This window comes from Helianthus annuus, chromosome 3, assembly GCF_002127325.2.
Source record: "Helianthus annuus cultivar XRQ/B chromosome 3, HanXRQr2.0-SUNRISE, whole genome shotgun sequence".
NCBI classification, from domain to species: Eukaryota; Viridiplantae; Streptophyta; class Magnoliopsida; order Asterales; family Asteraceae; genus Helianthus; species Helianthus annuus.
The window spans coordinates 84,225,407-84,297,495 of record NC_035435.2 but is presented as its reverse complement, the minus strand read 5'-3'; the positions used below and the strand labels follow the sequence as shown (position 1 = coordinate 84,297,495).

At 39.4% G+C, this 72,089-nt stretch overlaps 1 protein-coding gene across 1 annotated transcript; it reads right to left on the bottom strand.

The window, feature by feature from the left end:
- Window positions 1–29,373: 29,373 nt before the first annotated feature.
- Window positions 29,374–42,540, bottom strand: LOC110887518. The gene is given in 4 exon segments (XM_035988074.1): window positions 29,374–29,522; window positions 41,696–42,088; window positions 42,091–42,204; window positions 42,447–42,540. Coding segments are annotated over 4 exon segments (750 nt in total).
- Between the last annotated feature and the right edge of the window lie 29,549 nt (window positions 42,541–72,089).

Here is a 72,089-nt window from a genome sequence, read left to right as displayed (position 1 = left end):
TGATATAAAGGATTACCAAGGTCCTAATGAAGCCTAGCAAACACTTGGAGTCGGCCTTGATGTCCAGAAATGCTCCAGAAATCTTGAGAGGGTTCTTGAGAGTTGAGAGCTCTTTGTTTACAATTGCAATTGCCAAGAATGAGTGAATAATCTGATTTAAGAGGGGAATTCAGATGTTGTAGAGGTTCACAGATGTCCTAGGCATGCATGGGAGCTGATTAGAGCAAAAGAGAGGTGGAATGAGCTGTTATGCACATCAATTTCGGACCAAATAACCCATTTTCCCGATTTTCTGATGCTGGTAGTCCCACGCGGCCCGCTTGGGTCTGTCCAGGCGGGTCGCCTGACCTGCTGTTCAGCCAAACATCTTTTAAACTTGACAGCTTTGGTCCCTGAACTTGTTTGCGATGTTTCGGCTGCTTATTTTGACTCGTAAACCCCCAAACTTGGTTTCTAAGAACCTTAGGACATTTACCAACATGGTAATGCCCTCGGATAACTTTGCGCTCAACCGAAAAGCCATGAAATTCGACGTTGACGCTTTTAACCCCTCAAGTACGGTTTTGGCCATAACTTTCTCATACGTTGACGAAACTTCACGAAATTTTTACCACATATTCTAGTGAGTATATTTTAGCATTATAAAGCTTCGGGTCTGCCAAAAGTTCACTCAGAGGTATAAATTCAACATGTTGACACTTTTGGCCCCTATTGTTTGCAATTCCTCACTTTTGTGCAATTTCCGCGTCGTATGATCCATGAACCATCCGTTTAAGGTTATGAACATTATGTAGGGTCATCATAGAGTCTATTTATCCATTGTTGACACTTTGGACCCTTACGTTCCATAGTTTTCACTGTTTGTCACTTTTAGTCCCTCTGAAGTTTGTTTTCACATACCGGAACCTTATGACACGTGTCAAGACATTATTGGACGAAATTTTTCGAGGTGTTACATCCTCACCCCCTTAAAAGAAATCTCGTCCCCGAGATTTACTGAAACAAATGGGGATATTTCTCTTGCATCGTGGATTCCACTTCCCACGTGTATTCGGGACCTCTACGGGCATCCCATTTGACCTTTACAATAGGCACGTGCTTCCTTCGAAGCTTTTTCACCTGTCGATCCTCAATCGACAAAGGTTTTTCTACGAACTTCAAACTTTCGTCTATGTGTATATCTGTATGCGGTATAACCAGTGAATCGTCAGCGAAACACTTCTTCAAATTACAGATGTGGAACACATTATGAATGGCGCTAAGTTCTTCAGGCAAGTTTAACTTGTAAGCAACTGACCCGACACGTTCGATGATCTCGAAAGGTCCTATATATCTCGGGCTTAGCTTGCCTTTCTTTCCAAATCGCATCACCCCTTTCCAGGGCGATACCTTAAGCAACACTTTATCACCTACATCGAAGTGAAAATCTTTGCGCTTAGGATCCGCATAACTTTTCTGCCTATCCCTGGCAGCTTTCAAACGATCGCGAATCTGAACGATCTTGTCTGTCGTCTCAAAGACGATATCTGGTCCTGACAGCTGGACTTCTCCAACTTCTGCCCAACAAATGGGCGATCTACACTTTCTACCGTATAGGGCCTCAAAAGGCGCAGCCTTTATGCTGGAATGGTAGCTATTGTTGTAGGAGAATTCAATCAGTGGTAGGTTCTTATCCCAACTACCACCCAAATCGATCGCACATGCACGAAGCATGTCTTCCAAAGTTTGAATAGTACGCTCACTCTGACCATCAGTCTGAGGATGATAGGCCGTACTAAAATTCAAACGAGTGCCCAACGATTGTTGGAAACTCTTCCAAAAATGCGACGTATATCTAGTATCTCTATCAGAGATAATAGATATAGGTATACCATGTAGCGCTACTATCTTATCGACGTATAATTGAGCTAACATATCGGAGCTATACGTCTCCTTGATGGGTAGAAAATGAGCTGACTTAGTCAGTCTATCTACTATGACCCATATGGTATCATTTCCCTTTTTCGTCTTCGGCAACTTGGTGATGAAATCCATTGTCACCATTTCCCATTTCCATTTGGGAATTTCAGGTTGTTGAAGCAAACCTGACGGCTTCTGATGCTCAGCCTTGACTTGCGCACAAGTCAAACATTTAGCTACATGCTCAGCTACTGACTTTTTCAAACCAATCCACCAGTAGTTTGCTTTCAAATCCTGGTACATCTTATCAGCTCCAGGATGAACGGAATATTTAGAGCTGTGGGCTTCCTGGAGGATAACATCCCAAAGTCCTCCATAAACTGGAACCCATATTCGTCCGTTCAGTCGTAGCATTCCATCTTTGTCGTAGGATAACTGCTCCTCAGTTACTCCTAACTTCTCTGCAGGATAGTTAGCTTCCAACACAGCTTCCTTCTGTGCCGCTAACACCCTTCCATTTAAATTATTTCTTATTTCAATGCGCTTGGCATTGATTCTGATTGGTTTCACCCTTTCTTTTCTGCTTAAGGCGTCGGCAACTACATTCGCCTTGCCTGGATGGTATCTTATTTCACAGTCATAATCATTTAAAGTTTCCATCCATCGCCTTTGACGCATGTTCAATTCCTTCTGATTGAACAAGTGCCGAAGACTCTTGTGATCCGAATAAATTATACACTTGGTTCCATACAAGTAATGTCTCCATAGCTTCAAAGTAAATACAACTGCACCCAATTCCAAATTGTGGGTGGTGTAGTTCTTCTCGTGCACCTTTAGCTGGCGAGAAGCGTAGGCAATGACTTTGCCTCTTTGCATGAGTACACAGCCCATACCAGTGTGCGATGCATCGCAATACACTATGAAATCTTCTATGCCATCGGGCAGTGTCAACACTGGCGCGTTGCTCAATTTCTTCTTCAGGATGTCGAAGGATTCCTGCTGCTTAGGGCCCCAATCAAACTTAATCTTCTTACGAGTCAACGAAGTTAGGGGCGCAGCAATTCTTGAAAAGTTCTCAATAAATCGCCTATAATATCCTGCCAATCCAAGGAAACTGCGAATCTCGGTAGGAGTCTTCGGCTCCTGCCAGTTCATGACTGCTTCTACCTTAGCGGGATCTACTTGGATACCACGCTCGCTTACTACATGTCCAAGGAATTGGACTTCTCGAAGCCAAAATTCACACTTCGAAAATTTGGCATAAAGCTTCTCTTGATGCAGAAGTTTGAGAATACAACGAAGGTGTTTCTCATGGTCAGCTTGGCTCTTCGAGTAGATAAGGATGTCGTCAATAAAGACAATGACGAACTTATCTAAATAAGGCTTGCAGACGCGATTCATGAGATCCATGAATGCGGCTGGTGCGTTAGTGAGTCCAAAAGGCATCACTAGGAACTCGTAATGTCCATAACGAGTCCTAAACGCTGTCTTGTGCACATCTTCGTCTTTGACCTTTAACTGATGATAACCTGACCTCAGGTGTCGATCTTGGAGAAATAGCTTGCTCCTTGCAACTGATCGAACAGATCGTCGATCCTGGGTAACGGATATCTATTCTTGATAGTGACCACTACAGATCGAAGATAGAAAAGTCAAGTTTCTCAAACACAAACGACTAGTGTTGGTCAAAGTCAAATGGAATTCAAGGAGAGGACCAGAATACACTTGGGAGCTGGAATCAGAAATGAAGCGCAAATATCCTCATTTATTCCAATAAAGCTCGAGGACGAGATTTTTCTTAAGGTGGGGAAGATGTAACAACTGTCACTAAAATCCATAATTAGGATGGTAATTAGCTATTAAGAAAACCCTAATTGAGAAACCCAAGTAATTCTGCACTAACCCTAAAATTTTCAGAATCATCAGAATCAGGATCAGGTCCCCTAAAACTCAGGGGGGGCAAAACCCTAGTTACGATTATCCTCATAACTATCTGTCAAATTCGAAATTTAAGAAACTGTCGACTCATCCAGCCTACATGCACGAAGGGCTACCCTATGAAATAGGGTGACCCCTCGCGTAGCGCGACGCCCATAGGGGTACCCCTCGCGTTACGCAACAGGGTCAAATTTCGTGTATAAATAGAGGAGTCTGGGACTTGAAATTGGGCACTTGAACGACGAAAAAACTCAAAGTATACGCTGAGTTATAGCAGAAATCATTCACAACACACACAATTCACGAATCGTTGCCGCAATCAGGGTAATAACTCGATCGCCATTACGATTCAACGTCCGATCGATTATAACTATCCAACGATAGTCCAGGTGCTGCTCAATTGAGCTTGTACTTTGATTATTCGTCGTGATTTCGACTTGAATATTAGAGTGATGTTCGAATTCGGACTATGCTCTGTTATTCGTTGTGAATCCGATTGAATTATCGAGTATTGCACTGATTAATCGTTGTGAAGATTTAATCTCGTGAATTGACGTAATTGCTGTATTAGTTACTAACCTGTGTGTGTGCATTGTGTTAAATTAGGTTTAATCAAGGATAATCAGTAGGCTTATATCTATTGCTCGTTAATCAGTAATGTGAGTCATTCTTCTTTTTAAATTGTTTTCTCACAGTTTGTGAGTAAGTATTACAATACCTCAAATTATTTTCAAAGGTTATAATTACAGGGATTAAGTCTTTGTAATCACCAAATTACAGCTGGTATGTGGGGTATTGTGCACATTACTATTTTTATCACTCTATGTGAGTGAATATTACTCTATGTGGGTAATTATTACTCTGTGTGAGTACACCGTCACTATTAGGGCAACGGGACCCAATAGTGGTATGACCACAGTCACAGAAATGAATCGAGTGACAAATACCCATTCTTGATAATTGGTTGATAGAAACATTGTAATCGCTCATAATACTGTAAATTATAACTAACGGGTCGTTTTAGAAAACAGAATGATTCACTCAGTATTTCCCCGCTGACAAAACCTTTTTCAAACATGTTTCAGGTGATCTGTGTGATCCAGGAAAAGTGCAGTAAAGCACTATCAAGCTCAGAGAAGTGGCTCAGTGTAAATAAAATAATAAAACGTGTTTTGACAAATAAAGATTTCTGTGTGAAATCAACTTATTGTAAATTATAGGATTTATCCCTTAAACTTTGTGTAATATATTAAACGAGCATTTTCCGGTGAAAAGATCCTGTTGTAAAAAGACTTCCGCTGTCGCATAAATTAAATACCACGGGTACCACTGGATCTGCATCGCGGACCCCGACTCCGTACAGGGTGGGTCGGGGGCCGCGTGTGACAACTCGAATTTCCAAGATTCGATTTCATATGTATTACACGATCATGTATTGACTAGTTGTCTATTTGCACGTTTGGTTGCCATGAAATTTTATACGTTTTGATTGTTTGACTGTACATAGTTGTTTGTTTGTTACATTGTGAAACTTGTAAATGTGTAAACTAGTTAGTGTGAAACACATTACATCACACAAACAACCTTCGAAGGAATGTCCAACCTTCGAAGGATGTCCACGAAACATGGCTCAAGGATCGAAGGATCACGAAACATATCCTTCGATCCGAAAGATCAACTTTCGGCTTGAAGGGTCTCGAAACATATCCTTCGGGCCAAGAAGAGATCCTTCGACATCTTTCGGCCCAGTCTTTTAATGGGCTTGGCCCATTCCTGTGATACGTTTATAAACGTAAGTGCATGAAAGTCGACGGTTAGTTTCAAAAACCCTAGTTCCCTTGTGTGTGTGTGACGGCATATAGCAGACCTATTCTCTGTTCGAAGGATTTCAATCCGTAATCCAGATTTCCGGTTAGTGTGTGATGTTGTTTATAATGCTTTGATGTCATGATTAATAAATTGTCTCGCAATATATTGTTAGTATGATAATCGGATCTGTTTTGATGATGTTCAATGATAATGTTTTGTGGATCGGCTATGATAACCGGATATGTATGTTAGTATTGCAATATATTGTTTGAATGATGTTAACCTGTTTAATCGATTATGTATGTGATGCATCCGAACGGTTCAGTTAGTATGATTGGTTGTCTATACTTGAGGTTTTGATGTTGTTAGGGCCGGTTCGATTGTGTTATTATTGTTCATATGGTTAAATTAGGGTTCATGAGATTGTATATGAAACTCCCTGTTTGATCGATTCTGAAGTAACTGAATACTTGAATCTGTGCTAATTGATAATCGGTTAAACTTGGAAACTTTGTGTAAACGTAACTGTTATTTGTCGAAGGATACATGTCCTTCGAAACATAGTCCTTCGAAACATAGTAGTGTTGACCGAAGGATAGCTTTGATCGAAACATAGTAGTGTTGACCGAAGGATAGCATTGACCGAAGGATAGCTTAGACCGAACCATAGTAACTTTGACCGAAAGATAGTTTGGACCGAAAGATAGCTTTGACCGAAAGATGACATTGGTCCGAAACATAACATTCGGTCCGAAGGATAATTGTGATAACTGTTGTCGAAAGATAATAGTTGGATTCGAAAGATACTAGGGATTTATGAACCTACTTTGAAAGATGGAATTATATGCTTGATTTATTTGGCATGCCATGCTTGATGAACGTTAACATTTGTATACGTGCAATAATACGTGTTGTGCCGATATGCAAACTGACTGCTATGTGAACATTAAATTGCATGCGTATCATTGCGAACATGAACTGATTTGTTATACGTGCATACAATAGGACGTGATTAAATTCTTGTGAGTGCATAACCTAGCATACCGAGCAAACCAAGGTGAGTTCACACTCTTACCAAGGCATGGGATTCCCGGGGTGTTGGGAATGGGATTGAAAGGTTGATTAGATACACTATTGACACTATGACTAGACTACCACATTACTATCCTCGGATGTGAAGGATACTTATACTGATCACTATCCTCGGATGTGAAGGATACTTATGCTGATCACTATCCTCGGTTGTGAAGGATACCTATAGTTACGAGTAGTCTAGTGGTTATACAACGTGGAACACCACCACCAATAACGTGGAACACCACCACCAATAACGTGGAACACCACCACCAATAACGTGGAACACCACCACCAATAACGTGGAACACCACCACCAATAGAACATACAAACGGCCCAGTAGAGCCACCTGTTACAAACGAACTTACTATTACGCATTTACTTTCTGTGAACTCGCTCAACTAGTTTGTTGATCATTCTGTTACATGCCTTGCAGATCGTTAGGTACTTGGAGCTTGCACTGGAGAGGCGGGTCGTTGTGGACAAGGATCGTGGCTTTTCTGTTGAGCTATTATGACACTTAAAACTGTTAACTACTACTGGTTTATTTACTATGCTTCCGCTACATTTTGAAACGATGATTTGTTTGATCACCTTTTGTATTGAATGGATGGTTTTCAGTTAATTTACTTAATATTAAATGCATGTTCAATATGATTGGTGGCTTGATCCTGGTCAGTCACGCTCCCAAGCGGTGATACTCCGCAGGTGGATTTTGGGGGTGTGACAGATTGGTATCAGAGCCATTGGTTATAGAGAACTCGGTTTTAATATGGAAAAACGTTTTATTAAAACCAGACTATAACCAGAACAGTGCTCTCAACGATCCACAACGACGCTTCGCTCCACGTGCAAGACTCAACTTCTTAGGTAATAAGGTTTATGTTTATTGCCTACATGCTAGAATTTGCATAGAACTTTGCTCGTAGTATGCTTACATTACCTTGCTCACAACTTGACATTGCATGAGAATACTTATGTGCTTACACTCTTCTGTCATCGCACTATTCGCGAACCTTTCTCACTTATGTTGCCTTTGATGTGAAGATCAATGGCCGCACGAATTACCATGACTCAAGCCCAGCTAGAGGCTCTCGTTGCTGCGGCAGTTGCAGCTGCACAAGCAGGTAGTGTACCCTGCAGTATAGACGCTAGGATCCTTAGATCCTACATTAATTCTTGTACTTAACTTTGCCCTATTCATACACAATAGGTCAACCCGCTCAGCAACAACCTGGGTGCACATTCAAGAATTTCATGGACTGTCGTCCTAGCTCGTTCAGTGGCACGGAGGGGGCAGTTGGACTCCTCCACTGGTTTGAAAAGCTCGAGTCGGTTTTCGAAATGTGTGAATGCCCTGAGGCTCGCAGGGTGAAGTTCGCCACTGGCACACTTGAAGGGATTGCGCTCACTTGGTGGAACGCACAAGTGCAGATCTTAGGGTTGGCAGCTGCTAACGCCACACCCTGGAATGACTTCAAAGAACTGATCAAGAGGGAATACTGCACTAGAGAAGACATTCACAAGTTGGAGGACGAGTTGTATAACTTGAAAATGGTTGGTTCGGAAATCGAAGCTTACACCAAGAGATCAAATGAGTTGGCTGTGTTATGTCCAACTATGGTGGACCCTCCATACAAGCGTATTGAGTTGTATCTCAAAGGTTTGGCACCAGAAATACAGAGCCACGTTACCTCGGCTAACCTCAACAACATCCAGGAAATCCAGCGTCTCGCTCATCGCATCACCGATCAGGCAGTGGAACAGAATAAACTGCCTAAGCGTATCAGTGCTACTGCTACCACTACTGCTTCTACTACACTTGCTACTCCCAGTGAAAGTAAGAGAAAATGGGATGGGGATTCTAGCAAGGGATCAGCTTCAGTGCAGTCGCAAGCTCAACAGCGAAAGACAGACAGTTACCAGAGTCCAAGTCAGCACTCCTCAGGCAGCCACAGACAGGGAGGGTATCGAGGAAATCTCCCAAAGTGTAACACCTGCAACAAACATCACAGTGGCCAGTGTAATAAGGTTCGATGTCAAAGATGCCTCAAGATGGGTCATGAGGCCAAAGATTGTAGAAGCGCTCGACCTGCAAACCAGAATCAGCAGCAACCTCAAGCACAGCAGAATCAACAGCAGGGTAACAAAGGGTGTTTTCATTGCGGTGCAGAGGGTCACTTCAAAAGGCAATGCCCTCAGTTGAACAGAAACCAGAACAACAATCACAACAACAATCAGGGCAACGGGAATAATAACAACAACGGGGGAAACAACAACAACAACGGCAATGAAGCTCGTGGTCGTGCTTTTGTGTTGGGTCGAGGAGATGCAGTGAATGATCCCAATGTGGTTATGGGTAAGTTTCTTCTCGACGATATTTATGTTACTGTCTTATTTGATTCGGGTGCTGATACAAGCTATATGTCATTGAAAATGAGTAAATTATTAAAACGTACACCAACACCTCTAGACACCAAACACGTCGTAGAACTAGCCAATGGTAAAAGTGTAGAGGCCGCTTATGTAGTCAAGGGTTGTAGTATTGTTCTAGCGGGTCAGACTTTCTCGATTGATCTCATACCCATAGTTTTGGGTAGTTTCGACGTCGTCATCGGTATGGATTGGTTATCCCAACATCACGCGGAGATCTTATGCAAGGAAAAAGTTATTCGTATTCCTCGCTCCAGTCAAGAACCTCTCGAAGTACAAGGTGACAAGAGTGGTGCTGTGGTTGGCATCATCTCTTTCTTAAAGGCGCAGAAATGTTTACGAAAGGGACATACTGCCATTCTGGCACTTGTCACTGACGCATCAGCAAAGGTAAAGAAGCTGGAGGATATACCAGTTGTGCGTGATTTTCCTCAAGTGTTTCCTGAAGATTTACCTGGTTTACCTCCTCATCGTCAAGTCGAGTTTCAGATTGAGTTAGCTCCTGGAGCAGCACCAATAGCCCGCGCACCGTATCGTTTAGCTCCAACCGAACTGGAAGAACTGTCGAAGCAGCTACAAGAGCTCTTGGAAAAGGGCTTTATTCGTCCAAGCTCTTCGCCTTGGGGAGCTCCAGTGTTATTTGTAAAGAAGAAGGACGGTACGTTCAGGATGTGCATCGACTACCGCGAACTCAATAAGGTGACGGTGAAGAACCGTTATCCTCTTCCGCGCATAGATGACCTATTCGACCAGTTGCAAGGGTCGTGTTACTATTCCAAGATTGATTTAAGGTCAGGGTATCATCAGCTGAGAGTCCGGGATGAGGACGTCTCCAAAACCGCTTTCAGAACTCGCTACGGTCATTACGAGTTTCTTGTCATGCCATTCGGGCTTACGAACGCGCCTGCAGTCTTCATGGATCTTATGAACAGGGTGTGCAAACCGTATCTTGACAAGTTCGTTATCGTTTTCATAGACGACATTTTGATCTACTCCAAGAGTCAGGAGGAGCACGAGCAGCACTTATGCCTTATCTTGGAACTTCTTCGAAAAGAGCAACTGTACGCAAAGTTTTCAAAATGCGACTTCTGGCTTCGTGAAGTCCACTTCTTAGGCCATGTGGTGAACAAGGATGGGATTCATGTTGATCCATCCAAGGTTGATTCGATCAGAAACTGGCCAGCACCGCGTACACCGACAGAAATACGCCAATTCTTGGGTTTGGCGGGTTACTACAGGCGATTTATTAAAGACTTCTCCAAGATCGCGCAACCACTTACTATGTTAACACAGAAAGGTGTCGTTTACAGATGGGGTAGTACGCAAGAGACCGCTTTTCAGTACTTAAAGGATAGGCTTTGCAGCGCACCTATTCTCTCATTGCCAGAGGGCACGGATGACTTCGTGGTTTATTGTGACGCATCGATACAGGGGCTTGGTTGCGTATTGATGCAGCGGGATAAAGTTATTGCATACGCCTCTCGGCAACTCAAGGTTCATGAACGGAATTATACGACGCACGATTTAGAGCTGGGAGCTGTTGTTTTCGCGCTTAAGATATGGCGACACTACCTGTACGGTACCAGGTGCACGATTTACACCGATCACAGGAGTCTCGAGCATATTCTTAAGCAAAAGGATTTGAATATGCGTCAACGGAGATGGGTTGAACTTCTGAACGACTACGAATGCGCCATCAAGTATCATCCAGGCAAGGCCAATGTTGTGGCTGATGCCCTCAGTCGGAAAGACACTCTACCTAAGCGCGTGCGAGCGCTACAGCTTACTATTCAGTCCAGTCTTCCTGCACAGATACGAACTGCTCAGTTAGAAGCACTGAAACCCGAAAACGTCAAAGCTGAAGCCTTACGCGGTTCAAGGCAACGCATGGAACAAAAGGAAGACGGCGCCTACTATGTAACGGGGCGTATTTGGGTCCCACTTTATGGCGGTTTACGCGAACTTGTAATGGATGAAGCTCACAAGTCTCGCTATTCGGTACATCCAGGGTCGGATAAAATGTACCACGACATCAGCACTACTTACTGGTGGCCTAGTATGAAAGCCCACATCGCCACCTATGTTGGAAAATGCTTAACCTGTGCGAGAGTCAAGGTTGAATATCAGAAACCAGCTGGTCTACTTCAGCAGCCCAAGATACCGCAGTGGAAATGGGAAGAAATTTCCATGGATTTCGTTACGGGCTTACCTAGATCCCAGCGTGGGAATGACACTATTTGGGTGATCGTTGATCGACTCACAAAGTCTGCTCACTTCTTGGCTATCAAAGAAACGGATAAGTTTTCTACCTTAGCAGACATTTACTTGAAAGAAGTTGTTTCGAGGCACGGAGTGCCAACCTCTATCATTTCGGATCGCGATGCACGATTCACGTCAGAGCTTTGGCAAGCGATGCACAAATCCTTCGGCTCACGATTAGACATGAGCACAGCATATCATCCTCAGACGGATGGGCAGTCTGAGCGAACTATCCAAACTCTAGAAGACATGCTTCGAGCGTGTGTCATCGATTTCGGCAACGGCTGGGAAAAGCACCTCCCTTTAGTGGAGTTTTCATACAATAACAGCTATCATACCAGCATTCAAGCCGCTCCATTTGAGGCATTGTACGGACGTAAATGCCGGTCACCTCTCTGTTGGGCAGAGGTGGGGGATAGTCAAATTACGGGTCCAGAGATTGTTGTGGACGCCACAGAAAAGATAGCACAGATACGTCAACGCATGGCGGCAGCACGCGACCGTCAGAAAGCCTACGCGGACAAGCGTAGAAAGCCATTGGAATTTGAGGTCGGGGACCGGGTTTTATTGAAAGTTTCACCCTGGAAGGGTGTGGTTCGATTTGGTAAACGAGGCAAACTGAATCCGCGGTACGTCGGACCATTCGAAATCTTAGAAAAGATTGGCAAAGTAGCCTACAGATTAAACCTACCAGCTGAACTCGGTGCAGTTCACAATGTATTTCATGTGTCGAATCTGAAGAAAAGCCTATCAGATGAGACCCTTATAGTTCCTTTTAAGGAACTCACTATCGACGAGCGGTTGCAGTTCGTCGAGGAACCAGTTGAAATCACGGACCGGGATGTTAAGGTCCTCAAACACAAGAGAATCCCTCTTGTTCGAGTTCGTTGGAACTCCCAGCGTGGCCCAGAGTATACCTGGGAACGCGAAGACCAGATGAAGGAAAAGTACCCCCAGCTATTCGAAACCAATGCATCCACTTCTGAGGCTGAAGCTACTACTACTGAATTTCGGGACGAAATTCCAAATCAACGGGGGGATGATGTGACACCCCAGGAAAATCAGTGAACGATGTAACTTACCTAGCTTCCTCAGTGAGTGCGTACCAAATTTCGGGACGAAATTTCTTTCAAGTTGGGGATAATGTGACAACTCGAATTTCCAAGATTCGATTTCATATGTATTACACGATCATGTATTGACTAGTTGTCTATTTGCACGTTTGGTTGCCATGAAATTTTATACGTTTTGATTGTTTGACTGTACATAGTTGTTTGTTTGTTACATTGTGAAACTTGTAAATGTGTAAACTAGTTAGTGTGAAACACATTACATCACACAAACAACCTTCGAAGGAATGTCCAACCTTCGAAGGATGTCCACGAAACATGGCTCAAGGATCGAAGGATCACGAAACATATCCTTCGATCCGAAAGATCAACTTTCGGCTTGAAGGGTCTCGAAACATATCCTTCGGGCCAAGAAGAGATCCTTCGACATCTTTCGGCCCAGTCTTTTAATGGGCTTGGCCCATTCCTGTGATACGTTTATAAACGTAAGTGCATGAAAGTCGACGGTTAGTTTCAAAAACCCTAGTTCCCTTGTGTGTGTGTGACGGCATATAGCAGACCTATTCTCTGTTCGAAGGATTTCAATCCGTAATCCAGATTTCCGGTTAGTGTGTGATGTTGTTTATAATGCTTTGATGTCATGATTAATAAATTGTCTCGCAATATATTGTTAGTATGATAATCGGATCTGTTTTGATGATGTTCAATGATAATGTTTTGTGGATCGGCTATGATAACCGGATATGTATGTTAGTATTGCAATATATTGTTTGAATGATGTTAACCTGTTTAATCGATTATGTATGTGATGCATCCGAACGGTTCAGTTAGTATGATTGGTTGTCTATACTTGAGGTTTTGATGTTGTTAGGGCCGGTTCGATTGTGTTATTATTGTTCATATGGTTAAATTAGGGTTCATGAGATTGTATATGAAACTCCCTGTTTGATCGATTCTGAAGTAACTGAATACTTGAATCTGTGCTAATTGATAATCGGTTAAACTTGGAAACTTTGTGTAAACGTAACTGTTATTTGTCGAAGGATACATGTCCTTCGAAACATAGTCCTTCGAAACATAGTAGTGTTGACCGAAGGATAGCTTTGATCGAAACATAGTAGTGTTGACCGAAGGATAGCATTGACCGAAGGATAGCTTTGACCGAACCATAGTAACTTTGACCGAAAGATAGTTTGGAACGAAAGATAGCTTTGACCGAAAGATGACATTGGTCCGAAACATAACATTCGGTCCGAAGGATAATTGTGATAACTGTTGTCGAAAGATAATAGTTGGATTCGAAAGATACTAGGGATTTATGAACCTACTTTGAAAGATGGAATTATATGCTTGATTTATTTGGCATGCCATGCTTGATGAACGTTAACATTTGTATACGTGCAATAATACGTGTTGTGCCGATATGCAAACTGACTGCTATGTGAACATTAAATTGCATGCGTATCATTGCGAACATGAACTGATTTGTTATACGTGCATACAATAGGACGTGATTAAATTCTTGTGAGTGCATAACCTAGCATACCGAGCAAACCAAGGTGAGTTCACACTCTTACCAAGGCATGGGATTCCCGGGGTGTTGGGAATGGGATTGAAAGGTTGATTAGATACACTATTGACACTATGACTAGACTACCACATTACTATCCTCGGATGTGAAGGATACTTATACTGATCACTATCCTCGGATGTGAAGGATACTTATGCTGATCACTATCCTCGGTTGTGAAGGATACCTATAGTTACGAGTAGTCTAGTGGTTATACAACGTGGAACACCACCACCAATAACGTGGAACACCACCACCAATAACGTGGAACACCACCACCAATAACGTGGAACACCACCACCAATAACGTGGAACACCACCACCAATAGAACATACAAACGGCCCAGTAGAGCCACCTGTTACAAACGAACTTACTATTACGCATTTACTTTCTGTGAACTCGCTCAACTAGTTTGTTGATCATTCTGTTACATGCCTTGCAGATCGTTAGGTACTTGGAGCTTGCACTGGAGAGGCGGGTCGTTGTGGACAAGGATCGTGGCTTTTCTGTTGAGCTATTATGACACTTAAAACTGTTAACTACTACTGGTTTATTTACTATGCTTCCGCTACATTTTGAAACGATGATTTGCTTGATCACCTTTTGTATTGAATGGATGGTTTTCAGTTAATTTACTTAATATTAAATGCATGTTCAATATGATTGGTGGCTTGATCCTGGTCAGTCACGCTCCCAAGCGGTGATACTCCGCAGGTGGATTTTGGGGGTGTGACACCGCGACAGATCCGCTCCGGAATTCAAAACGGCCTAACATAACGTGGATTAAGCTTGCCGCATTTCCCAAAACGCACCACACCCTTCCAGGGTGAGACCTTCAACATGACACGATCATTAACTTCGAACTCCAAGGGTTTTCTACGCTTGTCGGTGTAGCTTTTCTGACGATCACGTGCTGCTGCCATACGATTCCTGATCTGAACAATCATTTATGAGGTTTCAAGTACAAGCTCAGGACCTGTGATCTGGCTGTCACCCACGTCAGCCCAACAGAGAGGAGAACGACATTTTCACCCGTACAATGCTTCGAACGGAGCTGCCTGAATACTTGTGTGGTAGCTTTTATTGTAGGAGAACTCTATCAACGGCAAATGTTTCTCCCATCCTTTCCCAAAATCAATCACACATGCCCACAACATGTCTTCAAGCGTCTGAATGGTGCGCTCACTCTGCCCATCCGTCTGCGGGTGATAAGTAGTACTCATATCGAGTTGTGAACCGAACGATTTATGCATTGACTGCCATTGTGAACCGAATGATTTATGCATTGACTGCCATAATTCAGAAGTGAAACGCGGATCTCGATCTGAGCTGATAGAAGTTGGCACCCCGTGCCTAGAAAATACCTCCTTAAGATAAACTGCTGCAAGCTGTGAAAACTTATCTATTTCCTTGATTGCCAGAAAATGTGCTGACTTCGTGAGACGGTCAACAATCACCCATATAGTATCGTTTCCAGCCTGAGTCCTCGTTAACCCTGTAACGAAATCCATGGCGATCTGTTCCCACTTCCACGTGGGTATCTCTGGCTGCTGAAGTAGACCCGAGGGCTTCTGATGCTCTGCTTTGACTTTAGCACAAGTCAAGCATTTACCCACGTATGTGGCGATAATAGCTTATTCGGCCACCAATACAAAACTTTAAGATCCTGATACATCTTATCCGATCCCGGATGAATAGAGTATCGTGACTTGTGCGCTTCATCCATCACAAGTTCTCTGAGATCACCAAACAGAGGAATCCATACTCTTTCCATGATATAATAGATGCCATCAGATCACTGCTCGAGCTGCTTTTTCATACCTCGTAAACCCTCAGCTTCGATGTTTTCTTCCTTCAATGCCTCAGCCTGAGCCGTACGAATCTTATCAGGAAGGTTAGAATGAATAGTGAGTTGTAATGCGCGAACACGTTTAGGCTTCGTCTCTGTTCGGCTAAGTGCATCAGCTACCACATTAGCTTTACCCGGATGATACTTAATAGCACATTCATAATCGTTCAAAAGCTCTATCCAACGCCGTTGCCGCATATTCAATTCTTTCTGGTTGTAGATATGTTGAAGGCTTCTGTGATCGGTGTAAAAGGTGCATTTGGTACCGTACAGATAATGCCTCCAGATCTTCAACGCGAAAACCACCGCCCCTAACTCCAAGTCATGAGTCGTATAGTTCCTCTCGTGTACCTTCAGCTGACGAGAAGCATAAGCTATCACCTTCTCGCGTTGCATCAGCACGCAACCGAGACCCTGAATCGAAGCATCACAATAAACCACAAAATCCTCTGTACCCTCTGGTAGAGACAGAATCGGCGCGCTGCATAATTTCTGTTTCAAAAGCTGAAAAACATCCTCCTGTTTCGTTCCCCAAGAGTAAACAACGTTCTTCTGTGTCAAGGAGGTAAGAGGTTGAGAAATCTTTGAGAAATCCTGAATAAACCGACGATAGTAACCTGCAAGACCCAGGAATTGTCGCACCTCCGAAGGATTCTTTGGTGCCGCCCAATTCCTAATACCATCGATCTTCGCATGATCCACATGTATACCCATCTCGTTAACAATATGCCCAAGAAAGTGTACTTCCCGAATCCAGAAATCACACTTAGAAAACTTCGCGTAGAGCCGCTCCTTCCTCAGGAGTTCCAAGATAAGACGTAGATGCCGCTCGTGGTCCTCCTTGCTCTTGGAGTAAATCAAGATGTCGTCGATGAAAACAATAACAAAGTCGTCAAGATACGGCTTGCACACGCGGTTCATGAGATCCATGAAGACCGCTGGTGCGTTGGTCAATCCAAACGGCATAACCAAAAACTCATAGTGGCCATACCGCGTCCGAAAAGCTGTTCTGGGAACATCCTCCTCTCTAACTCGTACCTGATGGTAGCCCGACCTTAAGTCGATCTTGGAATAATGACTTGACCCTTGCAGCTGGTCAAACATGTTGTCGATACGTGGCAAGGGATAACGATTCTTGATCGTCACTTTGTTGAGCTCGCGATAATCTATACACATCCGAAAGGACCCATCCTTCTTCTTCACAAATAGTACAGGGGCTCCCCAAGGTGAAGAGCTAGGTCGGATAAAACCTCTATCCAACAGATCTTGGGGTTGATTCAACAACTCCTGTAACTCTCCTGGCGCAAGACGATAAGGAGCACGAGCAATCGGAGCTGCTCCTGGCACGAGTTCAAACTGGAATTCCACCTGACGATGTGGAGGTAAACTAGGGAGTTCTTCAGGAAACACATCAGGAAATTCACGAACAACTAGGAGATCCTCGATCTTCCTTTCGTCAGACTGCGAATCAGTAACAAGAGCTAAAATAGCAGGGTAGCCCTTACGTAGACATTTCTGAGCCTTCATTGCCGAAATAATGCTCACTGTGGCACCACTACGATGACCCTGAACCGATAAAGATTCTCCGCTAGGGGGAGGAACACGCACGATTTTCTCCTTGTAGAGAATTTCCGCCTGATGTTTGGACAACTAGTCCATGCCAATAACCACATCAAAACTTACAAGAGTAATAGGGAGTAGATCAACGTCGAACATTTGACCCATGAGGTCGAGTTTGCACCCAACAAGAACGTGTGAAGCTTCAATTGTTTTACCATCAGCTATCTCTACTATGTGCTTGGTTACAAGTGGTGTAGGACTCAACCCTAACTGACGACTGAATCCCAAAGATACATAACTCCAATCGGCACCAGAGTCAAATAAAATAGAAGCAAATATACCATTTACCGAGAACGTACCGGTCACTACGTTGCCATCATTCCGAGCCTCCCCAGCTCCAATAGTAAACACGCACCCACGCGCACCGTTTCCCCCGTTGTTCCCATTGTTGTGCCCATTGTTGTTGTTATTACCCGCATTCTGATTCAACTGAGGGTAATCCCGCCTGAAATGACCCTCGTCACCACACTGAAAGCAACTCTTGCGATTACCCTGATTCTGCTGAGGTTGCTGTCTGTCATGTTGCTGTGGCTGTTGCTGCTGCTGTCTCGAAAATGAAACCCTACAATTTTTGGCCTTATGCCCCACTTTGTTGCACCTGTGACATACTCGAGTACACTGCCCCCGATGGTGATATTTGCACTTACTGCACTTTGGTAGTTTTCTAGCATAAGAACCCTGACCTGAACTGTTACCCAGATTCTGATTCACTGAAGACGACTGGCTGTAACTACGATTGCTGCTAGTGTCTGACCTTTTCTATGACTGCACTAAATTGGACGCCTTGTCCACATCGACCCACTTACGCTTGCTGTCAGTGGCGGGGGTAGTAGCTGTAGTAGCGGTAGCAGTAGTAGTAGCAGTAGAAACACGTGGTGGCAGCGAATTGCTCTCCACCTCCTAATCAACGATCTTGTGAGCCAAACGGACAACCTGAGTTAAGTTATTGAGGTTTGCTGCAGTAACCAAACCCTTCACTCGTGGAGGTAATCCCTTGATGAACAATTCAATTCTTCGATGCGGAGGTCGGGACAAATTCGGGCACATGATAGCCAACTCATGAGACCGCTTCACGTATGCTTCAATCTCGGATCCCACCATCTTCAAATCATAATACTCATTTTCCAGTTTCTGTATCTCATCGCGAGGACAATACTCCTCCCTGATTAACTCCTTAAAGTCATCCCAAGTAGTGGCGTTCGCCGCCTCGATGCCCAACAGCTGAACCTGGGCATTCCACCATGTCAGGGCACCGTCCTCGAGCGTGCCCGTAGCATACTTCACTCGGTCCCCAACAGGATAGTTACACATCGCGAATACGGACTCCGCTTTTTCGAACCAACGCAGGAGTCCTACAGCCCCTTCAGTACCACTGAAGGTCTGTGGCTTACAATCCATAAAGGTTTTGAACGTGCAAACAGGTGGATGGTGCGGATTTTGCTGCACCTGCTGACCTACTAACGAAAGAACATATAACAAACAAGTCAGACTCAAGCATATAACGCAAAGAATAAGAGTGTTTGGTACACGTCGTACCAGCCTGATAAGCCGCTAAGGCTTCAGCCACGCGAGTGTTGATGAGATCGGTTAACTCAGCTTGAGTCATAGCAATATGGCCACGTCCACCACCGCGGCCTCCACCACGTCCACCATTACATCCACTCATGATTCTATATAAGAGAAGGGAAAATTTAAAAGGCAGTTCAAGTAGGAGTCAAGCATTACTATGATCTCCACAGATTTCCGAGTTCTAAGATAATTTCAACTAACAGAGTGGAATCCCCTTTTTCACACTTGTCAAGTGTCACTGGGACTCACATGCACCCCACATTATTATTATGTGTGCACCCACAATAATAATCCAATTTGCATGTTCATCTCAGCTCCACTCAATTCGTGTTAGAAAGGTTTCCCGAATTCAAGCAATAAAGCAGGTGACACCACAACATAGATCATGAAAGTTCAAGAAAAGTGGCACTTATTAAAACACGTAACGTGGGTTGGTAACATAGAAGTTCATATTGCGGTGCTAAGTGTGCATCCTCGTGTGATGTTATTCATAAACAAACACTAGATATACTATGCAATAGTAAACGAGAAAAGAACCTTGTAGTCTGGAGCTGAGCGTTATGGTCGACTTCGGATCTGTTCGGTTATAGTCTGGTTTTATAAAATCGTTTTAAAACCAAGTTCACTATAACCAGTGGCTCTGATACCAAACTGTCACACCTCCAAAATACCACCTAGGGGGTGTCCCTGCTAGGCGTGTGACAAACCAATAACGAGCCACCAATCATATTGAACTCATGATAAGTTTGTAAATAAATACCAATCATTAAAGGCTTATACCAATAATAAGTTTAGTAAATCCCAATAAGTTCAGCGGAAGCAAAATAGAAAACTAAAGTCAGACAGTATCAATAAACCAAGTTATAATATCAAGAACATCTCATGAATCTCTTCAGTCGACCCATGAACACTCCAGCTTCCTCAGACAACAAGTTCCTCAATCCAGAATACCTAACGACCTGCAAGCATGCAACAAATGTATCAGACAAAGCTGGCGAGTTCACAGTTTTAATAAAACGTTAGTTACCAAGTATTTAGTCCAGTTTGTTTAGCAAATACGAAAGCAATGTTGATAATATCTCGATACTGAACAAGACGACTCCTGATGTATGTTTTGCCCGTTCCCCGGGGCTCCTATCAAAGCACTGGGCCTGACTGGGTCATTAGTTCACACCCGCCCTCTCTCAGGAACGGGTGAGGGTGCCAAACCTAAGTAGCGCTACCAACTAATACCCCGCTACCACCAACGATAGCAAAAGAAGGGACTTAAAAGATAGAGAGTAAGAATATTATCCAACATCCCAGTTTTACCCAAAAGATTTATCCCTCCCCGGGATACCACTGACTATCCCAACCACCGGGACACATGCTCAAAGTAGTGAACTCACCTTTGGTTTGCTCGGTTGGATTATTTACTTGTTAGTCCGTTGATCAATCAAATCCTATTGTAGTTACCAGGGACAATCAGTATCATGAATTCATAATTCACATATCTAGTCACACGCATACTCAAGCAATAAACATCTAACATATAGCGTCACACATGTCATAACAAGTACCATGGTTATAGTACACTTACAATATAAATTCGCACAATGCACCATATACATTTAGATCACAAGTGGTTTCGTATCACGCGCATTGCCGACTAACAACACTTGACAGTTACTTCACTAATCCATGTAATATACGGTCCACTTGGTTTCAGGCCCAGCAATTGTGGTGACCCGTGGTGTGGCCCACTTGGTCTCAGCCCAACCATAAGGCACACAATCACCGTGACCCAATGAGGATGGCCTGTGGGTCGAGTAAGGGACCCGAATTAACCAATCCTTGCGGCCCACTATTCGTACATGTAAGGTCCAGTTCAGTTTTAACATCCCACCCTTAATAATCCTCTCGGCCCATACCTCCAGGTGGGTAACAGGCCGACCCCGAGGTCCAACCGAACTGGCCTAGTTGTCATGTTATATGCTTTCACAAAATGGTCAGTCCATGTGCAATGTGTGTGGACATGTGCATGCCTGGGCTCGAGTGTGTGATCTACTAAACAAATAAATCATGCAATTCATCATTCAATGCACATGATATTCCCACTGACAACATCATTAAATATCTATATGATTTGGTTTCACACATGGGCCGCCATGTTCATAATTAAGTTATTGAGTCTTGTGCAACCATGTAACTCAAATTTATGGGGCCTTTAAAACCGATTAACATTAATGTTCATTTGTATGCTCACCACTGTTACATCAACATTGATGACACTAACATTGATCAATCACACTTTGACTTCATGCCCCCCACACATCGAAAACAGTCACTAACATGCAATCAATTTCATGTCTAGATCCTTAATATATTACTATTAGCACCTTGTCATCATTAGGTAACTAGCATCTATCAAGTTACACCCAATTTCATGTTATTTATTAATCATGCCATCACATTCAACCAATGATCTATGTAACAGTTCATATGTATGGCAGGTTGGTGATCCATGACATTTACATTAGAAATAGTAAGCAGGTTAACAGTTAGTACATACGAGCATGGTTCATATCGATCATCAAGAGTAATCAATGGATTAACAAATAAACTCACTAACCGAATGCAAGAGTATAGATTGGAGAGATCACAGGGTTTCGATGAGGAGACTCCACTGCCGCCGTACACCTAGGGGTTTTAGGGTTTGTATGATTTGTGTTACGTAACGTGTTATTATATGGATAAGAGATTTGGGCCGGTTACACTTTCTAGTCATAATAATAGGTTGGGCCTGTAGGATCGGATTTCGACCTGAACGAGTCGTTCGGAAGAGCTCAACTCCGTTTCAGAGGCGGAAACAAAGAAACGGAGGCGTATACAGCTTGTATTACACTTAATCTCCTCTTGTATATTGATTTTACACTGTTTTGATTACAAGGAACAACCGGCAATACCTCGGTACAAGATCTGAGAACCGTTACAAATGAATTGACAAAGTACCTATATATACTACTCCTGAACCGCTTATAGAGACAATGACATAAAAGCGATCCACAAATGTTGCCGTAAAAGCGATCCACCTGACTGCCATAAAAGCGATCTGTATAAGCGGTTCCACATGTTCCTAAAAGCGATGCCGTCCATATTGATCATAAAAGCGGTTCACTTCAATCTAACCTCCATGTGATTGAACCTTTGAATGATGACCTCTCATTGATTGGACCATATTATAAAAGCATTTCATTGGACCTTTTAATGGACCAATCAACACAAATTGCTTTAACACTTTGTCGTTTGTTGCTTTGGATATTTTTAGACATGTGATGACATCACATGTGATGTCATCAAGATGATGTCACATGTGATGTCATGGCTGACCGGATCCACAACAAGACCGAGACTCGACATAAGATGTAGTCGACAGATGACTGCACCAACAGGGCCGGTTGCAATAGGTAATCAAACAACATGTTGGGCCAGTGATGGTTTGCTAATCAAACAGTGACTTGGGTCGATTGTGGTTTCTAAACAAAACAAAACAATGTTTTGGGCCGGTACTACACAACGACACGGATCAGTAATTGGGCCAAGTTCAACAGTTTACTAATTGGCGTTACATGTTATGTTTGGGTCGAGTTCAATTAAATATGCTACATGTGATGTTTCTGAATGACGCTTTTACACACACAGTGTACAACTACCAAACATGTTAGCACGTCTAACCGAGTCGCGGGTCGAATAGATAAATTAAAACAAGAGCGGGGAAATCACAAAACCGAAGGTACTAACCTTGAAAATTTGAGTTGTCACATCATCCCCAACTTGAAAGAAATTTCGTCCCGAAATTTGACAAGTAAGCATGAAGGAGTGAAATAGTAAGTCAAGGTTGTTGCGGATTTTGCTCAGGTGCCACATCATCCCCAACTTGAAGCGGAATTTCGTCCCGAAATTTACCAGCTTTACCATGTTTAGACTTGTCTTTAGGGAAAAGTTGAGGATATTTAAGCTTCATCTGATCCTCACTCTCCCACGTGAACTCCGGTCATCGTCTTGAGTTCCAACGAACTCTAACAATCGGAATACGACTATGTTTACGCACCTTGACCTCCCGATCCATGATCTCAATAGGCTCTTCGACAAACTGTAACTTGTCGTCAATCTTTAACTCCTGAAATGGCACAACCAGTGTCTCATCAGACAGACACTTCTTCAGCTACGAAACGTGAAAGAATCGTGAACATTGCCCAACTCAGCAGGCAACTCAAGCTTGTAAGCGACTTTACCGATCCGCTCCAGAATTCTAAACGGCCTAACACTATTAAACTTTTATTCAACATTAACAACTCAGGGTCAAGGCAGCCTGTCTTTATGTGACATTTGATCAAACAGGTTGCGAGCAAAGGCAACATATAAAGTAACACTACCCAAAGATCAAAAAAAAAAAAAAAAAAAAAAAACCAAAGCAACTCACACAAAAACAAAGCCCTTACAACACAAACATTCAATTAAACTCTAAAATTAAAACAGCAATAAAAATTCATCATGAATTCAAGCATTGCGTAATCGTGAATTGTAGTACGGCTGAACAATATAGTGCAAATTGAAGTTCAGCTGCTGTCTTATAGTATATATTACTTGGAGCAGGAATTCAGAACCGATGATATCTGAAACCCATAAAGAATCGATTTGACAAATCCTAGCATCTGATGCATTCATCAAAAATATTTTAAGCAAATTGTGAAAGACGGTTCGATGGTACCTCAACCGCAATCGCAAAAAAAGTAAAAGATCGGGTACTGATACATAGTCGAACGGTGGTACATGGTTGGATGATCTGGTGGTGTTGAGGTGGTTCGCAACAGTCGGTACAAGTTGTTTAACTGAAAATAGATGGACCGAGAAGGAGAGAGACGGGTTGAGTGGTTGAGAGGATATACAATTTTAACTTTTGAGTGGGTTTTGGGTTAGGGATTTTGAGGAAGCGGGAGAATTTAGGCGGGTCTGTGTTTTTGGGAATCAATTCAGATTTAATTGGAGAAAATGAGTTGAATGATTGAATCGAGGAGAAAAAATTAATTTAAAGTTATTATTAAATTAACTTAAATAATAAACAGAAATAGAAATATTTTAAATAATAAATAGAAAAAGTAAAATTATACTTATAGTTTATTTTTGAACGGAAATTTTTCTTTTGATAGTTATACATGATACATTTTAGTAAAGAAATAAAAAAATCTTATTCAAATTATGTTATACGAATGAAAAAAGAATTTACAAATAATTATTTTATATATAACTTTAATAAAGAAACAAAAAAATCTTATTTAGATTATGTTATACGTATCAAAAGAGAATTTATAAATAATTATTTAATATATAACTTAGTTATTTTTCATAATTTTATAAATAGTAAGTTTTATTATGTAAACATGTAGAGGAAATTCCCTCGTGTCGCTTGATATTCTTTCAAGACCGGCCACAATATACCCTTGTCGATGTCGCTGCTTTTCCAACCGTTCCTTTTTGACATGTTTACTCTAACTTTTTTTAAAGTCAGGTTTTTTTTGACATGTTTATCTCGTTTTAAACGACTCATGTTTGGCTTGACCTATATTATTTGTCAACCCATCAATGTGTTTAAAACTAAAATAAAAACAAAAACTATATATTTTATAAGGTCTACTTGTTAAGCCATTTAACTCATTAACTCTTTTACAACCCAATTGTTTATGATTCATTTATAACTCGTTCACCTATTTATAACCATCCAACCTGATAAATGGGTTACAAAGTATGTGTCACACAAATTTAGTGTTAAAGAGGTTATGTTGATGTTTTTAATATAGTAAATAAAAAAAGTCTTTACTTTAACCCAAAGTCTATCGTGGTTGACACTTCTTGTGTCAAGCAGGTAAACAGTAGTGTAAAGTCACCAAAGTGTATTTTTAGTGTGGCCAAATTTACTTGAAAAAACTATTTTGATTGAAATAATTTATATGAATTATATTTAAGTAGAAAAGTAAAAATATTGTTTTGGACTTGACGTATTATGACTTGTATACCATCTAAATAAATATAGCAAATGTACTACCATTTATTCTTAATGCAACTTTTCTTACAAAAGTTACAAATTCTAATAAAAATTGTAACCTTTTAAGAAAAAAAGTTGCAATTTTTAGTAAATGTGCAACTTTTTTATTAAAAGGTTGCATTAGATCTCCTAATGCAACCTTAGTAGTCAATGAAGTTGCATTAGAGTCAAATGCAACTAATCTGAAAAAAGTTGCTTCTAAAAGGTTGCATTAGACCTATTTTCTAGTAGTGTCTTCTCAAGTTCTATCAACAATATTACCTCTGTTTGAAGCAATTGAAATTCAAAAACAAAACAGTTCCTCTCATCCACACATTACTGGGAGTAGAGCCTAACAAATGACTATGTCTGAACCAATTCAATCTGCTATCCTACAAACAGTTGAGGAGGTTATCCCTATTGAGTTTTACGAAACTCTTGGTGGTAGTTCAAGTAGAGCAGCCACTAAAACTGTTGAACCCATTGGTGATCAGTTGGACAGTGGTTACATCATTAAGACTCCCTTGAAGGCAACCACTGATGAGGTTACAACTGTAATCTCTGCTTCAGTGGGAAGTCCCTAGAACCAAGAAAAAGGGGCATCTGTTTCTGATGATATGGAGTCTTCTCCTATTATCAAACAAATACAACCACTACAGGTGGGAATTCAGATGATCCTATTAAAGTAGGTGATGAATTAAGTTATAAGGATTTGACGGTTAAAGTGTCTACCATTGAAACAGATGTTGCTGAAATGAAAGAATTGATTAAGCAGATGACAGAGCTTTTTAAAAGTCAACCTACCACACAGAAAATTGCCAATAAGCTTTGGAATTCTATGCAACCCATCCTTCAAGCTCATGGGAATTTGGCTGAAAGTAACTACAATTTTAGTTTGGAATTTATCAGAAATTCGGTTGATACTAGGTATAAAGACACACAAGCAGACGTTATGAACATTAAGGAACATCTATTGAAACTTACTGTCTCCACCCCTACATCAATCTTTGAGAAAGATGATGATGATAATGATGATGATGATGATGATGATCTGTCACACCCCCAAAATACCATGTGCGGGAACACCACGGGACGTGTGACGTACCAGGATCCAAGCCACCAATCACATTGAACCAATAATAAATATTCAAATAAAACATTCGATTCATTTCATAAGATAAATCCAAGTCATAAGTTAAAACTAAAGTAAACGTTCAGCGGAAGCATAAAGTAAATTGTAAATCAATTGTTTCAAAACAAGTGTTCTAAACCAATGTAATAAGTATCCAAGAGTCTCGATCCATGACCACTCCAGCACTCCCAGATAGCAAGTCCATAATCAAGAATCTAACGACCTGCAAGCATGCTGACAACTGTGTCAGACGACGCTGGTGAGTTCAAAGTTTATTTGATACGTTTTAGTTACCAGATATGTGAATAAAACATTTCGATGATTTGATGTTGAAATAACTCGTTTACCGCTGATGGCTTATTATTTGCCCAAACCCCATTGCCTCTATCAAAGCAATGGTCAAGACTGGGATCATTAGTTCACTTCCGACCTCCCCGGTGCGGTGTGAGGTTGCCAAACCTAAATAGCGCTATTAACTAATACCCCGTTGCCTCCCCGGCAACAATCGGTAGAAGGGACTTGATTGATAGATATGCGAGTATTAACAAACATCCCATTAACCCGACGTTCCTCCCCGGAATGTTTACCAGATGTCCCTCCCCGGGACGCATGCTTGGAAAAAGAGCAGTAAACTCACCTTGGTTTGCTCGGTATGATTAGTTACTTGTTCAAGTTAATCAATCAAGCCTATTGTATTCATATATACGTAATCAGTTTCACATTCTCAAGGTTCACATATAAATAAAAGTCATAATGTGTTTTCAAACAGTGATTCCCAAATAGTACATAGCAGTTATATAACTCAATCAAATCCACAGTTCATATGTATGTTTCATATGCAAATTCATGTTCCCTCAATCTTGATTAACATCATTAACAGGCAAGTAGTAATCATTCAGGTTTCATACACCTGATAAACACAGTCTCTTGTGAACCAACCACTGGGCGACGAAACTTCAATCGGCGAAACACCAAGGTGTTTCATCGACTTGAGGAGTGACGAAAGACTAACATGTTTCGTCGGCCATGTGAGTGACGGAAGACTCATGAGTTTCATCGACAGGGTGTTTCATGAAGGGGTGGGACTTCCGTCGTCAAATGTAATAGTTAATAATACACACACAGAAACCCTAATCGCCATTGTTCCATTCATGCCGATCGATTAGTTGCAATCATTACTTAATCAGTTAACCCTAACTATTAACCAATTCATCATTTAACCATCTCATAACAGTTTAATAGATCAACCATTTACAAGTATCATTCTAACCAAACGATTAAATCTCGACATACATAACCAGCATAACAATCTAACCATTTACAGTCCCCTAGGTCATCGATCATCATAAACCATGCAATTATATCTAGCAATCATTAGACAGTAACAAATCAAACCATTCTACCATGGCATTATGCAACCTAATATGATAGGAAGTTGAATCAGTCAATTGGTATTTATACACTAACCGTTAGAACCGAGATCGAAATCAGGAAGACCTTCGTGAGAGGGAATAGTGTTGTCGTCGCTGTCTTAGAGAGAGTCTAGGGTTTGTAAATCGATCAATTATATTCCATCGTACAACCCTACTTCGTTATATATGTGCGTAAAAGTGTTGGGCCCTTACTGGGCTCCGAATGAATCCGGGCCGACGAAATACCTATGTTTCGTCGTGATGTGCATGACAAAACACCTAGGTTTCATCGAGTGAGTGATGTTTCATAGTGATAAGGATGAGAATGCATGTGTACAGTTTATAACTCAAACAGTTAAGTTCATAAGTTTATTATTCACCAAACTATAATATAATACACCAAACATATATCAAACATGAACAAGTTACAATGCAAGCGGATTATGGAAACACTTTGCGAAACGAGTAACGTGTCAAGTAAGGACCTTGAAAACTCGGGTTGTCACAATGATACCAAAAGGGGGAGAAAGATTCACTGAGAAAGTTGCCACCAGATTTAAAAACTAATCCTATAGAAATTGTATCCTCTGCTGAACCTAAATCCAAACCTTCTCCAAAAAACCACCATAAAACAAGGAGAAAATAGCTTCAACACCATCGTCACCCATTCTGTCAATAGATGCTGAGATACTAAAAGTATCAACAGATGTTAGCCAAACAGCTGCTGAGACACCAGTTGTTTCAGCAGAAGTTTCTCAAATATCTAACATGGTCATTTTCACTACACCAACCACAATCCAACCACCTCCAACGTCACAAATATTTCCCATACATTCATCTTCACTACCAAAACGTTCTCCTTCACCAGAAATCATGTCCACACGTAAGAGAAAAAGACATATTGTGTTAGAAGATGATGAGGAGATTAAATCAGCAATCCCTGTATCATCTGCCTCCATTCAAAACAGTCCATGCTCATCATTTCCATCCAGAGAACCTATTTCATCTCTTCCAATTGCTACACTACCATCAGTCATTCCTCTGGAAGCTGAATATCCTCTGGAGTTAGCCATTGTTAAAGGTGAAATTGAATCATTTTTTCACAATAGGGGATCCTTCTAAAAGATCCTTCCGATCTCTTTATGACTATAAGAAGCCTCAAAACTTAGATGAGTATCTGAAATTAAAAGTATCACAGGCTAAGGTTATAGCAAGAGAGAATAGCATAGGGACGGGTAACAGGGAATACCAGAGGTTCTTATCATTTCAGCTTAGCAAAATCGTAAAACTTGAAGACTATGCTAGGGACCTGAGTAAATCCGTGTGTGAGAGGCCAGTAATGATTATGTTGGACACATTATGAAGTACAAACCATATAATGCAACCAAATATCAATTCAAAATCTGGTCAGCAGATGCTCTTAGAGAAGAGATCGACAGAATCACAAAAATGCACAATGATCCTCTGGTAAAGCCAACTCCACCTAATTAGAAGGAAGTGAAAACAATGGATCCAGATGAGGCACTGAAGTTTAAAAGAATGAGAGTAGAGCTTGTGGCTGCTAGTTATGGTCCAACCAGATCCATTGCCAGATGGTCTAAGTTGAAGATAGTTGAGACCTACAAAAAGCTGGAAGAACTTAGAGCTGAAGATCTAAATGTTCTTTAAAACTCAGTCTATCCTACAATTGCTGCTCTGTCTCTAAAGATCCATACTCCGAAAAACCTTCTCTCATCATCTGCTTTATCTGAATCCATTGAAAATTTAGTTAGCAGACCACGATCACCAAACTCATCTTCAATAATTCTTTTCCCAAGAAAACCAACTGATCCAAAAATAGTAAAGTGGAAGTCATGCTCAAAAACCCAAGCGTTGACTTTGATCAGATCAGATGGTAGTCTTGAAGAGATTAAAATGGATAGTGCATATAATCTGAATGCATACGATCTCCAAGATTTGTTGGACCTTCAACTTGAAATGGATGATGAAGAAGACATGTTTTCCCTGGACGTTGAACTACAATTTAAAGGACAAATCAGGGAGATGTTGATGAGAAATAAAAATCAGTAATAAAGAAGGGTTTTGGTATCATCTGTTGTATAGGGAGATTGTTGGATCAGCAGCTATGACATTGTCTCCTGTAACATATTTAACCAGATCACAACATGTAGCAAAGGACATGTTGCTGCGTAACAAATTCTTGATTGAGGTTTGATGAAAGTTGTTTAGGCAGGTGATCGTATATTCTTAGTTAATGTTTGTTAAAACTTAAGTTGTATTCAAATTTTATTAAGTTTGTAAGACATCTTTTATATGTACTTATATTTATAACAGTCTACATTGTCAATGGGTGGATACTCTCTTTTTTGAATAAGATAATGGAAATAAGCATATGTAAATGATATATTAACCGATGATCTATTTTTATAGTTGTCTTTTAGCTATAATAGATAACACGTTTTGGTACAATATATATACCTATCTGTACTTTCTATTAATATGTGTTATGCATGGTTTTCTAAGAAACCACCCGTGTTTGAACGCGGGTCTTACCGCTAGTACTATATAATAAAAGAAAGCATTTGAGGGACACTTATCATCATATTAGACCATGTCTCTTATGGATAATTATTATTTAGTTTAATCACTTATAATTAATTATAGATAACCCACATACCAAATATTATTTAATTGAATCTCTAATGGATAATTATTATTTAGTTTAATCTCTTCTAATTAATTATAGATAACACTCTAACTAAATATTGTTTAGTTTAATCTATTCTACATAACTACAGATAATTATTATTTAGTTTCAATTTAATGTATATTCTCATTTATAATATTGTTTATTTGATTTTCTATATCATATTATCTTCATTGTTTATATTACCTAATGTGTCATATAACAACTACAATTTTTAGTTTCCTTGTACCCCAACAATTCAATCATATTTTTTTCTTTCTTATATTAATTGAATAAAAAATTAATATTAAATCTTAACCTACTTTAAAAGTCGAATAAAATACTTCTAGTTTTCTAATAAAATATTATCTTTAAATTTAAATTGTTAATTTAAGAGATTTTTAAATAGCCAAATTATTTATCACCAAAACCAAACTTTATGATAATATATTATTTATTTTTATTTTCATTATTAAAAAAATATTATATTGATTTTATTATATAATTTTTAAACAAATTGTCTATAACTTTCAATATTACTTTATATATATATAATTAGATTTATTACGGATTTTTTTAAATATAATTTAAATTTTGTCACTTAAATGGCTGCTTATTTGCTTCTTGAATAACATGTTTGACCACTGTATCTTATTTTCAATAATCATCTCCGTAATCACCATATCTATCGCATACCGAGTATATCCATTAGTTTTTTAAATATAATTTTCTTATTATTTGGTATATGAAATAATATTAATTCAACCCGTGTATTACACGAAGGTTTTTAAAGATATAATTTTTTTATTATTTGGTAAACAATATTACATTTATTCAACCTGTGTAGTACACGGGGTTATAACCTAGTATAATTAGTATAGTAAATTATGGGCTTGATGGGTGTGTATCCTATTACTATATATTAACAAAAGTAACTTAGGGTGCCTCACAACACCCTCGCATCACTTCAATCGAAGGCACCGAATCATTTTTATACCGATTTATTAACATATCTATTATATATAATAAATGAAAGTAATTTGGGCCACGTGTCAATGAATTAGGGCATTGTTTTTCCCCTTTTCCCGCTCAACAGTACCACTGCCCTCTTTTATCTATCTCCTCCCTCATTTACTCATTTAGGGCTTCCCCTTTTTCTCTCTCCCTCTACTCTGCTCTATTCCAATTGATGTTCAGATCAATGCTCTGAATCAAGGTTAGATTATCAATAACTTCCGTTGTATAAGTGTCAATATTTGTTTTCATTGTTCACTCATTCGATCTTCATGCGTCTTTACTTTTTGTTGTGCTTTGGCTAGGGTTCCGCTTTTAACTTGATGACGGAGATGATCGGAGGTTGTGGGCTCTGCGGCCTGCAGTTCTCTTCATTAATTTTTGGTCAGGTTTGCTGTTCAATTTTGATGTTCAGTTATCTAATTTTAATTTTAGACTTTTATATCATTTTGAGGTCGACTGAATGGTTATGCTGTAATGGATTTGAGGTTTAGGTTAGTTATAAATAGATTTTTTCATTTTTCCATCTTGAGTTTTAGGTTAGGGTTTCTTTTATTTTTGGGTTCTAAATGATTTTGAGGTCGATTGTTTGTTGACTTGCTATTGTTGTTTGCTGTTGTTTGTTAATTAGGCTGCTGACATCACCGACCGACTCTAACGACTTCAAAAGGTTGTAGGAATATGAGGACCAACTAAAAGATTTGGACGACAAATATCATGTGTTTGGTTTCATTTTTTTATGTTTTACTTATTTTCATATTATGAAATTTGTGAAATAAGGTAAAAATGGCTATTCTAATAGTTCATGATATCATCCCTGTTGAAATAAGGTAAAAATGGCCATTCTAATACGGCAAGTATCTTATGGTTGGATGGTTGAAGTAGTTTTATTTTGGGTATTTTTGGATGATTTCATCCGTTTCTTTAAATAGTTCATGATTGAAGATGCAGTTGAACGTATCTTTTGAGTGAAATGAATGTTGATTTATCAGAAGATGCAGTTGAAAGTATCTTAAATAAGGTAATAATGCATTACATTCCTGTTGAAAAACAAAGTCGATAAATTTAGGGAAAATAAGGTTGAAAGATGATAAGCCAACAGTGGACGATATCATTCTACAGGTTCGATAAATTCAGGTGTATTATCAAATAATGCTTCCTAGATGCTTCCAAACAAGCAGCACTATCATTGGCTTTATGAATTCAGAATAATGGATGGATATATATGACTGTATTTGGCATGATGATGTTGTGTTTCATGTTGTAAAAACCAATGAATTGTCAGATAATAGATTGACTATTGGTCAACATCTGCTTGACTTTTGGTCAACATCTGTTTGACTATTGGTCAACATCTGCTTGACTTTTGGTCAACATCTGTTTGAATTTTGGTCAACATCTTATTTTGTAAAGAAGTACAAAAACAAACATTTTTACAAAATCCCAAATCACCCTATCATGTAAGTTCATTGAAGTAAAAGTGGAAATGATATTATTCATGTGGTCCTGTTGTGCTTTTGTTTGACCTCTAATATGGGTTCATGATCTAATCCGGTGATTTGAAGACACTGTTGTTGAATTGAATGAGATGGTTGATGTAATGTGGTCGTATTAATAACAAATAGTAATTAATATAACTAAGTTTCCCAAGCCCGGGAAGCAATCCCGGGTAAAAACCTAGTTAATAATTGTATACAATAACAAAAGAAACATCAGAAACCCAAAATCTAAATGTTTTGTCGCTTCTGTTAACAAACCGACGCGACCTTATATTCTACATAGGCTCACACTATCTGCACACCTTGGTTGGCTATTTGCACACCTAGGGTTTACCTACGTTGCGTATAGGTCTATACGCAACGTATATAAACCATGGATTTCAGAGCCTTATCAGCAATAATTGCACAGAAAACAAGGGTTTATATACGCTGCGTATAGAGCTATACTCAACGTATATAACCCATCAGATTTTTTTTTTTGCTATTTTGATATATTTGTGGTATAAATTCTCACCTGGTTCCAACGTTAAATCGCTTAAAAGATATAACCGTTAATGTTATACCAATAATATTATATACCGTTAAATTGTTTTGGAAAACGTATATACGGTTCGAATATATTATATTGTTATAGTCTAAATTAAATTATTATACCATGTCTAGTGCGGTTCGAATGCTATAAACGTTTAAATATCATACCGTTAATTATTTTTAAATACTACATCTATGGGCTTATACGGGTGTTGTATGGTATCTTATAGTATCGTATCGTATTGCAGCGTATCGTATCATATCGTATAGTGTATAATATAAGTCTCGTATAGGTTCCCTGTAGGTCTTGTATATGCCTATAGGCCTATACGGGACCTAAACCACACCTATAGGCCTATACGGGTGTTATATCGTATCGTATAGTGTAGTGTAGTATCATATCGTATCATATAGTGTAGTATAAGTCTCGTATAGGTTTCCTATAGGTCTTGTATATGCCTATAGGCGTAGACGGACCTAAACCACACCTATAGGCCTATACAGGATCTAAACCACACCTATAGGCATATACGGGACCTCAACCACACATATAAGCCAATACGGGACCTAAACCACACATATAGGTCTGTAAGGGACCTATACTACATCTATAGGCTTATACGAGTGTTTTATGGTATCCTATAGTATCGTATCGTATTGCATCGTATCGTATCGTATAGTGTATAATATAAGTCTCGTATAGGTTCCCTGTAGGTCTTGTATATGCCTATTGGCTTATACGGTACCTAAACCACACCCATAGGCCTGTACGGGACCTAAACCACACCTATAGGCCTATACGGGACCTCAACCACACATATAAGCCTATACGGGACCTAAACCACACATATAGGCCTATAAAGGACCTATACTACATCTATAGGCTTATACAAGTGTTGTATGGTATCCTATAGTATCGTATCGTATTGCATCATATCGTATCATATAGTGTATAGTATAAGTCTCGTATAGGTTCCATGTAGGTCTTGTATATGCCTATAGGCTTATACGGGACCTAAACCACACCTATAGGCCTATACGAGTGTTATATCGTATCGTATAGTATCGTAATGTATAGTGTAGTATAAGTCTCGTATAGGTTTCCTCTAGGTCTTGTATATGCCTATAGGCTTATACGAATGTTATATGGTATCCTATAGTATCATATCGTATCGTATCGTATTGCATCGTATTGTATCATATAATGTCTAGTATAAGTGTCGTATAGGTTCCTTGTAGGTCTTGTATATGCCTATAGGCCTATACGAGACCTAAACCACACCTATAGGCCTATACGGGTGTTATATCGTATAGTATAGTATAGTATAGTATAGTATAGTATAGTATAGTATAGTATAGTATAGTATAGTATAGTATAGTATAGTATAGTATAGTATAGTATAGTATAGTATAGTATAGTATAGTATAGTATAGTATAGTATAGTATAGTATAGTATAGTATAGTATAGTATAGTATAGTATAGTATAGTATAGTATAGTATAGTATAGTATAGTATAGTATAGTATAGTATAGTATAGTATAGTATAGTATAGTATAGTATAGTATAGTATAGTATAGTATAGTATAGTATAGTATAGTATAGTATAGTATAGTATAGTATAGTATAGTATAGTATAGTATACTGTAGTATAAGTCTCGTATATGTTTCCTATAGGTTTTGTATATGCATATAGGCTTATATGGGACCTAAACAACACCAATAGGCCTATACATGACCTAAACCACACCTATAGGCCTATACGGGACCTCAACCACACATATAAGCCTATACGGGATCTAAACCACACATATAGGCCTGTAAGGGACCTATACTACATATATAGGCTTATATGAGTGCTGTATGGTGTCCTATAGTATCGTATGGTATTACATCGTGTCCTATTACATCGTATCGTATCGTATAGTGTATAGTATAAGTCTCGTATAGGTTCCTTGTTGGACTTGTATATGCCTATAGGCCTATACGGGACCTAAACTGTCACACCCTGGCTTTGCGGAAGCGTGGGTTTATTTGGTGTGACTTCTTAATACCATAGCTTAATCACAACAAAGTTATATGAAAGTAAAACCATGATGTTCATCCATTAATTCAAATTTTAAAAATAAAACACGACAACGTTATTTTCAAAATTCGACACATGCAACGGATTACAACATGACATAATAAAATATTGTTCATACGACACAACCATAAGACATGAAATAAACACAGTTTAAGACTTGTGACTCGTCCAGGCAAAAGTCATAATCCCTAAACTTGGATGACATCATTTCTCCTACGCAGCTTGACGACATAGCATACCTTGCCAGATCCCTAATTTCTTGAAATACTTGTAATTTGAAAAATCAACAAAAGTTGAGCGAGTTCATGTATAAATGAGTATGAATAAAACTTTGAAGTATGTATAAAAAGTCCCTGGTATGTAGCAATAAGGAAAAAGAGATCACCAATGGGTTGCAAATCCATTGGTATGTGTGAGAAAGTGCAGGGAAACTCAAACCTAGCAAATTTGTTACCGGGCTTCGGCTGTAAGACACAGCCACCTCTATGGGCCTCCCCGGCCTCACGGGTGTGGGCTCGCTACACCCAAATAGATCTATCACTCTTGTGTCCCTCGGTCCTAACAAAGAGGATTAATGGCCTCAAGTGTTATTGCCCACCCATCACATGATCTAGTAGTATAAACCCTCCCTACGCTAACCATACCATGTAATAAATGTTTGTAATAATTGTCGCATGTATTTCACCCCCGAAGTATAAAACTGAAAACAGTAAAGGGAAAAGGGGGACATGAACTCACAGAAGTGCGTCTCGTGAAACGTCAAACTCCAACTCAATCTGCAGCGTGACGACCTACACGTACCAATGCCTATTAGACGGACGGTCGTGCCTTGGCTTAAGGTTTAATGTTTCTGGGAAATAGTTAGACAACTATTTCGTATTTACACTTCTTAATTATTTCATAAGTATATTCCTTCCCAAGGATGGGGGTAATAATACATGTGTGTTTTATAATTCCGAAAATATATTTTTAAGTCTCACTCGAAAAATATATTTTAATTACTTTATCTAAAGTGTTTTAGTTTCCAAAATATATATGTTTTTTTCCCAAAAATATTATATTTTATTTCGTAAGTTTTTCCAAAATACTATTTTCACAAAAAAATGTACAAATAGGAGTATTTTTTCGAAAAATACATAAGTTACATTTTTAAAGTTCGCGTTGTATTACGATACTTGCATAACTTAAATATTTATTTTGTGAGAGCGTTGGTATTATTTTGGGAGTCGTAATTTCAAGGTGTTTTCATGTTATATTATTTTTACCCTAAATAAAAATAATATATATCTAGTTCACAAAATAATCACATAATAAACAAATAATCACACAAGCGTTTTATTATAAAATATATATTCTAAATATATATTTAACAAGTTTTATTTACGAAAATCCACCTCCGGTACTTGGTATTTTGTAATAAAAATCATGGCGAAGTTTATTTTTGAAAAACAAGTTAAAAATATATTTGTAAATATTTGTTAGAAAAATATTTCTAAGTGTTATATTTCCGGAAAAATTTCGCCAGAGTTTCCTCTGTAACTGGAGGCGTCCATGCTTTTAGCATATCATTTTCTTTTTGTTAAAATCAACCAAACAATTTACCAATCAACAACATACAATATTTATTCATCAAACTTGACAAAAATAAGACTAAACCATAACTCATGAACTTGAGAGTTTTGTAAAAATATGTAGTAAATTACCATCATATTTAGTGGGTGTTGTTAACTTTAAAAACATGATTAGTTTCTTGTAAACTTTATTTTTAAAGAACTTGAAGTTTCACAACTTCTTGTCATAATTTACAAAAATACTTTCTTGTTAATTTTCTTGTTACACAAGTGTTTACACACTTGTTTATTTACCAAAAATGTTTCTAGTTCATAAAATATTCGGGTTTTAACAAAACTAGTATCTCCCGCTTGGTTCTTCCGAAAAACCACTTGTAGATCTTTAGATCCACAAGTTTACAACTTCATTTTACAAGAAAAATTATGTTTATTCAAGTTTAAAGTTCATGGTGGATGGTTTCATCATCTTTCATATTTCTAACACTAACATCCTACTAGTTCATGTTCTTGAACATGATCTAGCATGTCTAGATGATGATCCATCCTACTTTTAGTAACAAACAACATCAAATAATCATAACTACACAAGATTTACATGATTTACACACATATCTTCTCTTTATCCACCCTATTCACCTTATGTTCAAGACTTTAATGTAAGTTCTTTAGTGTTTCTAAATTTTTAACCATTAAATCAACTATTAACCACCATAAACAAGATCAAGATGATGATTAGAAACACTTACTACTAGCACAAGGCTAGGGAAGAAACAAGACATAAAAGTGGTGGATAAAAGGAAATGAGAGTGGTTCTTGAACTTCCGAGAGCACCGGGCTTGTTTGTGGGACTCCTTGCACCTTTGTATGTATGAGAAATGGTTGGAACCAAGCTTGATAGTGGGTGTATGGTGGTTGATGGGGGCGGCCGAGAATGGAGATGGAGGGAGGAGAGTAAGTTGTTGATGTGTTGTGAATGAGAGAGAATGAAAGACTTAGGTGTATATTTATAAACCAAACCTTGTGTTTATCCATCATACATTATGTCCCTTTAACCACAACATTAGGAATTAGTTAATCAAAGAAGGACAAGGGGTGGGTCACCCCTTGTGACCGTCATTTAGGGAGGGGGGATAGGGTTGGGTGGTAAGGGAACTAGTTACCATTTAGTTGAAATCTAATGGTACTTAGTTAGGATATTTGTGTGTTTATTAATATAAAGGGTGTTAGGATGTTCGGGGACCCTAACTAGCTTAGAAAAGTAAAACCTATGTGGTTGGCAATATTTTTATGTTCCGGGTAAAGTCCGGTTGTTTGGTTGGATATTGATCCGTTAAAGTGCTAAGTTGTCACACCCCCAAAAACCACACGCGGAGTACCACCGCCTGGAGGCGTGACTGACCAGGATCAAGCCACCAATCATATTGAACATAACAAGTAATAAGTAAAATTCAATCACGCAATATGAAAGGTGTTTCAAATCAAAAACATAGTTAAGTGTTTAGCGGAAGCATAATTGTAAAACCCAAAGTAAGTATTAAGTACGAAATAAAGTAATGTTTTTAGCATGGCACACACTGCCATGTCCCACAACGACCGCGCCTCCCTGTGCAAGCTCTATGTGTACCTAACGACCTGCAAGGCATGTAACAACGAGTCAACAACAAAGTTGAGCGAGTTCACAGTTGGTTGTTTAGTTATAGTATTCGTTTCGTAAATCATATGTTCGTTTGTAAACCATGTATCGTGTTAATTCGTATCGCGGTCTCCCAGACATGTTTGCGAATATTAGTGGGGGCTTCCCATGTGTTACTAGACCGTGTGTATCGACTGCTACGAAAATGTAAGAGGTGCCCTAAGTCAATGTCTATCAGCATTAACCCTTTGCCCATAGTCCATTAGTACACGCCCATTCGAACGACACGGTGTGAGGTTTGTTAAACCTAATAGCGCTATTAACTAATGACCCGCTCGCCATAGGCCTCGGCGATTAAGTCGATATAAATGAGGGACTTCATGATAGAGGTTTGGTCCAGTGTGTATACTTAGCATCCTACCCACGGAGGATGGTCGTAATTAACGTTTAGTTCATTTACCCATTCCCAACCCTTGGGAATCCCATGCCTTGGAAAGAGTGTGAACTCACCTTTGGTTGCTCGGTTGAACTCTTAAAATAGCTAACGGTCAGGGTTGGTCAATCACGTCCTAATACGATTACCAATTAGTCCATTAGTGGTTTCAAATAGAGCACAAAGTTCCTACACGTATTCTAACATGTTGCACGTAAAATATTATAATGTATATATGTACGCATGCATGCAAAGTGTCGCTATTGGAATTAGCGACCACATATTCGTCACAAATCACATAATAAATCTCGTCACAAAATTTCAGCTTTTAAGTGCATTTTTGGACAATTTGCGGTACGTTAATTGGGACCGTTCGGGCACCGGATAGTTCCCGAAGAATTACAGAATGTTTCAATCGAACCAGAGACCATTGCATTAAAATTTAGCGACCAAATTCCTTACGGATTTTTCGTGAAAAAATCATGCACCAAACCATGATCAGATTTGACGTAATCTGGTCAGGTTTGCCGATAAATTTATTTAAAAATATACGTTTATCCGATTAACGGAATTCCAATTGGAGGTTCGCGCCGACACTTAAGAGCATCTACAGTAAAATTTTCAAGTCTAAACAGTAAACACATACCAAGTTATGACACGAAACGTGAGCTGCATTTTCTGCAGAAAATGACAGCTTAGAGCAGTTTTGTGATTTAATTCGTTAAAAATACATAGACCCGTCCGAACAATATGAAATCACTGGGGTTTGAAAGCTACTTCCGAATACTTGATTTTAGGCTCAGAAAACATAGAGTTTCGATAAGTTTAAGTCCCAAAAAAGACTCCGGAAGTTGGCGTATTTTCTGTAGACAATCGCTGAACGAAACATTACTTGTTTTAAATTGTTTTTCATGTATCCTACCAACCCTACAAGTCATACCGTACACATACATGTTCATATACGGACACCCACACTTGACACTTCACCCATGAATACGTATGTTCAATCGGTTACATATACAAACACGTCTACACACGTATACGGCTACACATCTATAAATATACCACGACTGTACATACTCCAGGTTCACATATACGGTTACGCCTACGTCTACAGTTCTACACGACCATACATATACACGATCACACACTCATACACTCATACATGCGACTTCATTTACACAGCTAAGTACACAAGCTCTCCTGTGCATATATAATCATTTACCCCTTACACTTATGTTTCAATATATACATATATTATCAACAGTTGCATGAAATCACTCAACTAAAGACATATATACACATTCACGAATCATATATATATTCGACATCGTCATCGCGTTTAGTGTTCACACACAATCAAGTACCTACGATTATATTTACAACTGGTAACATTACATACATAATTTTCATCCCATTCATGTCTACAATTATTCATGTATGTACGCATCATATAGCACCCATTAAATCAAGTTTGTGAACGCCTAAACAGTTAAGCATGGCATTATGTGAACATGAAATTTCGACTCGAACCAAAACCGTGACGAAGAAACTGCGATGATGAGGGAGTCTTACCGGCAAACGGGGGTGCGTTTCGGCTGAAAAGGTGATGGTGATGGCTGTCGTAAGATTGAGAGAAGGAGGGGAGGCTGCCATGAAAGTTGGATGGGAAGTTATGGCTGGGTATCAAGGTATGTATATAAAAGATATGGTGTGGCGGTTTGAATGGGGATGGGCTGTAATCAAGAAAAGAAAAAAAAATAAATGGAACTGGTGTTGGGCCGATAAGGGCTGTCAAAAGAAACAACGTAAGGGAAGGAGTGTGGGGGGTGACAGCTATTGGCTGTGATCATTTGACACAACATATATATTATTATTGTTATTATTTTTTTAAACTCATAAATAACTAATTAGAAAAGTTTAATTAATAAATCAACCAATATAAGATTAACATAAGGTTCGGGCCTCAAAAGTTTCAAGTTACGCAAGTGGGTTGAGTCGATAAGCGAGATACGTACTTTGGTTCAAACGGTTCAGGTCAGTTCAACACAACACGGATTTGGTTTCGAATATTCAATTGCACATTATAATATAGATAAGTATTTATTTAATCCATCAAATAAAATACGTATAAGATTTGATTTATAAAAGCGAAAAAGATGGGTTTTTTTTTTACCTCGAAGTTACGGGTTGTCACATCATCCCCAAGTTGAAAGAAATTTCGTCCCGAAATTTAGCATGTAGTCACTAAGGAAGCTAGTTGTGTTGTGTGTTTTCCTGGGGTATCACATAAGTAAAGCTTTAAAGTGTCTTTTGGGTAAATTACACTTTTTGTCCTTTATGTTGGTAGCAGGTTGCAATGGATAACCTTTAACTTTAATAATTACAGTCATAGTCCTTTATTTGGAAAACTCATTACACTCTACGTCCTTTGGTCCTAACCAAGTTATAATTTTCAGTTAAATATGGCATGTTCATTGCACATAAGGGTACTTTAGTCATTTTAGAAGTCTCTTTAACAAAAATAAAAAAATATATATAAAAACCCTCTCTCCCAAACCCATATCCCCTTCTTCCTTCTTCTCCACTTACCCACCACACCACACCATCACTACCTAACACCACACCACTACCCAACTTAGCGACTGTCAGTATCCCGGTCTTGCAGTATAAAGCAAAATCCTCACAGTTATTCTGAAATACATCATAGTTCCCAAATCCGGTTTGAAGCGGATACATCGCTTGGTGGATGACAATGTCGGGGTCATCTGATGTGGCGGTTGTGCAAGTGCCACCTCGTACTTTCGCGAAAAAAATAGTCGGGTTTACACCGTACTCAAAGCCGTAGAGAGCACCATCCCTTAAAAAACAGTCCAAACAGGACTGAACAACTCCAGTTTTAGGTTGTCGGAAACCACAGTCCGGATATTTCGAAAATAAGGGTATTTAGTCATTTCATCATACGATTAGGAAGGAGTGTTGATGTTCCAACTAGTCTCACCATCAGATCTAAAATGGGTGAAATGAACCACTTTATTACCTTCAACATATATCCCTGCATTAAAGAATTTCAATTTTAAGATTTTTACTTCTAACTAGGGTTAACATCTAAAATAAATATTTCGTAAACCGATCCAACTTTGTTTTCACCTGTGTGAGTTACACATGTTTTACAAATTATTAGTACCCATTTTAAAACTGAATTTCACTCAGTAAACATAAATAACAAACCCTAAACTCCAAACTAATGAAAAATTAAACGAAATTGTTGAACAAAGAGAATGAGATTATTATTACCATGATGAGAGTAAGCAAACACAACTCTGTAAGTATAGATATGATCGTCTGCTTTGATATCACTTCTTTCAACTCTGTTTGAAAGAAACCCCATAATTCCTCTGTTTCTATTTCTCTGTTTTGCAATCTGGAAGTGAAATTGGGGATGAATTAAATCGTTTCAGTAGTGAGTCAACCACATGCTAAGAAATTACAGAAAAGGGTAAAAGATTCCACCGTTTTTCGAGAGTTTTCTCACACATACAGTTGGAGAAAATCTGCAAATGTAGTTAGTATATTGGATAGTGGTGTGGTGGCAGCCAATGATGATGTGGTGGCAGGTGGTGAGGTGTGGTGGTGGTGGGTAAGTGGAGAAGAAGGAAGAAGATGTGGGTTTTCAGACTTTGTGGGGGAAGAAAGGGTTTTTATATTATATATATATATATATATATATATATATATATATATATATATATATATATATATATATTTTGTTAAAGATATTTTTAAAATGACTAAAGTACCCTCATGTGTAATGCACATGCCATATTTAACTGAAAATTATAAGTTGGTTAGGGCGAAAGGACGTAGAGTGTAATGAGTTTTCCAAATAAAGGACTGTGACTGTAATTATTGAAGTTAAAGGTTATCCATTGCAACCCGCTAGCAACATAAAGGACGAAAAATGTAATTTATCCGTGTCTTTTATATTGTTTTAGTGACACATTAAATTTCCCAACACTTTGGAAAGTGTCTAGTATTATTTTGCCAAGTTTTTGCACCTTACTAGCATTGTTAAATGCTGAATTTTTGTGTTTAGTGCAGAATTTTGCATTTAATGTATGTTTTTGGCATTTCCGGTCACTATAACTATCACCTAGTGATGTAGTTTTATGATCCTCACCTCCCTACACTCCCTACTAGTGTAGTAATCTATTCCCGGCTCATACTGGCCTCAGAAACAATGTCTGTCTAGTGCTGGCAATGTCAGCATGTTTACTGGGTTATCTGCTCACTGTGCTAGCTGTGCTTTTGTGCATCAAGTTTGTCACTATTGTTTGTGTGTAATAAATAGAGTGACAATAATAAAATATGATGCATGAGTATGTATGTATCAGAAAACAGAAAGCAGTTTAATCATCATTAAGATCAAGCACAGTAATTAAGCACTAATTAAATATTAATTAATTTGTACGGATACCTGGATTTGTGAGGGTTGTCACATTCTCCCGCCGTTAAGAAAATTTCGTCCCGAAATTTTAGGCTCTGCTTCTAGTTGCAGGGGTCTTAGGAAATAAATGGGGGTATTTCTCTTTCATTCGATCCTCACGTTCCCAGGTGTATTCTGGACCATGTCTTGCATTCCAACGAACTTTGACGAGCTTGACACTACTCCTGCCTGTTTTGTTTATCTTCCAATCCGTAACCTCAACTGGTTCTTCAACAAAGTGGAGCGTGTCGTCGATATGAATCTCGTCTGTAGGAATGACAACAGTTTCTTGTGTTGGATTCTTTTTCAAGTTCGATACATGAAATGTATCATGAACACCATTGAGTTCGGCGGGTAAGTCCAACTTGTATGCTACTAAACCAACCCTCTTCAGAATCTTGAATGGACCAGTGTATCGCGGATTCAACTTTCCACGCTTTCCGAAGCGTGCCACACCCTTCCAGGGTGAAACCTTCAATAAAACCATGTCTCCTACCTCAAACTCTAGAGTTTTCCTTCTTCTATCCGCATAACACTTTTGACGATCGCGAGCCGCCTTGATGCGATCTCGGATCTGTGCAATCTTGTCTGTGGTTTCCTGGACCACTTCCGGACCAACTAACTGTCTATCACCTGCATCAGACCAACAAATCGGTGATCGACATTTGCGTCCGTAAAGAGCTTCGAACGGTGCGGCTTGAATACTTGCGTGATAGCTGTTATTGTATGAAAATTCGACCAATGGTAGGTGAGTATCCCAACTCCCACCTAGATCCATTACGCAAGCTCGCAGCATATCTTCTAATGTCTGGATCGTTCGTTCGCTTTGTCCATCGGTTTGTGGGTGAAAAGCTGTACTCAGATTCAACTGAGATCCGAATGCTTCCTGAAAGGACTGCCAAATCCTTGACACAAACCTCCCGTCTCTATCAGAGATGATCGAGGGAGGCACTCCATGACGTGCAACGATCTATCTCATGTATATCTCAGCCAATTTGCACGTGTTGTCCTTTTCTCTGATCGGCAAGAAATGTGCAGATTTCGTTAACCGGTCTACTATTACCTAAATAGTATCGTGACCTTTTGGCGTTTTTGGCAAATTTGTTATGAAATCCATTGAAATTTGTTCCCATTTCCATTTGGGTATCTCAGGTTGTTGCAGAAGTCCTGAAGGCTTCTGGTATTCGGCTTTCACCTTGGCGCACGTTAAACACTCTCCAACATAAACTACAACATCGCCTTTCATCCTAGGCCACCAATAATAATCCTTAAGATCTTGGTACATCTTATCCGCTCCTGGGTGGATAGAGTACCGTGATTTGTGAGCTTCATCGAAAATAACCTTTCTCAAACCACCAAACAGAGGAACCCAAATTCGTCTCATGAAACACAAAGTTCCTTCCTCGTTTAACTGCTTTTCCATTCCATGGAGATATTCCTCCTCAATGTTCCTTTCTTTAAGGGCTTCTTTCTGTGCGGCACGGATGCGCAATGAAAGATCTGTCTGGATAATCATCTCCAAAGCCCTAACCCTTATGGGCTTGATCCTTTCCTTTCGACTTAGGGCATCGGCGACCACATTCGCCTTCCCTGGATGATACTTGATCTCGCAGTCGTAATCATTCAGCAGTTCTACCCAGCGCCTCTGTCTCATATTGAGCTCCTTCTGATCGAATATGTGTTGCAGACTCTTATGATCCGTGAAGATTGTACACTTCGTACCATATAAATAATGTCTCCAAATCTTCAACGCAAATACCACTGCGCCTAACTCCAAATCGTGTGTGGTATAATTTTTCTCATGAACCTTTAATTGGTGTGACGCGTAAGCTATAACCTTCTGCCTTTGCATCAGTACACATCCTAAACCTTGACGCAAGGCGTCACAATATACCACGAAATCATCTGTTCCTTCTGGTAGCGATAAGATCGGTGCATTACAAAGCTTGTCCTTTAACAACTGAAACGCTTCTTCTTGTTTGATTCCCCAATCAAACTTCTTATCCTTCTGCGTGAGGGAAGTCAAAGGTTCAGCGATTTTTGAGAAATCCTCAATGAATCTTCTATAATAACCAGCCAAACCTAAGAATTGCCGAATCTCGGTTGGCGTCTTTGGAGTCTCCCAATTCTTTATCGCTTCAATCTTGGTGGGATCCACATGGATTCCATCTCCATTAACCACATGTCCAAGAAATTGGACTTCGCGTAGCCAAAACTCACACTTCGAGAACTTGGCATACAACTTTTCCTTTTTCAGTAGCTCCAAGATAGCTCTCAAATGTTGTTCGTGCTCGTCCTTCGTCTTTGAATAAATCAAGATATCGTCGATGAACACAATCACGAACTTGTCGAGGTACGGCTTACAAACTCTGTTCATCAAATCCATGAAAACAGCTGGCGCGTTTGTCAACCCAAACGGCATAACCAGGAACTCGTAATGTCCATATCAAGTTCTAAAAGCGGTCTTGGGAATACTTTCCTCTTGGATTCTCAGCTGATGATAACCTGATCGCAAATCGATCTTCGAGTAGAAACTTGAACCTTGTAGCTGATCGAATAGGTCATCAATCCTTGGCAGAGGATACCTATTCTTGATCGTCAACTTGTTCAGCTCCCGGTAGTCAATACACATACGGAAACTACCATCCTTTTTCTTAACAAACAAAACTGGAGCTCCCCAAGGCGAGAAGCTTGGTCTGATGAATCCCTTGTCTAGCAAATCTTGAAGTTGTGTCGACAACTCCTGCATCTCTGAAGGTGCAAGTCGATAAGGTGCCTTAGCCACAGGCGTGGCGCCTGGAACTAAGTCAATGTGGAACTCCATTTGCCTTTGGGGTGGCAATCCTGGCAAGTCTTCTGGAAAGACTTCAGGATATTCCTTTACTACAGGGATGTCTTCGATCTTCGGCTCAGCAACTTCCTTATCCACGATATGTGCCAAGAAGGCAACACATCCCTTTTGTAAGCACTTTCGAGCCTTCAGACAGCTGATGATTCTCAGAGGCGTATCGCACTTCTCTCCGTGAACCACGATCGTCTCTCCATCTTCTGTTGGGATGCGAATGATCTTTTCATTACAAACAATCTCAGCCTTGTTGCTTGACAACCAATCCATCCCTACTACCACGTCGAAGCTTCCCAACTCGACTGGTAGTAGATCCAAAGTGAACTCGCATTCTCCTAGTTCAATGACACAACCTCTGACAACTTCATTCGCTTCAACTAGCTTTCCATTAGCCAGTTCAATTGAATACGGAACATCTAACTTACTAGCAGCTAACCCAAGCATACTCTTAAATTCTAACGACACAAAGCTATAGTCGGCACCAGTATCAAACAGAACAGATGCAAAGCGTTGATTTATAGGGAACGTACTAGTGACAACGTTGGGATCCCGGCGCGCTTCCCTTGCTCCGATGTTAAATACTCTCCCACGGGCCTGGTTTAGCTTTGGGCATTCCTTCTTAAAGTGCCCAACTTCTCCACAATTGAAACAGCCTGGTCCGTGACCATTACCACCTCCGTTCCCAGCTTGAGCGTTGTTTTGGTTGCGATTCACATTCCCAGCTTGATTTACATTGTTCCCACGGTTTCCATTTCCGCCGTTTCCTCCTTGCTGGCGGTTTCCGTTACCATTCCCATAACCTCGATTCCCAGTACACCCAGCACCAGTTCCGGCCCAACACGTATCCTTCGTGTGGCCGTACCTTCCACATGATTCATACTTCCTCAATCTGCACGGTCCAGAATGATGGCACTGGCACGTATTACACTTGGGCAGAGTGCCCATATAACCCTTTCCTTTATTCTCAACACCGGTTGCAGCCTTTGCCGGTGTGCTTGATTCACCTTTCTTGTTCGCGTTGCTTGTACCTTGCTTGAAGTTCGAGAATTTCCTTTTGTTATCCCCAGACGACTCCACATGAGTCTCTTTCTTCTTCTGCTCAGTATTTGAGAACTTGTTCAAGCGAATAGCTTCCTTAGTAAGAGCCACACTGAGATCAATGGCTTCTGTGATTGTCGCAGGCTTGGATGTGGTAACCATACTCATGATCTGAGGTGCCAATCCCCAGATAAAGCGCTCAATCCGTTTGAACTCCGATGTGACCATGTATGGCACTACATGGGACAAATCGTGGAATCTCTGAACATACTCCGCAATCTTGGGACCTTCCATTTTTAGATGCCAGAATTCAGTCTCCAGCTTCTGAATTTCAGCACGTGAGCAGTACTTCCTTCTCATGAGCTCCTTCAGCTCATTCCATGACATCGCATAAGCAGCAGCTTCACCAAGAGTTTGCACTTGCAAATTCCACCAGGATAGGGCTCCATCCAGAAATAGCCCTGAGATGTAGGTCACTTGTTGCTCGGGAGCACACTTGCTCATTCTAAGAACAGACTCAGTCTTCTCAGCCCATCTTACAAATGCAACAGCACCTCCTGTGCCGTCGAAATTCACGGGCTTGCAATCGAGAAATTGCTTGTAAGTGCACCCTGCACATACGTTAGGATTTACGAATGGTATTAGCGAACGTGCTATAATTATCCAAATATATCAAGGTATATCTCAAATGACTTACCATTACCATTCGGTGGATTGTTATTGCCGTGGTTTTGAGAGTTATTTTCACTGGTTTTTGCATGAGAAGCAGCGTATTGCGCGATAGCAGTAGCAATGATTCCTTGAAGTTCTGCCTCATTAGTGGGCATGCGTGGATCACGTCTTGGTGGCATCTTCTAAAAGATGTTTCACGTTGGTCAGGTCATAGTAAGTAAATGGTATACGTACGCAACAACAATATCAAGCACATAACATCTCATGTTACAAATTAATCGAGCACATAACATCAAATGTTATAGAATATAAACAGTCAATCCAACATCACATATAATGAGAATACTGTGATTGCGCTATCATAAATCAAGACCACAATACAATGTTTACAAGTTTCGTGCCGGTATCATACATTAAAAGTGACTAAGGGCCACATCGCCCTTGTCTGCACTGTCTAATCAAGTATCACAATAATCAAAAGTAATGTCATCAAAATGCGGTCTTCAAAAGCTGTATAGTCTGCACAATCGCGGTCCTCTCACCAAAAGTCTACCTGCTTCGAATCAAAACGCCTATGCTGATGGCGGAGGAGGAGGAGGAAAATGAGAGTAATACAGACGACGCATATGTAACCAATCCTGCTCTAAAGCACGACAGACGCGCAGCAAATATGCTATCTGCTGCTCAGAGGTCAACAAACGGACATCTGAGTCGGGTGAAAGTGGACGCGGAGGGTTTGATGCTGCAAACGGGGTCTGACAATGGCAAGGTGGTCGCTGAGCTCTCTCCAGCTCCTAAATACGACGTGTCAACGCCTCCTGCTGTATCATCAATGATGTGAGTATGTCTTCCGTCGAATACCCAACATGGTATGGGTGATACGGATCAGACAGTGGCATGATAGGGGCGTAGTCCATAGAAATGGCTCGCTCGACGGAGTGAAGGACGGTGCAGTGGGTGGTGTAACAGTGGGAAACTGAGACGCGAATGGAAAAGGGGATGACATCATGGGTAGAACAGGGACAGGCGGCTGCCTAGATGACCCCTCTCCAGGACACGGTGGCGGTATGTCCTGAAGGAATGTAATAGGGAGATCAGTGCGATGAGCATCGGTGACGTGTGGGGAAAACAACGGAATATCAATGGGTGCAGAAATGGGTGCTGAAACGGGTACTGAAATGGGGGCTATTGGTGGTGTAACAGGTCGCACAAAAGGTGGGTAATCGTCATCGTCATCGATCCACCCGTTACGGGTGTCGGCGTAACGTGGATCTATATGGGTAGCAAAAGGTGCACGATCGAACAACACCGGCATAGGATCAGGAAATGGTGCAACAACAGGATCCTCTATCAAGAGTGGAGCGTCAACAGGAGCGTCAACAACATGATCATCTACCAACGGTGGAGCAACAACAGGATGATCAGCAATAAAGGGTGCAATGGCTGGTGCATCATCATGAACAAGGTCATGCTCTAATGCAGGGTCAGGAGTAGCTAAAGGCTCTGGGGCCACAGTAGGCTCCGGGTCAACAAAATCCATATCAAAATCAGCTGGATCATCAAACAAAGGATCGATAGGGGCTACAGGCTCCTCTAGGGGCTGGTCTAAGTGAATGAACTCAATATCCTGGTCAGGATCAAAACCAGGGGGAAAGACAGGATCAAAATCATCATCAACATCGTGATCAAACTCAAGATCATGTGCGGGAGCAGGTGCAGCTGATGACGCCATGTCAGGGTCGGCGTCGTGAGAGTGATGCTGCACTCCCTGAGTGTGCAAAGATGCAGACGCCACAGACTCAAATGAGTCTGGGACAGGTGAATCAACAGTGGCCTCCTCTGCAGGAGTATCAGCAATGGGTAAGATGACATCAGCAACAATAGGGGCCCTACCCTCATGGCCAGCCTCAGGCGGGTCCTCCTCAAACAGATCGATGTCGTCGTCAGAAACAACATCGAGGGGCATATCTACAACTGGGTAAGCAGCAAGCGGTATAGGAGCAGGGATCACCGCAAGTGGTAAGTCCCCGATAGGAAGGCCATCAGCAGGCTCAACTCCGACGTCAGGCAGCGCGAACGGCTGGAAATCGTCGTCGTCAGTACTGGTGGTGTCTGAAGTGTACACTTCTCGCTCTGACGAAACTCTGTCATCTGATACGATCGCCATAGGATCTAAAGTGTCTGAAACTCCTGTGTCTGATGATGATGGCATGATGTCTGTAACACAATCACACACATGCACAAATAATCAACATATAATCAAATAAACATGTTAGTCACCAATAAGCAAACAAGTAATTCTCCTAGTCTCACTAGTCTACCCTCCCAGCCTCTCAGACTGAACCTCCTAGTCTCTAAGACTAACTCCCTGGCCTCACAGACCAAAACCTCCCCAATCTCAAAGATTGGCCCTTCAGTCGACATGACTGAACCTCCCCAGCCTTTAGGGCTGAACTCCCTCAGTCACCAAGACTGAATCATAAATTTTGAAAAAAAAATGCTCATACTTTTTGTTTATAAGAATGTTTTGTATCTTGGATCTGGACGTAATGTATGCAATGTAAAAATGTTTTCGTGAGAGCCCTAGTGATCATAGTCTAGACTCGAGAAAGAATCCTAGTTCGCTATGATCAATGCTCTGATACCAAGCTGACACACCCTGGCTTTGCGGAAGCGTGGGTTTATTTGGTGTGACTTCTTAATACCATAGCTTAATCACAACAAAGCTATATGAAAGTAAAACCATGATGTTCATCCATTAATTCAAGTTTTAAAAATAAAACACGACAACATTGTTTTCAAAAGTCGACACATGCAACGGATTACAACATGACATAATAAAATATTGTTCATACGACACAACCATAAGACATGAAATAAACACAGTTTAAGACTTGTGACTCGTCCAGGCAAAAGTCACAATCCCAAACTTGGATGACATCATTTCTCCTACGCAGCTTGACGACATAGCATACCTTGCCAGATCCCTAATTTCCTGAAATACATGTAATTTGAAAAAACAACAAAAGTTGAGCGAGTTCATGTATAAATGAGTATGAATAAACCTTTGAAGTATGTATAAAAAGTCCCTGGTATGTAGCAATAAGGAAAAAGAGATCACCAATGGGTTGCAAATCCACTGGTATGTGTGAGAAAGTGCAGGGAAACTCAAACCTAGCAAATTTGTTACCGGGCTTCGGCTGTAAGACACAGTCACCTCTATGGGCCTCCCCGGCCTCACGGGTGTGGGCTCGCTACACCCAAATAGATCTATCACTCTTGTGTCCCTCGGTCCTAACAAAGAGGATTAATGGCCTCAAGTGTTATTGCCCACCCCTCACATGATCTAGTAGTATAAACCCTCTCTACGCTAACCATACCATGTAATAAATGTTTGTAATAATTGTCGCATGTATTTCACCCCCGAAGTATAAAACTGAAAACAGTAAAGGGAAAAGGGGGACATAAACTCACAGAAGTGCGTCTCGTGAAACGTCAAACTCCAACTCAATCTGCAGCGTGACGACCTACACGTACCAATGCCTATTAGACGGACGGTCGTGCCTTGGCTTAAGGTTTAACGTTTCTGGGAAATAGTTAGACAACTATTTCGTATTTACACTTCTTAATTATTTCATAAGTATATTCCTTCCCAAGGATGGGGGTAATAATACATATGTGTTTTATAATTCCGAAAATATATTTTTAAGTCTCTCTCGAAAAATATATTTTAATTACTTTGTCTAAAGTGTTTTAGTTTCCAAAATATATATGTTTTTTCCCAAAAATATTATATTTTATTTCATAAGTTTTTCCAAAATACTATTTTTCACAAAAAAAATGTACAAATAGGAGTATTTTTCCGAAAAATACATAAGTTACATTTTTAAAGTTCGCGTTGTATTACGATACTTGCATAACTTAAATATTTATTTTGTGAGAGCGTTGGTATTATTTTGGGAGTCATAATTTCACGGTGTTTTCATGTTATATTATTTTTACCCTAAATAAAAATAATATATATCTAGTTCACAAAATAATCACATAATAAACAAATAACCACACAAGCGTTTATTATAAAATATATATTCTAAATATATATTTAACAAGTTTTATTTACGAAAATCCACCTCCGGTACTTGGTATTTTGTAATAAAAATCATGGCGAAGTTTATTTTTGAAAAACAACTTAAAAATATATTTTTAAATATTTGTTAGAAAAATATTTCTAAGTGTTATATTTCCGGAAAAATTTCGCCAGAGTTTCCTGTGTAACTGGAGGCGTCCATGCATTTAGCATATCATTTTCTTTTGGTTAAAATCAACCAAACAATTTACCAACCAACAACATACAATATTTATTCATCAAACTCGACAACAATAAGACTAAACCATAACTCATGAACTTGAGAGTTTTGTAAAAATATGTAGTAAATTGCCATCATATTTAGTGGGTCTTGTTAACTTTAAAAACATGATTAGTTTCTTGTAAACTTTATTTTTAAAGAACTTGAAGTTTCACAACTTCTTCTCATAATTTACAAAAATACTTTCTTGTTAACTTTCTTGTTACACAAGTGTTTACACACTTGTTTATTTACCAAAAATGCTTCTAGTTCATAAAATATCCGAGTTTTAACAAAACTAGTATCTCCCGCTTGGTTCTTCCGAAAAACCACTTGTAGATCTTTAGATCCACAAGTTTACAACTTCATTTTACAAGAAAAATTATGTTTATTCAAGTTTCAAGTTCATGGTGGATGGTTTCATCATCTTTCATATTTCTAACACTAACATCCTACTAGTTCATGTTCTTGAACATGATCTAGCATGTCTAGATGATGATCCATCCTATTTTTAGTAACAAACAACATCAAATAATCATAACTACACAAGATTTACATGATTTACACACATATCTTCTCTTTATCCACCCTATTCACCTTATGTTCAAGACTTTAATGTAAGTTCTTTAGTGTTTCTAAATTTTTAACCATTAAATCAACTATTAACCACCATAAACAAGATCAAGTTGATGATTAGAAACACTTACTACTAGCACAAGGCTAGGGAAGAAACAAGACGTAAAAGTGGTGGATAAAAGGAAATGAGAGTGGTTCTTGAACTTCCGAGAGCACCGGGCTTGTTTGTGGGACTCCTTGCACCTTTGTATGTATGAGAAATGGTTGGAACCAAGCTTGATGGTGGGTGTATGGTGGTTGATGGGGGTGGCCGAGAATGGAGATGGAGGGAGGAGAGTAAGTTGTTGATGTGTTGTGAATGAGAGAGAATGAAAGACTAAGGTGTATATTTATAAACCCAACCTTGTGTTTATCCATCATACATTATGTCCCTTTAACCACAACATTAGGAATTAATTAATCAAAGAAGGACAAGGGGTGGGTCACCCCTTGTGACCGTCATTTAGGGGGGGGGGGTATGGGGTTGGGTGGTAAGGGAACTAGTTACCATTTAGTTGAAATCTAATGGTACTTAGTTAGGATATTTGTGTGTTTATTAATATAAAGGGTGTTAGGGTGTTCGGGGACCCTAACTAGCTCAGAAAAGTAAAAACTATGTGTTTGGCAATATTTTTATGTTCCGGGTAAAGTCCGGTTGTTTGGTTGGATATTGATCCGTTAAAGTGCTAAGTAAAGCTTTAAAGTGTCTTTTATATTGTTTTAGTGACACATTAAATTTCCCACACTTTGGAAAGTGTCTAGTATTATTTTGCCAAGTTTTTGCACCTTGCTAGCATTGTTAAATGCTGAATTTTTGTGTTTAGTGCAGAATTTTGCATTTAAAGTATGTTTTAGGCACTTCCGGTCACTATAACTATCACCTAGTGATGCAGTTTTATGATCCACACCTCCTTACACTCCCTACTAGTGTAGTAATCTATTCCCGGCTCATACTGGCCTCAGAAACAATGTCTGTCTAGTGCTGGCAATGTCAGCATGTTTACTGGGTTATCCGCTCACTGTGCTAGCTGTGCTTTTGTGCATCAAGTTTGTCACTATTGTTTGTATGTAATAAATGGAGTGATAGTAATAAAATATATGCATGAGCATGTATGTATCAGAAAACAGAAAGCAGTTTAATCATCATTAAGATCAAGCACAGTAATTAAGCACTAATTAAATATTAATTAATTTGTACGGATACCTGTATTTGTGAGGGTTGTCACATAAACCACACCTTAGGCCTATACGGGTGTTATATCGTATCGTATAGTACAATATCTTATCGTATCATATAGTGTAGTATTGTAGGATCGGGGAATCGATCAAAACGAGTCGATCAGAAGAGTTCTAGACCAAATCAAAGGAGGAATTCAATGATTTGATCTTCATTGCAGCTTGATATGCACTTAGAAGTAGATTAAATGTCGTTTGTATTGATTTCACAACGTTACAAGAGTTGGCGACACTTCGGCTGAGCTTCGCTACCGGAATCAGAAAGTTCTCCAAGTTACAAATGAAATCCAAGACTCACCTATTTATAGGAGACACCAGGTCGCATGAACCCATCCACACGAACTGGTCCACTTCGCACGACCTCGCCAGGTCGCACGAACTGGTCACCTCATGTGAGGTGGCTGGCTCAGCCCTGTTTCCCGTTTTTCTCGTACAACGTGTCTTGGTCTATCTATCTAGTTACATGACTCGATACAAGACGAAGTCAACAGACATATGCACTAACAAACTCCCCCTTGGATGATGATGAGTCTTCAGTGTGTCGAGTCTTCAATCTTGATCAGTCTTCTCGCTCTCTCCAAAGTATCTGTCTCTGTAAGCATCCTCATCAATCTCTATCTTCTTCTATCAGAATCTCAATCTGACTCTTCAAATTCTCTTGATCAGATCTCTTGATTCCTTAAGCTTATCAGCATCAGCAGCTTCTATCTCGAGCTTTGTTCCAGAATCTGAATCTGGCTCTTTTTTATCTTCAGACTCCCCCTTTCGATAAGCTGGGATCGCAGTCTGGAATCTTCCATCTACAGGCATTCACATGTTCAGGAACGTCTACTGGCTCTCCATAGCAACAAGATCAGAAACCTGGCTCTAATCTGCATACGCTTATGCGGAAAACCCTCAGGAGTCGAAACCTAGCTCTTTCAAAGCTTTTTACCTGCATATACTCTACCCAAAACATAAGATTTTTTATTTATAACAATTTTAAACTCTGCTTAACCACTTGTATTTGTAACACTCAAATTTGGTTTCAAATTAATGAACCATTTAATCATTTCAAAATTATTTCTCATTTCAAATAAACTCTCCCAACCCTGTTGTCGTTCATCATGTTTAGCACTCGGAATTTTGAAAATCAGCTTTTCATCATCAATTGTTGAAAATAAGATGAAATAAAATCTTTTTGATTTTTCAAAATTTTATGCTAAAACACATTCTTTTTGGGTTTTTTTCTAAGATTTTCAGTGTGTTAAAATGCAATAAAGAAATATTTACAGACAATATTTTTGTGAGTTTGTGTAAGAGGATCATATCAGTTTATGAGATAAACCACTAACACCGTTGATCTTGATTTAACTTTAAGCCTTAAACAAATTCACTTCTGATTGTCAGTATTGTTGTCCACTTAAACTTCTACACAAGTTTCAATTGATTCGAGATACGAATTAGTGTTTTAAAAAATTAAACTTATTCGCGTGTCCCACCTCAGAATATACTCTCGTATCAAAATTCCCTAGATTTAGTCTTACAGGTGAGTATACCAATTTGATATCTGTATCTGGGTTAGTGCGAGACCTTGAGAGCTCAGGTATGAACTTTTGTTCAGTCAAAGAGATGAAGGCTCGACTTTAGGTGTGTTGCCTTTAAAGAATCTTTTCTTCAACCGCAATTGATTCATATCTTTCGATATTTTTCAATTTTTATGCAGAGGGTAAGCTTTTAAAGCGCGTAAAGTATTATACTATGTCTAGGCCATTGCTTCCGCAATATCAGAAGACTAGGTATAATACCCCAGATATCAAACAGTATAAAGACCTAGTATCTCAGAATCAGGCAATCTCTCAAACAAGATTTCGGGGGTTACCCATATATCCGAGAGATGTTCCCCACGAGATAAGAAAGTATTGATATTTAGGTTTATATCTCAAATTCAATCTACTATTCGTGCGAAGTCTACTGGCACATCATCAGTGAGACTTGTTTAAAAACATTTTGACTTTCCATTTCTTTAGCATGTTGTGATAGTCCACTGATGTACTATCATTTCCTCTTTTTCACAACAAAACTCATTTTTGATTTTTCAATCTTTTTGGCTTTTTAGATTTTATCATGTTTTTGGATTTTTCAAATTTTCAAAATTTCTAAATTTTTTACTCCCCCCTAAAATCAAAAATATGTTTCAATTTTTGATTTTCAAGGAAAATTTGAAAATAAAACGCAATAAACTGTACAAATAAACTGACTAACTGATGTGAATTGCTTCAATTCTCCATCCACTTGGCGTAAACAATCAGAACTCCCCCTGACAACAAACTATTTTCCCATTATGATTTCAAAACACTTAAGTTTGTTTTAATCAAAATGGTTTTTCTGGAAAATTATTTTTGTTTGTCATTTCACAAACATGGGGTTTCATCACATTGTTCTTTCAACCACTTGTAAGATCTAACACTTGTAGGTTTTTTACAAAAACATTTTTCAAGAATGATGCCGATTCATGCTCCACGATTACCAACTTGGGAGCTCCAGCAAGTCAGGATTTTCAGTTAAAGAGATTCACCCAAGCCTGACGGTCCTTGGGTGATTCCGAGTCATCATCACTCGGTTTCTTTCCTTTCTTTTTCTTTTCATAGAATTCCTATACCCCTTTGACCTTCCCGTCAACCATTTCTCCAAAAATATTTAGAACTTTAGGGTTAAAGGCTTTTTTAACATCAAATTCTTTCTTTTCAGAAAAGTATTGATTTGAAATCTCAACTATGCCAATTTTTTTGTTTTAAGTTTCCGTTTGACAATGGTGGAACATTTGCATCATCCATTGTCGGAACGGAATTATCACTTTTTAGTTCAACTGGTCGCTCCTCTGACTTTGACGAGTCAGACTCATCACTAGAATTTACCTCTGATTTCTTAACAACCTACTTGTGGTTGTTCAGATTCACTATTTCTTTTGTAAAAACGTGTTGAACTCTCACCAACCTCAAATTTTGAATTTTTGAACACTTTAAATTGTTCGGTTGGTGGTTCATTATCAACCACTTTTTCTTTAAAGTTTTCAGAGACTCCCTGTTTTGTTTGGGTTGCCTTTGGACAGTTCCATGCAATGTGCCCAACTTTTTTACATTGATAACAGGTTCTCATTTCCATCTTCTGAGCAACATCATTTTTCATTCCCTCTTGCTTCTTAGCAAGGAATTCTTTGTTCGTCTGTTTTCTGAACAAAGACTCTTTTTCTTCTTCAGAAGATGTTCCTGAAACAAAAACAATTTTTGATTTAAAATCTTTAACATGCTTTTCATTTTCTTTTGGAATAAATCCTAATCCTTTCTTTTTGAAATTACTGTTATGTTTGGTTTCTTTCGATAACCCGAACCAGAACTGTAACCCTTTTTCTTGTTTAATCTTTGTTGAACTCTTGAGGTGTACTTTTTAGGTTTTTCAGTAAGATTTACATCTTTTATTTCAGAAATGTTAATTTCTGTTAATTTGAAAACCTTGTTAATCATTTCAGTTTTAACATCTCTTATTGGAAATTCTTCATCAGAATATAATTTGTCGGAGTCATTCAAAGTATATGCTACTTTGAATGTTTCATCATTCAAATTATTTTTTTATATCAGAAAATCATTATTGTAAACCCTTTTGCCCTTTTCAACTGTTGGACTTGAATTTGAACTCTCAGATTCAAACTTTGACTCTGACTCCTCGTCCTTATCCAACACCTGATCGACCACTTTCTTTATTAACTCAGACTCATGATCAGTGTCAGATGTTGTGAAAGTGACATCGATGTTGTCTGGCAATCCATCTGAAGGTTCAGATTCCCACTTTAAATTGGTTGCCTTTTTGACTCTTTCTGAATTAGGATTTCGTGGAGAATATCCTTCTTCAAGCGGAGGTGGACACTTTGTATAATTGGTACAATGTTTCTTGCCAGTATCCTTTACTTCAGGTTTCTCCTCTTCAAACGCTTTCATGCCTTCTACTGTAGGATAAATCCTGTCAATCACGTAAGAAGCACATGAATAACTTTTCAATAACCTGTTTACTCTCTCAGTTTCTATCCTCTGAGTTTCCAATTTTTGTTCAAGTTCAGCACATTTCTCAATGTACTGATTGATGATTTTCTGCTTCGTCATGAACGCTCCTTTGTGTGTCTTCATAGCTATCTCTTGTTCATTGCTTGACTTGCTATATTGATTCATAGCTTTGTTTAAAATATTGTAAGATTCTTTCAGTCTGTTCATGTTATGAATCAATTTGTTGTTGTGTCTTTTCACAGTATCACAATTTTCACACTTCTCAGATATCTTTTCAGCATCTGCTTCCTTCTCAACCTTGATAGCTAGAATTTCTTTTACCTGCTTCTTTACAACTCGAACATTTTCCTCAGGTTTGATCTTTTCTTTAACAGTTGATGCCTTATGATTCTTCTTTTTCGCAACTTGTCTTTCTTTGATCTCTTCCATTTTACCTGCAAAATACAAATTATATCTGTCAGGTGAAAATTCTCTTTTATAATATTCAAGTTTTCGAATTTCTTCACTATCATCATCACTCTCTTCATCTGATGAGTGATCAAAGATTGGTGCTTTTTCTGAAGCCTCTTCTGTTGAAACTGGTTCTTCTTCTTTCTTTTTCGGACTGAATTGCTGAGATTCGTAATAAGCATACGCCATTTCATCTTCAGCGGTTGAATCTTCAAAAGTTTGAGCAACAAATGCTTTATAATTTGAAGTCTTATTAGGATCATAATGATCCCAATTAAAACCTTCTGGAATTCTCTCATCTTCTTGATGAACTAGATAAGCTTTCTTTGATGTCTCTTCGATCAGATCCTTCCTAGCATGTGAAGTTTGTGGCAATTGTTGTTGATGTGGCTGTTGAGCAATTTGATGATAAATCGCTTTTCGATGATAATCATTGTTGCCAAATGGATTTTGAGCTCCACTTGCTTCGCGATTTGTGCATTCTCGCTTAAAGTGCCCCTTCCCCCTACAACGAAAGCAAGTAACTTTAGATTTATCAAAACCTAAAGGTGAAGTTCCAGCATCACGGAAATCATCTATTCAAGTGATTTGTTTAAACTTCTCAGCTCTTCTCAACACACTAGCCATACACCACTTTATATCCATTAGCTCCATTTCTTCATCATCAATCTGATCGTAATCCTCTTTTGTTAACATTGGATTACCAATCCTTCCGGCTACCAAACTTTCATAAGACTCTAATACGGTCACCAATAAAGACATATGACCTTTGGCAATCTCTTCCGAGAAATTCTGACCATTCTGAAGATGTAATGCAATGTTGCATTGTAGTACTTGGCCATTATTGTTGTATGAGCTTTGCGGTTTAGAATTGGTTGTTGAAAAATTTGGATCAAATGATGGATAGGAAGAGAATCCATTATTGTTGTTTGATCCTTGAGATGACCTTCCAGAAGAATGTTTGCGTTAAATGCAGTTTCGATCTTTGGTGCAATGTTGGTCTTATCAATCGTACTTCCTTTGTAATACAAACTAATGTCCTGTTCACCATTAGAATTCTTCATTTTCTCTATCTTCCGTTGTTCTATCTCTTGAACTTCGAGTTTTTCAATAAACTTGCTCAGTGATAGATTTGCAAATTCACCATTATTCTTCAGAATCATAAGATACGTGCCCCAAACATCTTGTGGTAACGCATCGGCCAACTTTTCCACCCATTCTTCTCTATCTTTATTGGTATCCAATCGCTTCATGTTAACCACCAAGTTGCAATATCTTTCTATAATCATTTTGGTGTTTTCAGTTTTTAATCCACGAAATAGATCAAATTCTTTCTTCAAAAGCGAATTTTTGTTCTTGATCATGTCTAAGCTTCCAACAAACTTCGTTTTTAGTGCTTTCCACATTGAGTGTGCACTTCCGTTGTGTTGCAATAAAATCAAGATGTCTTCCTTAATAGCTTGTTGCAATATACTGATCATCATCTTTTCACTTTTGTATTTCTTTTTGTCTAGGTCATCTAAATCTTTAATAGCAACAATCTCTCCATCTTCATCAATCGGTCTAACATATCGTTCTTCAACACATTCCCACGCCTCTAAGTGATTCGCTTGAACCCAATTTTTGAAACGTTCCACCCATCCACTATACTCCTCGATATTCATGACCTTAGGCGGTTTTTGCATGGTGCCCATTTCATTCTCTAATTTCACGTTCTGAGCCATAGTGATTGGGGTAGCAAATGCGTTATAAAATTCGTTTTCCATGTTTCGGTGCGAAAAATTTCCAAGTTGAGATATTCCAAATGATCTGGAAGAATTAGTTCAAACGATCTGGTATAATGTCAAACGATCTGAATGTTCTTAACCCTCCTCGTGCGGTCTGGATTCACAAAACCAAACGATCTGAACTTAACCCTATTCGTACGACCTTGATACTTTCAACTTGTACGACCTGGTGAGATTACAAGCGACCTGGATCAAACCGTGTGATTTGACCTTTCAAACCGTGCGAACTGATCGAACTTCCACGCGACCTGACCTGTTTCAAGCGATCTGGACTATTTTCACACGACCTGGATGTTCAGTCCATGCGACCTCAGATATTTTCACACGATCTGAAAGTATCTCAAACGATCTGACAAGTTTTTCACGCGGTTTGGTCAATTTTATCAAGTTTTAGGTTGAATTAGGTTCTAATTTGTTCACGGATTGATTAAAACAGTGTTTTACGTGTTATTTATCAAAATCAGCTCATTTTAACCATGGAATCTTGGTAAATTTGATGAAAAGTGTAGAAAAGTAAGTAGAAATGAGTAGAAATCAGATTTTATCCGTGAAAACAAGCTGAAATGGTAAGAACTCTTCTTCCTGAGCTCTAATACCACTTGTAGGATCGGGGAATCGATCAAAACGAGTCGACCAGAAGAGTTCTAGACCAAATCAAAGGCAGAATTAAATGATTTGATCTTCATTGCAGCTTGAAATGCACTTAGAAGTAGATTAAATGTCGTTTCTATTGATTTCACAACGTTACAAGAGCTGGCGACACTTCGGCAGAGCTTCGCTACCGGAATCAGAAAGTTCTCCAAGTTACAAATGAAATCCAAGACTCACCTATTTATAGGAGACACCAGGTCGCATGAACCCATCCACACGAACTGGTCCACTTCGCACGACCTGGCTAGGTCGCACGAACTGGTCACCTCGTGCGAGGTGGCTGGTTCAGCCCTGTTTCCCGTTTTTCTCGTACAACGTGTCTTGGTCTATCTATCTAGTTACATGACTCGATACAAGATGAAGTCAACAGACATATGCACTAACAGTATAAGTCTCGTATAGGTTTCCAATAGGTCTTGTATATGCCTATAGGCCTATACGGGACCTAAACCATACCTATAGGCTTATACGGGACCTCAACCACACGTATATGCCTATACAAGACCTAAACCACACATATAGGCCTGTAAGGGATCTATACTACATCTATAGGCATATACGAGTGTTGTATGGTATCCTATTGTATCGTATCGTATCGTATTGCATCGTATCGTATCGTATCGTATCGTATAGTGTATAGTATAAATCTTGTATAGGTTCCCTGAAGGTCTTGTATATGCATATAGGCCAATACGGGACCTAAACCACACCTATATGCCTATACGGGTGTTATAGCGTATCATATAGTATAGTATCGTATTGTATCATATCGTATAGTATATTATAAGTCTCGTATAGGTTTCCTATAGGTGTTGTGTATGCCTATAGGCTTATACGGGACCTAAACCACACCAATAGGCCTATAAGGGAGCTATACGGGACATATACTACGCTATACGATACGATATCACACTTATAGGCTTATACGAGGTCAATACGCGACCTATACTACACCTATACGATACGATATCACACTTATAGGCTTATACGAGGTCAATACGTGACCTATACTACACCTATACGATACGATATCACACTTATAGGCTTATACGAAGTCAATACGTGACCTATACTACACCTATACGATACGATACGATATCACACCCCAACCGATGGCGGAAACATCGGGGTGCGAGCACTAAGCGTTCAGATTGCTCATGAGATTCCATAACAATAGATATTTCAATAGAATTAAGTAGATTTCATAGCAATTGTCTAAAAACAAACATCATCCACAAATAACAAGTATCACATAACAAACATTGTTTCGATTGTTCCAAAATGTCTAAATTAACTAGGTGACGTTTCTAGGCATCTCCTAGCTTGATTTCCATGCGTTCCAAAGCAACCTATCAGCCTGCAACATGTATTAAAATATCAATACAAAAGTATTGGCGAGTATACAAGTTTGATAATGGAATAGTAGATTAAAACAACTCATATCCACAATGTAAGTATAAAAATAGTTTCAGCCGTGCTAGTATCGCAGTCCACGCAATGATAGCCTAAGTATCTCGATGCTTTAGTATTTACCCAAGACTCAAGGTAAACTAGAATCCTCCTAATAATACCCCCTGAGAATAATGGGAGAGGTGCACCCACTATAGCGCTACTATTGTTAAGGCGAAACTACACACCCTGGATTAAACGTCACATAGCACAAATAGAATACTAGAATGCACAAGTTTTCACATACACATAGGATAGAGTTTAGACTTCAAAAGATTAAAGTTTATATAGAATACATGTTACACCCCAAAGTTTAAAAGCAAAAAGGGGATCGAGTATACTCACAGTGATTGCTTAACAGTCGCAACTATTATTGGATCAAAGGGAGCTATTTTTAAAATTAGCCTGATTAGATTACAATAGGATAAAAGTCGGGCAGAATAACGTGATCACACAAAGTGTCGGGTCAGTCACTGGATCAGATGGCTGTCCGATCGGATGGCTATCCGATCGGATTGCCAGTCGATCGGGTGGCTAAGGTGTTGGTGGGAACGGGTGGTTGTCCGATCGGACGACTGTACGATCGAGTGGTCACTCGACCCAAGTGTCAGTGCTTTGGTTCCTGATCGGGTGGCTGCTCAATTGGATGGCTATCAAATCGGGTTACCATTTGGTCAAGGGTTCCAAGTTTCAAGTTTCAAGTTGGTTAAGTGCCTTGGTCATCTCGATCGGATGGCTTCTCGATCGGATGGTTGTCTGATCGGGTTGCCACTCGATCAAGACTTCCAAAGTTTTTAAGTTTTTGAAAAGTTTCTAAGTGTTGGAAGGGTCATGGGGCAAGTGTCACCTGATCGGGTGGTTGTCCGATCGGACGACTGTCCGATCGGATTGCCGCTCGATCGGGCGATCCCTATTCCGTTTACCCTTTTGTAAAATTTCCAAGTTTAACGATGACGGCATGGTACGTATTGAGACAATGGTAAACTCATCGGCACTCAGCTGTTCTGATCGGGTGGGAACCACCCCAGTCCGATTAGTTAACTGTGCGCGATAACATTTATGTTAAAATCCATACTCCGGCCATCACTCTCCGGTAGAAATTCATTCCTCAGCCGACTCTAGACAAATAATCAAGTCTATAGTCCGTTCAAAACTGGATCTCACCGTTTAAAGTAAAAGATTGAAGAAAAGATGAAGAAACTCAAGTTTTATATGAAAAAGTCTAGATTTAACTTAGATTTAGTGTAAAAACTTATGAAACTCCTTAGATCCGAGCTAGATCTTGCCAGGAATGACATCATATGGCAGTTTGTACAAACCACCATGATGCCATCACCCTCAAGAACTCAGATCTGAGAGATTTCACGGTGAAAAGTGTGATTTCAAAGGTGAATCACGTAGAGCATGAAGTGTAGAACAAGAAACTACAAGGATCTAGCTTAAAACGTACCGAAATCGACGACAAAATGAAGGAATGTAGTGTGCGTGCGTCTGGTCGAACAGGGCTGTCACATCAGGGAATAAAGTGATGTGACAGGCCTATTTATAGTGTGGAGGGGAAATGAGGCGGTGTAGCATGGATTGTCACACCCTGACTTTTGCGGAAGCGTATGATGTGTGACTGGTTTAATATCATTGCATTCAATCATAATAAACAACTACATGATTTAAAACGATGTTCATCCATTCATAAAAAATTGAGTATTACAACACTTGTTATTTAAGTTTTAAACACAAGCTTCGACTTGGTTACAAACCAACAAAAGTGGATGACATCTAAGCTTGAAGTCTACTTCTAGAAACAACACCCGCGTCCAAGATCCAACTTGTCACCTGAAATACATGTAATTTTTGGAAAACATCAATAAAGGTTGAGCGAGTTCATGCGTTTTGTGTGAGTACTGTATTCTTGTAAATCTTTGAGAGACTCCTTTGTAAACAGGTATGAAAAGCGTGTATGAACATGAATGTTTTACAAGGACTTTAAGGCATGTGATTACATAGGAAGCACTCGTAATGGCTTATACCCTTGTCGATTTTCCTCGACTGTGTCGATTAACCTCGACTGTGTCAATTTACCTTCACTGTGTCAATTTCCCTTGACGGTGTCGATTACCCTCGACTGTGTCGATTAACCTCGACTGTGTCGATTAACCTCGACTGGGACTCCGAAGCACTACTCCGTACTAGTTGTGACCATGAGTGGGGTTCGGCCGTACCCGTTAGATCTAACCCTCGTCCCTAATGAATGTTTTAATGGCATTTCTGTATTTAGTCTATGCTCACATGATCTAGTATTTCATAGGCATTTCATACCGTTCAAGTATTCGTAACATGTATTTCACCCCCGAGAGTTATAAAACCGAAAACAGTTAAAGAAAAAGGGGAGCATGAACTCACTATTTTCCATCTTCAGTATTCGTAACTCAAATCTCGTCAGCAAACACGACTACCTACAATGTGCTAGGGTCTATTAAACGAGCGGGCCGTGCCTAGCCTTATTATTCATGTTTTGAGTTACGTTTCCTTTTTGTCTTTAACATTATCACAAGTTATAATACTTCTCAAGTATTTATTTTCGTATTTCCCTCCCAAGGATGGGAGTATTTCGTACATGTGCATTTGTATTCTCGTATTTGTAGTTTCCGAAAATAATATATTTTCAAGTTTCACTTAGAAAATATATATATAGACTTGTTTTGTCCAAAAATAATGTATGGCCAAGAAAATATATATTTTTTCTCAAAAATCATATATCTTCTAAATATTTTAAGAAAATATATTTTCTTACTTCTAAAAATAATATATTTTCTCCGGGTCGAAAATATAATATTACTCTTGTAATATTTTCAAAAATCGTATTTTCATTTCTTGTATCCAAAACAATATTTGCCAAAATTATATTTGTAATGGTATTTTCCGGAATATTTTATAAGTTACGTTCTTGTTCGGTTTGCCAATATTTAAGTGTGTCACTTATATACTTTATTCCTTGTGATTTTTTGGTATTATTTTGGATTGTAAGTTCTTGGTATTTTTGTTAAGTCATATTATTTTAAATCCAAAAATAATATAGCTATACACAAGGTATACACATATTCACACAAGTGTCTTTAATGTAAAATATATATTCTAAATATATATTTACCCATTTTTATTTACAAAAACCAACCTCCAATACTTGTATTTTTGTTACAAAAATTTATGGCAAAATTTATGTTATAAAACATAATTTAAAACACGCTTGTGAACACTTGTTTAGAAAATATTTTCAAAGTGTTGGAATTTTTAGAAAATTTCGCCATAGTTTCCTTTGTAAATGGAGGTGTCCATGTTATTTAGCATACCATTTTCTTTTCAAAAAAAATTAACACACAATATTCAATCAATCACCCTTAAACAATTATCTTTCACAAAAATGCATAGTAACTTGGTAATGTTTTTCACAAAAATGCTAAAACTATACACTTTACATAACAACATGAACTTGATCTTTCACAAAAATGCATAGTAACTTGGTAATGTTTTTAGTGGACTTAGTTACCTTCCAAAATATACTTACTTCTTGGTAAACTTCATTCTTGAAAAGATTTCACGTTTACAACTTGTAAACACATTTTACAAAAATGTTTATTTATAACATCATCTCGTTTCACAAGTATTTCTACACTTGTTTTATCACTAAAAATAGTGCAAGTTTAGTAAAAACCATGATCTTTCAAAAATCACCTTTTTAAACTTGGTTCTTTTAGAAAAATCATTCACAATTCTTGGATCTGTAGGTTTACTAGTTCACTTTGTTTATTACTTTACAAGAATCATTTTATTTTCAAGTTCATGTCTTTACTAGAAGATGATTATCTTATGTTGTTACATAATCATCTTCCTACTTGCTAGATTGTGTGTTAAATTACCATCTAGCAAGCTTCATGTGATGATTAACATCATCACCTCAAGAAATCAACAAACAATTATCATTCATGCACTAAACAACATCATTTCAACAAGATCTCATCTTATGAAAGCTTTATGTTCATGATTCATGTGTATGTCTTTTAGTGTTCTTGTGTTAATCATCATACTACAACTTTTAACCACTAAAAATATGAAGTAATAAGGATCAAGAGAGCCTTACTACTAGCTTCAAGCTAGGGAAGAGACAATGGTGAAGATTGAGTGGATAAAAGCTAATGATGGAGGTCCTTCAAGATTCAAGAGCTTCAAGCTTCACAAGTCACCTTCTTACAACCTTGAGAGTGTATGGAATGAGTGGGTGGTGGATGTATGGTGGTGGTGGTGGCGGCACTATGTTAGGCCGAGAGGAGGGGATAGAGCAAGAGAGTGGTGTGGTGTTTGTGATGAATGGGAATATGAGTAGGGTCTTGTGGTTTATATAGTCTATTATCCTATGTACCAAGATCTTTATGGATTTTATGTTATCTAATAGTGCAAGGCAAAATCTAGTATCATATCTAATAAGATCACACAAGATCACATAAGATCTCACAATATCTCGTAGGATCATGGGAAGATATCTAATCAAATCCAAGGAAGATCTAAGCAAGATCTAAAGGAATCTTCCCAAATCCAAGAAAAATCTTCAAGCAATCCTAGCAAGATCATATGCAATCTAGGAGATCATGAGAGATTTGGGGTGGGCCACACCTCTTGGTGACCATGAATCATGAGGGGGGGGGGGTCTAGTGTAAATTTGAATGATAAGTAGGTAATTAATTGAAAACTAAGTGTATTAGTTTAGGTGTTATGCATAGGATATGTTATATAGTGTGTTAGGGTGTTCGGGGATCATAACTAGCTTAGAAATAATAAAACAATGCTTATAGAAATATTTTGGTGTTTCAGGTAATGTCCGGTTGTTCGGTTAGATACCGGTTCGTTAAAGTGTCAAGTTATTCCATTTAGTGTTCATTAAGCACCCTTTTGTGACACTTTTAATCCCCGACACTTAGGAAAGTATTCGGGACCAATAAACCACTTTTCTGCATTATATTTTGGAGTTTAAATGCTGAAAATAGCTGAATTTTGGTTATTTTCTGCAGAGTTCTGCACTTTTAGTGTGTTTTAGGCACTTTCCGGCACTTTATCTATCACCTAGATAAGCAGTTTTGTAATCCTTACTTTCCTACACACTATACTAGTGTATCACTTGGTCTCTGGCTCATACTGGGCCTCAAAACACTGTATGTCTATGTACTGAACTTCGTCAGCATTTTTAGTTTGTCTGGTAATGGTTCCAATTCTGTTCTGTGCATTATTTTAACTATCTCGTGTTGCATGTAGCAACGATAAAAGTCCTGCAACATGAAATGCCATTGTATGTATATAACAGTAATAAAAAATTCATCTGTCTTGTAAACTAGATCATGCACAATTATTTAAGCACAGATTACTGTTCAATTAATGTACGGAAAAGTGACAGTTGTCACAGTCTCCCCCCGTTAAAAGAATTTCGTCCCGAAATTCAAGCGATGCCATCGGTCGCAGGGGAGTTGTGAATCAAATATGGTCACTTAGGTTCAAGATTTGTCTTCATGTTCCCATGTAACTCTGGGTCATGATATGAATTCTATGGTACTCAAGTAATTCAATTACGTCTTTTCTGTGTCTTGTGGACTCTTGGTCCGTAACCTTAACAGGTTCTATAGTAATTTTGTCGTTTGTCATTGACGTGAATCTTATTTGTGGGAACAACGACTGTTCCTTGAGTCAGACTCCTCTAGACACATGGAATGTGTCGCGATCACTACTGATCTTTTTCTGGAAGTTTCATCTTGTGAACAATGGTTCTGATCCCTACACCGGGGTCCAACCTTTACGTTTTCCAAATCACACCACGCCTTCTCTAGGCGAGGCTCCCATTTAAGTCATACTTCTTATCTCAAATTCTTACGATTTCTGCCGCTCATCGGCGCAATCTTTCTGTATTCTGCGGCTGTCTCGATATGACCACATATCTGAACGATCTTGCCTCTAGTTTTTCCTGGACCAACTCGGGCCAGTAGATTGTTTATCTCCGGTCTCGGGAATCGACTTATTATGTTCCATCTAAAGCTTCACACGAAGCGGTTTAAACGGCGGTGTGATAAATACTGTTGTAGGAAAACTCCACTAAGGTCAAGTGAGTGTTCCAACTTTTCGTCAAAGTTTATCACACAAGCACGTATCATGTCCATACAGTCTGCATCGTTCAGTAGCTTAGTCCATCTACGTTAGTATTTAAGTTCTTACGATCAACAGTGTGCTGCAACCCTTTGGGATCAGTAAAGATCGTGTAGCGTTTTCTTTCAGGTAATGACGTCAAATTTGGGGCGTGCAATTACTGTATCTAGCTCAAGGTTTCTTCTTATGATTCCTAAATCAATGTGGCGCGTATGTAATGTTGTGGTCTCGTTGCATTGACGTGCAATCGAGACTTTGTCGAGAAGCGTCGCATAATTGCAACTCTAACTCCTTAGCTCTTGATTGTAGGTTGTCATGAATCTCGTTTTTATCCACCATGTACCCTAAAGTTCTTATCTCGCGAATTCAAAGTCCGCTTTTCGTCATCATAGCACATAACTGTTCTTTTTCTAAGAGTTGCAAGGTAAATTACAGATGTTGCTCACGATCTTCCTTGGTCGTTGGCCATATAAGAATGTAGTCAATAAATATAATCGTGATCTATCCAGGTATGGCTTACACATTTGATTCATGAGGTCCACGAATTCTGTCGATGCATGTGTTAAGCCAAATGGTATGATAAGGAACTCGTAATGCTCGGAGCGAGTCCTAAAGGTTGTTTTAGGGATATTTCCTTCTTGTATTCATAGTTGAGGACATCCTGTCCTCAAGTCGATCTTCGAATGGTAACTATAACCTGACAATTGGTCTGTTCATGTCATCAATCCTTGGTAAAGAATACCAATCCTTGATATCCAATTCTCTGGAATTTATGCAAAATGGAAACTGTCAACATTCTCTTTGTGTCCTTAACTAAGGGTGTCATGTCCTTAATTTCCTCGGTCTAGCAGCCCTTGCAGTTATTTCGGAGGCTCATGCTTCGCGGACGAAGCTAGTCGGTAAGGCGTCATTCGGCGCTGATGCCGCTTCCGGCACGAGGTTCATCTTAAACTTCTCTTGTCGTTGTGGAGGTATTTCTGGCAAGTCTTCAGAAAGGCTACTGGAACTTCTTCCATCACGGGGATGTTCTCAGGCTCTGCAGTCTACTCGGAGGCGTTTCTATGCCTCTTCGACCGATGAGGGATGTCGCAGATCCGCTGCCTTATGGGGTCTAGCATCTTTGCACCTATTCCAGGAAGGTTGTGTTTCATCATTCGTAAGAGGGATGCGACTGATTTTCTCATATCGAACGACTTTAGCTGTATACTTGGATTTCCGATCCATGCTGAATATCATATCATGACTTCCTAAGTCAATGGTAACAGAAGGTTCCGGCCTTCTGAATCCCCAAAATATAATCCTAAATCGCTTTGTCTGCTTAAACTAGCCTTCTATATGACCATTTCTAAAGAATACGGGACGTCTATTTTACTCGAAATTAGGCCAAGCAGTTTCTTAAGTTCTAAGCATGCAAGGTTAAAGTTGATGCCAGTATAAATCAGAAATAGATGCATAAGGTTGGTTAATAGGGAACGTACCCTTAACCACATCTGGATCCTGGTGTGCTTCACGAGCTCCGGTCGTGGAGACCCTTCCTTGCTTGGTTCTCCCTAGGGCAATCTTTCCTAAAGTGCCCTGCTTCACCACATCTGTAGCAACCTGGTACTCTATTATCTCCTCCATCTAGATCCTTCGCCCAACAGGCGTCCTTGCTGTGCCCTTCTTTTCCACACTTTCCACACTTAGGCCTCAGACATCGACCTTCATGGTGAAAAGTGCATTCCCCGCACCTCGGCTTAGTCCCCAAGTAAACCTTACTACCAACCTTATGGGTGGCTCCATAAGCTTTCCTGCCATGCGGCGGGTTCACTTCCTTTCTTTTGTTAGCTTTAGAGCTTCCATAGCCGAATTGGGTGCTTGACTTTAGGTTTGAAGACTTCCTCTTCTTGTTGCCTGATGACTCCACATAAGTCTCTTTCTTGTTATCCTCAGGTTCCAAAAATTTTCCCATGCATAGAGCTTCTTCAGTAAGAGTGACACTCAAATCGATAGCCTCTGCAATGGTTGAGGGCTTTGAGGTAGTAACCATGCTCCTAATTTGAGGTGCAAGTCCCCAAATGAATCATTCAACCCTCTTGAATTCCGGCTTGACTAAGTAGGGGACGACCCTAGACAAGTCGTGAAATCGCTGGACATATTCAGGAATCTTCGGCCCGTCCATTTTCAAATTCCAGAACTCCACCTCGAGCTTCTGGATTTCAGCCCTAGAACAATATTTCTTCTCCATCATTTCCTTGAGCCCGTCCCAGCTCAGTGCATAAGCAGCATCTGCACCAAGGGTCTAAACCTGAAGGTTCCACCAGGAGAGTGCGCCATCCAAAAACAACCCTGAGATAAAGGTAACACTCTGCTGGGGTGAACAGTTACTCATCCTTAGAACGGAGTCAGTCTTTTCTGCCAAACGAACAAATGCAACGGCACCTACCGTGCCATCAAAATTCAATGGCTTGCAGTCCAGGAATTGTTTATAGGTGCAGCCAGTTGGAGGGTTATTTCCGGTAGTGCCACCGCTGTGTTCGGAGCGGAGGGCTTCATGTCGTGCAATTGCCTGTGAGATTCGTTCTTGAAGCTCGACTTCTGTCCTTGGTAATGTACTGGTGTTTGTGTCACGTCCGGGCGGCATTCTCTTCTGTCAAAAGCATGGGATGGATTAGACAACATTCCATAATTGTCTATGAGGTACATAGTACCATAAGTAAACGTGTAATCACCCAATATCACATGCATATATATTCAACAATGTGTGAGCGAGGCAACAATTACTGAGCCTTCATATAGGCTTGGCAACTTGGTTTATTGTTTGTAATAATGTATTCGAGGCTACATCGCCCTGGTCATAAAAGTTTCATAAAGTGGTAGAGTGTAACGTTACTGAATCTTTCTGAATGTTATTCCTCTTCTCTTGCTTAAATATCGTTTCTCAAATGTCTCGCACGCGGGTCACGAAGTAGGCAAGACAGGTTTCCTACTTTATGAAGTGCTACAGCACTGGTCTATGTATTGTTCTACCATATGAAGGTGTGAATATCTAGAGTTTATTTTTGGAGGGATGGTGATCATCAACCTGACCCGCAGAGTCCACCAGGATTTCCATGCACTACAAGTTGTTATTACGTGGGCCCCCGTAATAATAAATTGTCTTGCACAG